Raw genomic sequence first — 60,000 nt, 5'->3', positions numbered from 1 at the left:
CGTCACTCAGCCCTATAGCAGCCCTGGGCAGCGTAGCCAGCGAGTGGAGTGGCCCGAGCTTCAGACAGCCGCTGCCACCGTGCATTAGCATCCACTCACAGATTGGGGCATGAACTCAGTCACCATGAGGAGGGTGTGGGAATGTGAAGAGGTAGCAGAGGGAAACATAGACAGAGAAAGTCAACTCTCAATGTGCTTACTAACGGCAGAGGCAGCATGGATGTGGGAGAGGATCTGGGCTAGAGTAGGATATCTGGGCTAGAGTAGGCTATCTGGGCTAGAGTAGGCTATCTGGGCTAGAGTAGGCTATCTGGGCTAGAGTTGGATATCTGGGCTAGAAGAATAGGCTATCTGGGCTAGAGTAGGCTATCTGGGCTAGAGTAGGATATCTGGGCTAGAGTAGGATATCTGGGCTAAGTAATGGTAGTGTCAGAGTTCAATGTGTTCTAATTACAGTAAAAAGCTCAGGGTAAGAAGTACTTCAAAGCCCTTTGGAGTGTGTGTGTGTGTGTGTGAGAGAGAGAGAGAGAGAGAGAGAGAGAGAGAGAGAGAGAGAGAGAGAGAGAGAGAAGAGAGAAAGACTTTTGTGTGTTAGCCAGAGGTACAGAGGTGTGTGTGTGTGTGTGTGTGTGTTCATCATAAACATGGAAGTGGCTGGAGTGTTGAGTTTACACTTCTTTTGTTGTGGTCATGTCTTGCTCAAATACATGAGTACAACCAACTCCACTGGAAACATAAGAAATGCAATAATGTGCAGGAAGGAACATCCATCCATATTCATAAACATCTCTCCTCTCAGCTGAGAATGCTTTTAATGTTATTAAGACACAGGCAAGATGTTCTCGAGTGGAGACCATCTGTGCAACTCAGATAAATGCAGTGTGTCTCACCTCCAGGGCATCCATGGAAACAGAAACTTTGTCAAGTGGTCTTTGGTGCAAAGCATTCACTGTTTTGGTTTTATGAATACATGTCAAAACACACACACACACACAAACACACAGACAGACAGACACACACACACACATACACACGCACAAGCACACACACACACACACACACACACACACACACACACACACACACACACACACACACACACACACATTAGAGATGGCTTTGGAAGTCTTGTTTGTCTCTCACAGCTGGAAGCGCCATGCTTCCTCTTGCCCCGCAGGCCATTCACTCATCTCTGGCATATCTCCATCCTCTTCTTGCTTAACCAGCAAGTGTGTGTTTGTGTGTGTGTGTGTGTGTGTGTGTGTGTGTGTGTGTGTGTGTGTGTGCGTGTGTGCGCTCGCTCGCGGGTGTGTGTGTGTTTGTGTGTGTTTGTGCCTATAGCAGCTGAGTTCCAGTCAGAAAAGGCCAGAGCACTGCTACATAAAGGAGATGGCTGCCCGTCAGAACAATGAGATGGTAAACACACACAGCCATACTGTGGCTTATTTACACATTTCATAACCATTATATATACACACAGAGATTTGCCTGGGCCATTTTATTCATACCCTAATTACCCTATTATGACATTAGCCTATCCCTTCAGCTGTATGCCCTATTCATCTGTATCTGATCTCATCTGTCTCTCTGACCCCTACCCAGGCCTCCGATATCCCATCCTCCCCTGCTGCCACATGAAGCCACAAGGCAAGATTCCCACTCCCCTCTCCTACCTGTCCAGGTGCACTGTCTGTCAGTGCTTTCAGCAGATAAGATCTGCAGTGTTGGGGGGTGGGAGCAAGAGGGCAGGCCCTTCACCTGATCCCCAGGGACGGTTCCTGTGGGTGGGCCGGCTGGCCGGCTGGATCACCCCGCCACTCCACTGCACCCCCCCCCCCCCCCCCAGCCCATCCAGACAGAGCAGGAGGGGCAGCTGTCGGCAGGAGAGTGGCAGGCAGAGATAGCGGAGTCCCCTGGAACCCCAGAGTGATGAGAGACTGGGACCAGGAGCTGCCATGCGGAGATTCCTGCTAATGACAGGCAGAGGAATTCCAGTCTATCCCTCAAAGCCATTTCCCCCTGACCGATGTTTGTTGAGCTCTCTTACAAATCATTATGAACTGTAATTGTTTTGCTTTTTTTTTTGCATCTTTTCTGTTTTTTTTTACACTCCATGTTTCAGCAGAGCTGACTAGAAACAAAGTCTGAGAAATCATAATTGTAGAACAGATTCACAATATATATCTTTCAGGTTTAAGGTCATATAAGTACCAGAGCTGAAATTCATTCATGAGAAGTTACAGTCATTATATGTTTCTACATGAAGGTTTCTACAATCAATTTTAGCATGAGGTAGGTAGCCTACATATAAGCATCAGAGCCACATATCCATCTAAGGCTATTATAATCATGAGGTAAGACTGCCCCCTACTGGTAGACTGCACCCAGTGACAGAGTCGATGATAAACAAATAAACACAGCTCAGGGCAATGGGAGAGAGATTTATTTTAAAAGTGTGGTGAAAACACAAACAAAACATTTGCTATATAATAATTTACACAAATGTGCAACGATTAATACAAACTTATGCTACACCTGCTAATACACAGAAAATACATTTTATTGAAATACCAAACATGTACCCTGTGTTTCCTTGTGGTACTGTACATATGATGCAATATGACTTTGTAAATGTTAATTTGACATGTAATATGTATGTATAGTCTGTATTCAGGATCAAGAACCCTCCAAAACATACAATCCTTCATGTATTTTTGCAATTCACTTTTGAGATGGTTCAGGGATTCTACACATGCATAGCTCTCAACCCATGTAGTGTCACGGTTTATTTGGCAAAAAATAAAAATAGCAAGGAGGGAAATACATTCATCAAGGTACAATATGTGATTCTAATCCCACACACTTGTCAAATTTGTCACGTGTGTGAATATTTTGGTTGTCTAAGAATTATTTTGCTGTGCTTTTATTTGTGTGCTGTGTCAATTCACCCGTGTGTTCTTGTGTGCTGTGTATTACCCCTCCCTGGTGCTCCCAATGTTGACTGATAATGAGGGATAATGGACCCTTAACTTTCCGCCAATCCTGGCGGGTGGCTGGTTAAATGAGATTTGGCACAGGTGTGTTGGGGGAGGGTGCTTTCCTACTTTATCCCCTGACCAGGGATGCTTCAAAAAAAAAGGCGACCGCATCGAGTTGATGGATGTAGCAGGGTGATTCTCCAGCTGTGGTCCAAAAAGTACCATAGTTGGAGAGTCACCCAGCACCAACAGCGGCAGAGAAACTCAAGGGTGACGGCATCGTTCCCTTCACGTTGATCCGGGATGAGAGGCCGCGATCGGAATATCCGGCTGCTGTACTAGGGAGTCGAGCGTTCGTCACATCTCCGGGCCACAGACTATGTCTGTGCCCGGTCTAGGCGGCTGGGACCTCTACCGACGGAGGACGAACCATACGGAAGGACGGTAGGCTACCCTGCTGTTCCGCTTGCCGCCTGCTCTGCTGGCCTCTTGCTTGCCTACTCCGTTGGGGGACGGAACTCCTGCTTGCCTCTTACTACTGCTCCTGCTGTTGTATCTGTTGCTGCCACACTACGCTCATTGTTGGTGGGTGTTTGAACTTTGGCCGCTAGCTTGTAGCTGCTAGCCGTGATCAACCTGACCGTCAGCTGTTTGGGAAGCGGGATCGTTTGCTCTGCGCTTCACTGTGCTGGTGTGGTGGCTGGAGGGAGTACAGCGCTCTTAGTGGCTAGATGCGGTATTGATAGAAATTATGTATTGTTCGGCCATTTTTTAGGATAAGTTTTGTAGTGAGGATTAACTGATTGTATAAAATCTCACTTGTGCTGTTTTTAATATTTCGCGCCTAGAACATAACTGATTTAATAAATTGAACAAAATATTAAGAGTAAATCCTTTGTCTTGGTATCATTTGCCTGTTCACCACATTCCCTGCTGCCTATTAAATTGTTTGTCTGGTCACAGGTAAACCAAGCTGATAGACCCACGTGACAAATTCATCTAGGTCATGATCACTGAGTGTTTGCATTAAAAAAACAAACCTCCATGGCTCATACACAGTCCCTTTGTAAATAAACAGACCCAGTTGCTGGAACTGAGCCATAGACGAACCCAGCCGATAAGCTGGCACTGCAGGGGCACAAGGAAGAAGGAATGTGATCTGACTGGCTGTTTCACTCAAAGATCAACAACATGTTGTGAAACTAAAAGTGACTTTTAAGCCTTATGCACTCTCTGTCAAGTCATCACCTGATTAATGTAATGTTTGGAAGTCCTAAGCCTCATATTTTGTTTATGTGTCAGAAAGAGGCACAGCACAAAGCCAGGAATCAGTCTTAATTACAAAACCAACTGTGGTCTAAAGTCTAGCATTTTATTTGATTACAACCCTATTGGAAAAATGCAGAAATGTATTTACAGCAAAGGTTGTCCCCCATACTGTACATTGTTTCCTGACTGTTGATGCCATTTATTGTCAGTTTGTAAAGTTTAGGCGAAGTAGGAATTAACGTTAGGAATCTCTAAACAAATGTAATTAGTAAGGCTGGACCAATGATTTCAAAGTTAGTACCCGTTGCGATGCAAGTGTTGGAAACGTTTCCCAATCGAGAGTCACCAGACTCTATTCACTTTGTGAATGAGTTTGGATTTTTCCAGGCTAACTCGTAGTAGACCTAATCCTTAAGTGCAATCGAATAATGTTATCTATCACAGAAACAACTGGGGGCTACAAAGAGAACATTCCAGCAACGGATCCAGGAGAAACATAATGAGCTGCTGAAGCTGAAAGGAGCAATGACAGTTCACATGGTGAGTAGTGAGTAGTTATAGTGCTAACGTCCACATTTGAAAACAATTCGCACAGTTTCACACAGGAGGATCCCACTTCATATGAAGTGTTCTAATCACATACAGGACAGTGCACCCTTATGATGTAACCCCATATCCAATATCCAAGAACTGATGTATTGAATATACATACCTTGACACTAATAACACAGAATGGGGCCACCATGATTGACCACTTGTAACTCTTAGGTTACGATCGTGTGATAGTTTTGAGTCCCATGATGAGGACCAATGGGTTTGTATGGCCCCAGGGTGACCATGATTTCCTCAAGTAAGAGTTGTTCCTGGATTAACATTCTAATGTTGTTCCTGGAACAACTCTTCAAGCTTCTGGATCAACTTCAGTATGATGGCCCTGGACCAACATTCATAAGATGGCCCTAAACTAACATTCGTGAGCTGGTCCTGGACCAACATTCATAAGATGGCCCTGAACCAACTTCTGTATGATGGCCCCAGGCCAACTTCCGTATGATGGCCCTGGATCGATTTTCGTTAATCTGAGTACCCAGAAGTTTGCATCATGCTGAAGGAACTTCTGGGCCAAAACCTGCACAACCGGAAAACAGCTACTTTCAGAGACGCCCACTGATGTCACTTCCGTTGTGTTTATGGGGAAAAGGTCCACTGAAACCAGTGCGAAATGGCTGCCGATACAAACATAATTGAAGCGTGTTTAGAGTCGATTTTTGAAGAAATTGAATAACGTAACAACAGTTGCAAAGGCAAACCAGACGCCATTGTTTTGGTTGTTAGTTCACTGTCAGCGGTATTTTCATGAAACCCCCAGTACATATGCATACTCACAAGGTCTGCCACCTCTCTTTTTTCAGCATTGAAAAAAGCTTTGTTCGAAATCAGAGACATTCCCCTCGCCATATTTTGAATCCAGGCGAATTCCTCTAGACTAGATTTTCGTATGATAGCCCTGGAACAACTTCTGTTTGATGGCCCTGGAACAGCTTCTGTATGATGGCCCTGGAACAATAGCAGACAAAACTCTTCTGCAGCTGATTGTATAAACTTTGAAATTGCATTTCTTTCACAAAAGTTTCTAAAAAATCAAAGAATATAAACATTTAATTACTATCGAACTATGCCATAATTTTTACAATTGATAGCATCTGGTGTGATTTATGTGCTCGTAAACCAACTGTACAGTATAATTAGCCTGCTAGTTTGTAAGCTTTAACAGTAACATTCAGTGGTGGCAATTACGTTTTGAAAATGTGTACATAGACTAGTCACTGGCAGACTTTTATTAGCAGCTAACATTGGCACAAATTAACATAGCACGAAGATTGCTAAATGAGCTTCAAAGCTACATCAACTACTGGGTCCCCTCAAAAGAAATTATTTAGAAAGCATAGCCTATATGCATAGTCTATATTCAATGAATATTAGGAAACTAATTTGTTATCATAAATGTATGGTTCCAAGCCTGGCAGCTAACATTGATCCCTCTCCTCTGTCTACCAAGCGTTCTGCACAGGAAGCGTTAGAGCACAGCGACAGGATCTTCACTGAGCTGCTGCAGTCCATTGAGAGAAGACACTCTGAGGTGAAAGAGCTGATCAGAGCTCAGGAGGAGGCAGCTGTGAGTCGAGCTGAAGAGATTCTGAAGGAGCTGGAGCGGGAGATCGAGGAACTGAGGAGAGGAGACGCTGAAATGGAAGAGCTCTCATATGACCAGGACCACGTCCACTTCATCCAGGTAGCTCCACTGACTTGACACTCATCGTCAGCAGATCTGGGTTTTCCTATGGAATGTCCTCTTCCATATAGTTTTTTATGTTGTTTTCTGCTTGTAGAGTTTCCAGGCTCTCCAGACCTTTTCTGTATCCAACGCCTCACCCACTCTCACTCTCAGTGTGAGTTTGATGATTAATTTGATGTCCTGGCATGGCATCCCTCTCTGCATTAAAACACAAAGTGGAGGAAGTCTGCAGACAGGACATGTTCAAGATATCTGGAGAAGGTATATTACTTTAAAATAACATGCAGACTAGGCATATTTTTTGTATTTTACATTATAATGCAGCTCAAAGCTGTTTTTAAAGTTGAGAAATGTTCAACTTCTAGCAGAAAAAAACGTCACGCTGTTTTTTGACAGCTGACCAATCACAAGCGGATACTTTGCATATCACTAGAAGACACTTGTGGCTGCTTTTTGGAACAATAATGATGGCTGATTTTTCAAAAACTGAACAATTGGTCTGCACAACTCTTGTCAAAAAAAGAAGCCTGAAGTCTGAACGTACCCTAAGGACACATTTAATGATCCATTATAGTTATAGCTTTTCTTATAAATATGTTCATTCTGTTTTGGGTACTCTAGCCATAATAATAACAACAGCTTTCATATCTGTGAGATTTAATTATGACCGCCGCGCAGCGAAGCGTCAATGAGTCCCGGGACACTGAAAGACCGGGGTACACGAAACTTGGTGGGCATGTAACCCCACATGGATAGCATGGAACCATCGTTTTTCGTTTTGATCTGTAACCCCCCCGCTTGACTGGACCCCCCGAAAGGAGGGTAGGGCAGACACAGTTTTCTGTGAATATCTTGAAAACCGTGGGGTTTAGGAGGACCATTTTTTTTTTGTATGTTGATCTCAAGGGGCCATGTCAACCCATTCCATAACCACTCATTTCATGTATAGCGCCACCTAGTTAAACACAAAAAAGTAAAAATGAGGTGTTGTAATTGAAGGTATCTGTGACCTAACATAGTCAAAACTGCACGAAATTGGAAGTGTAGGATCATTATGACACCCTCTGTATGCATGCCAAATTTTGTGGAATTCCGTTCATGGGGGGCCACACAATAAATTAATTTATGTTACTATACACCAACTGGCCTGTAGGTGGCCGGAGACAGTTTTCTGTGAATATCTCGAGAACCGTAGGGCCTAGGAGGTCCATCTTTTTTATGTATGTTGGTCTTAAGGGGGCACGTCAACCCATCCCATTACCACTTATTTCATGTATAGCGCCACCTAGTTAAAAATTAAAAAGCAAAAAATTAGGTGTTTTCATCACAATATCTCTGGCTGACAAGGTTAAAACTGCACGAAATTAAAAGTGTAGGATCATTATGACACCCTCCGAATGCATGCCAAGTTTTGTGTACTTTCGTTCATGGGGGGCCTTACAATAAAATAATTTATGTGTACATTTAGTGACGTACACCAACAAGGATTCCCGGGACACTGAAAGACCGGGGTACACGAAACTTGGTGGGCATGTACCCCCACATGGATAGCATGGAACCGTCATTTTTCGTTTTGATCTGTAGCCCCCCCGCTGGACTGGACCCCCCGAAAGGAGGGTAGGGCAGACACAGTTCTCTGTGAATATCTTGAGAACTGTAGGGCCTAGGATGACCATTTTTTTCCGTATGTTTGCCTCCAGGGGTCATGTTAACCCATTTCATGTGCACACATGTGCACAAACAGATACACACACACACACACATACATTCACAGTAATCATACGTATGACACATACTCACACAGTAGACATATGTACGCTTGCATGCACAGGCACATACGCAGGCACAAACACAAACACGCACGCACACCCACACACACACCCACACACACACACACTCACACACACACACACACACACACACATAACATAAACATAACACAAACAATCAAGAATTTCTCAGAATTATAAACAGGCAAGATGGAAGTGGGGTTGTATAAAATTAATTTTACATGTGAAATCTATGAACTAATCATGTTTTGGTACTTGTTGTCTAGCAGATACCAGTGAGAATTGAGTGTGGATAATGCAATTTAGTGAGACAGTTAGAATCATATAGGCCTTTCAGCGTGATTTCTTTTTGTGGAAAAAATGTGCTGGACTGGGCGGCGGTCATATTTTGTACCGCTCTGCGGTACATCTAGTTTTAACTTAATCAGTAATCAAGAGCATATTCACATGAGTTAGCAAACTAGAGAGGAGTTCTTAAAGTGTGAGTAGAAGATATAGAATAGGTTTGTGTGTGTTTGCAAAATGTGTGTGTATGTGACTATGTGTGTATGTGTGTGTGTGTTTGTGTGCGTGAGTGAGAGATTTATCACTTTGACTATATTTTCTCACCCTCATCAGATTCCTGTCAACTAATACTGGATCCAAACACAGCACACATATCCCTCTCTCTATCTGAGGGGAACAGAAAGGCAATGAACAGAGGAATTGTGCAGCAGCCATATCATGTTCACCCAGAGAGATTCGATGGTCACGTCCAGGTGTTGAGTGAACAGGGCCTGACCAGACGCTTCTACTGGGAGACTGAATGGAACACGCAGACCAGTTTTGGGGTGGACATAGCTGTGGTGTACAAAAGCATCCTCAGGAAAGGACAAGGTTCTGAATGTAGATTTGGAGGTGGGAATCAGCAGTCCTGGTGTCTGCACTGTTATAAGCAGAGATGCTTTTTCTGGCACAAGTAAATATTGTAAATACTGAAATCTTTGTAAAGTCCAGCTCCAGGATAGGTGTGTATGTGGATCACAGGGCAGGAACTCTGTCCTTCTACGATGTCTGACACAATGACCCTTCTGCACAGAGTGCAGGCCACGTTCACTGAGCCCCTTTACCCTGCATTTGGGACGGAGCCTGGTTCCTCCTTTAAAATCTTACATTAAATAATACGTTTAATTTAATTATATTATATAATCGTTTCTCACATTTTCAGTGCACAAACCACAACAGTGTACAGAACACACATACATATACAAGAGGCGAATATTCAGTTTAAAAGATATTTTCTGTACTCTCTAATATCTCTGATGTCTGTAGGCTATCTACAGTAATATCTGATGCAATGACCCTTCTCCTAAACCTTGTAGAACTGTGAGGTAAAAGATGGACTGTTGGCACAGAATATATTCTAGAATGGCCTTTAATGGCCATAAATATAAAGGAAAAAATAAAGTAGAAAAAATAAAGGGTGAAGGGAGTCACATTGATATACAAAATTCAAGACATTTCATTCAATGTTGCATTGTTACCAGCATACCTAAAAGTTATAAATCTAAAGTCTATGGTTGGATTAACAATGAAAGAAGTGGTTTGTTTAGGTAATGCTCGCTCTTATTGCTTTTGAATTGCTAGTACACTGGCAACTTGGTGGCTCTCAATAGGATTGCACCAGGCCTGTTCTCTTCTCAAAATGGAAATGTTCTGTGTCAATAAATAATAGCACTCCATTTGCCTCTTTAAATATCAGGCTGGGAAATGTCATGCAAATCAGGAAATTCATTAAGTCAGTAAACTGAAGTTTGATGTGTGTAAGTATAATAAAAACAAACTGTCATTTTTCTCTTCTAAGGTGTGGTAAAGTTTCCACTACTATATTCAGGAGTAAAAACAACCTAGGGTCTATTTATAATAACGAGTTCAAATAGTTGAGAATTGGAGGAGTTTTAAGCTAGATCATTTATGCATTAAAGGCATCCAATGTAGTTTCAGGTATTTTGGCGACTCTAGAGCACCCCTTAGAGTCGCGAAATATTTCTGTTTTACCTTGCTGTTGTAAATACTTCTAACGGCTTGAGTCCTTTAACCTGACCCTAGCCAGATGAATTTCCCTCCGCCTAGCTCCACTCATCCATCTGGAACCGATCCATTGAAGTGTTGCTTCAGAAGGCTGGGCCTAATCAAAAAATGCTTGCATATGATTGAATAAGCCACTTGTCCGTCATCTATTGACGTGCTACTTCAACCACTCACATCGAAGCCAACCCGTGACGCTAATAACAGTCTCACAGTCGCTTCTACGCTATGTCACATCTATGAAACTCCCGCCCTGCGTCCTGATTGGCTGTACCATAAAATCGGTTGCAGAAATCACTCTCAATGGAAGAGGTCCCAGATGGAACGACATTCATCTGGCTAGGGTCAGGTTATGAGTCCTTACCTCTGTACACTGTTTATGTGCTTTTGTTATGGAGCCAAAGGACTAGCAACTGGCAAAGACTATCTCCAAAGAGCTATATCTACAGGTAATATTTCACGATTCTCGCAAGATGTCTCCGGGTCGACGATAGTCAAATTGCAAGGCTGGTTCTCCGTCTACGGGTAGCTGCCAGCTAATACTCTATGGCTATGCTAGGTGAGCAATTCGCCTATTACAAGTTTGTTCACTATTAAATTGGCTTCAAAGCTGTTATATTAAAGGTGCTCTAAGCGATGCCAAGCCTTTTTTAGGCTATAACATTTTATATCACTTACTGCAAACATCACCTAACCAACCGCTAGCTGTCTGTGTCCTGAATACACTGTAAAAAAACGCGATCTCTGTGGACCCAGGCTCCAAAAACGGCAACAAAAACAACCTGGGAAAACCTAGCCCATAAAAAACATAACAAACTGTTCCAGCAAATCACAGAAGAGATGTGCATTTAGGACAGTTTCAATTGCACAGGAGCAGCACGGGAGGGAGGGGGAGGATGTAGCGAGCTAGCTCTCTGTTTTGTTTGAAAGTCAACAGAAGTGACCTTACCCAGCATCGCTTAGAGCACCTTTAAGGTAAAAAAAACCCCTTTAAAATAGCCACTAAACATCAATGGATGCGTGACTTTATCTTTTTGATTTTGTATCCATTAAATTTTTTACATTACATTACATTTAGCAGACACTTCTTGACCAAAGTGACTTACATATGTCAGCTATATTACAAGGGATCACATTGTCCCCGGAGCAACTTGTGCCTTGCTCAAGGGCACAACGTTGGAAGCCAGGAATTGAACCGACAACTTTCAGGCTACTGCACGCTAGCACAGCTCCTTAACCAATACACTACCACCACCCACACCGTATCCCTAAAGGGGTGTGTGCTTTTCCTACAGGAAACATACACGGAACCCCAAAATGAGGCAGAGTGGCAGAGAGAATGAAAGGGCCAGGATGTTTTAAGCCACAGGTCTATCACCAGTGCAGGAGTTACCATACTGTTCTCAGATCAGTTTCAGACCCAGATCAGTTTCAGACTCAGCCAACCAAGAGGCCTTATGCATTTGTAGAAAAGGGGCCATGCCTGCATGCCTCTTCCATTGCTTGTAGAGGAGGCATGCCGGCAAGTGGTTGGCGGTCATAGACTTTTGCCATCATTGCCATGCTGAAAATAATTATTCGATTGGGTTTAAATATGGGAAAGTATAAAACATTGAAATTGTTGTGGTTGGTGAACCAGGCCTGGAAAATAAAAATGAGTCCAGATGTCAACAAATGGGCCGGGTCTGTCCTGTACAACCACATGATGTAGTTCATCCAGAAATCTGTGGAGCATTGTTTGGGCCTAGGGTGGCATGGTGATGGAGAACCTTGGCAGACTAATGTTGTCCAACAAGGTGATATTTTCCCTGTGTTGACCAGTGACATTGGTCTTTGTCCAATGGCAGGCACCTGGTTTTAGCCAAATTGAATCCTGCTTCATCTATGTAAATGTAGTCATGTGGCTGTGCAGCTCCATTAAAGTTCAAGGTCCAATATCTACATTTTCACACACACACACACACATACACACTGCAGTTCACTGAGGAGTACAGTACCGTAATGCTGTAATGTGATTAGTCATGTGACAAATACAGTACATTGCTACAGTCTGGGATAGAAAGTTGAAGATATTTCTATTGAAGATAGTTGAAGCGGTTCCCCTGATTACGTTGTCTCAGTTGAGCCACTTTGCAACATGGGAAAAAGGACTTATCTGACTCAATATGCTACCCAACTCCTGATACAGGCCATGGCCATCTCGCGACCTTATTACTGTAATGCCATTCTGACGGGCCTCCCAGTCTGCACAGTGAAACCCCTTCAGATGCTCCAGAACACAGCGGCACACCTGGGCACTAATGCTTGCAGCGGCACACCTGGGCCCTAAAGCTTGTCTACAAAGTAGTCTCTGGTTCTGCACCCACTTACTTGAAGGCCCTCATACAGGCATATGTTATCTCCCGACTGTTGCGTTCCTCCAATGGACGGCGTCTGGCTCTGCCACCCGTACACTCAGGGCAATCCAAACTTTTGTTGTTCTGTTGTTCTCCATTGGTGGAAATCGCCATCAGTTCCTGCCAGGGTGTAGGGGCGTCCTCCCTATCTTCAAAAAACTCCTGAATACCCAGAGAATACCTCCTCTCTTACCACTACAAACTACCAACAACTGGACATGCAAAAGATAACATGGACATGGCCAGTTGTTCATTCACCATAAATATACAAACTATAACTTTGGGGATGCAAAGCTGGATCATAGAATTCAAATAGCAGAAACAGATCCAGTAAGTGTCCTATTTAATTGGCCAGAGTGAGGGATTTGAATTGAATCTGGCTGCCACAAGAAGCCAATGGTGTCCTCTTTGGCTGATTAAAGACTAGTTGTGCTGCATCATTCTGAATCAACTGTAATGATCTCACTACAACAATGCATTGTAATAGTTCAGTTTTGTCCATGGGAAAAGGCCAACTGCATTAAAACATCCTTTACGAAAATGAACTATAAAACGAATGTGTTGAAAACAACACAATTCGCACATCTCTGTGTCCAGATAGGGACATCACAAGTTTGTGTTGTTTCCTTTTTTATTTGTTACACAAAATGTGTTGAAAATAACACAACTTGCATTGAAAACAACTCTGTGTTGTTTGTTTAACACATCTCTGTGTCCAGATAGGGTGTAGTATTTCGGGACAAAATATAGGAATACTATACGTATTACATACTATACAATACTATACATACGATAGAAGTACTTTAAGACTGTAGGCTACTATAAGAACACTATAGAGAGGTATTATATTATAGAGATTCCAGAACATCGTAGATGTATTAGACGCTACCATAGAAATTTTATAGTGTTACTGTAGTAATTTTTCTGGTGAGTGTTTTCACATCACTGTCACTGCATCTTGAGTGACAGCACATGACAGGGGTGTGGTATGGAAATGCATGATCCCTATCTGCTGCTCTGAATGACAGGACAGTAGCTGGCATGACACCAGAGGTGGAGGTTTGTCTGTTGAACTTGAAAAACAAGTTAACAATACACACCCTCAAATGGCATGTGTGTAGAACATGTGAACAGTTGGAGGTTTCTAGTAGGCACAATTGTTAACCATATCCACAGCAAATTTGTGGTTTGTTAAAGACATGGTCAAATAAAGACTTATTAAGTGCAAGCGCTTGAGAGTGCGATTTTCAATTTTATTTTTAGTCTTTTTCAAACTCACACCCAAAGAGTGCATTTTTGGAGTTGAACGTGCCTGTTCCTGTGCCTTTACTTTTGATTTTTGTTTACACACTCTTAAAACGAATGTGTTGCATTGCGTTGTTTTTAACTCATCTCTGTGTCCAGATAGGAACAACACAGTTTGTGTTGTTTCCTTTTTTATTTGTTACACAATATGTGTTGAAAATAACACAACTTGCGTTGAAAACAACAACTTGTGTTTTTTTTTCTAACACATCCCTGTGTCCAGACAGAGACAACACATTTGTTTTAAGAGTGCATCATTATTGTTATGGTTGTCATTTATCCCTGATCAATGACATTAGAATAACGCAAAAGGAGAAGAGCAGGGCTATGTAATAATATTATACTATTGTAACACTATTTTAAAAAGAAAACATATCGTTTTTTTTTTCTTCAATGTTTTTATTTAGGTTGCAATCATAAAAGCAATACAAGCATACAATATGTAATTCCCTCCACCTCAATTACACCTGGGGTGCGTTTCCCAAAACCATAGTTGCTAACTAAGTTAGTTGTTAGTTGATTTTTATCTAACTAAGTTAGCAACTTTGTTGGTTGCAATGCAATTTCCCATTGCCAACCAAGTTGATAACAGGTTAGCAACTATGCTTTTGGAAAACGCACCCCTGACCCACACCTCAATTCAGACACAGTGACTGACCACTTTAAGCCCTATAATTATTCAATTGTTAAAAATAAGTCCCTTCAGGGCGAAGCAAGACCCCTCCTCTGGCGTGTTAGGGTCCGGTCTCGCTCACTGTCGGGACTTATTTTCCCGACAATGACCGGCATTCTATACATTATCCCTTACATATTACTTTATTAACTAACCATCTGCTTAATAAGACAAGTCTTAAATGACTTACACAGCTCAACATATGTATCTCACAGTGACTGACTTTACATGTTAGTTTGTGGGATTCAACAGAAACATCCCAAGTCAAGTTAAAGGTATTTTCTGTTTCCTTCTTATCTTCTGACAGAAATCAAATATTGACCTAAACTACAAAAAAATAAAAGCAGTGAAACAATGAAGCACTCAAACACAGAATAACCATATTTGGTTGCAAACAAACACCAGCTATTTCAATGAATATTTCATAGATAAGATACAATTCTTTTTTTTAATCTAAAAATGACATTCAAAAGTATTTTATATGCTATATTTATATGCTATATTGCTATATACAAGTTAGGACAGTCACAACAGCACTTGTCATTTTTTTCAGGATGAAGAAAAAACAAAGAAAAAACAAAGACATCTGTATCGGTCTGTAACTCGGTGTAAGACCCTTAAAGAGCTCGGAATATTGGAATATCGAAATATTCCTATCCGATTGTGTTTGATGCCTCTAAATGCAATATGCATTTGAGACCAGTTCTGGAGTTGATCTGTACTGCATATGACCTCATTCTTTTAGCAGTGTGAACGCAAAGTATCCCAGGCCACGTTGAAGAACTGCCTAGTCAGCTGACTGTCTCTTGCATAAAATGATCTCATTAGCACGCCAACAGCCTCATTAACAAACAAAGAAAGCCACAGCTGTGGCGCAACTGGCTGGGGCACCTGCACCGTATGCCGGAGACCCGGGTTCGATTCCCGCCCCGTGGTCCTTTCTGGATCCCACCCCCACTCACTTCCTGTCGCTCTCCACTCTCCTGTCTGATTAAAGGCATAAAAAGCCCAACATATATATATATATAAAAAGTGCTGTTTTTCTATTCTGAAAAACGTCCACAGATCTGCCTCAGATTACTGTACAAATATCACACTGTCTCACTGACAGTGTTTCTAAGGAATTAAACCCTAATGAAAGGTTGCCCGAACCTGTATACCACACCCTTTCATCAAAAGTACACCAATCATTTTGGTCAATGATTTACTTAACTATTGTCATTTCTACAGGCTATGTCTGTAGGCCACAATGTTAAAATGGTCTGTTAATACAGTCATTTTATCTATATTATTTACATGATCTGAACTGTATTGCTCGAAGAAAGATCAAGATTGAGCAGTGTGCTGTGCTGCAAGAAACCCCTTGTTAACTAGCATGCCATTCAGTAGAGTGCCATACCTCTGCCAACGCCCAACAGCAAAAGCAAATGCCAAATTATAATCCACAAAATGGAACAGGTTCTACCTTGGCCCACACACCTTTACACCATGACTAAAAAAAAAAGTCAGGCCAGTAATGTTTACCTACCTACCAACAAACAAACAAACAAACAAACAAATGAATACAGCTGAAAACATAACCTTCCTCGTACAGGTCATGATAGAATAATTTCCTGATTAGAAAATATACTGACACCTGTTTGGCGATTTGTTTTGTTTGTTTTTCATGTGCTGCACCAATGAAAATACAACACTGTTGATATTTAAAGCATTCCATAATTACCATAATTACAACATATTTTGGAACACAAAGCTCATAAACTATAGCCTGCAATATATTATGCAGTTCAGAACTGAGATAATACAAAAACCTCTGCCAGTATACAATGTAAAAAAGAGATAAGAAATACACACCAGTTGATCACTAACTTTGTCTCAATCTCATTTGCTGTCACTTTTGTTTAGATTTCAATCAAAATGGGCATTTAAAAGAAGACCAGAAACAGTACTCATGTCTCTGTTCGCTACTTAGTAGCAACCAATAATAGGTTTGTTTCATAGAAACAACTTACATCTGCTCCATATTAGCAAATGATTACTGTACAAATATCAGACTGTCTTACTGACAGTGTTTCTAAGGAAAGAAACCCTAATGAAGGGTTGTCCGACCCTGTATACCACGCCCTTTCAGGATACAGCGCACCTGCAAGGAAACATAAACACATTGTAAGTAAATGCAAACCAGGGTCACTGCTAGACTACGTAGCTTTACAGATGTAATATCTTCGACATTGCGCCTCAGGACAACAGTTCAAATTACAAATCTAGGCCGACAATGGCCCAACCGCCGACACAGCTCCATACTATGCATGAACTATTTAAGGAAGCAGTTAGATAGTAATTGTTTATAATGCATGGCCAGTACTGTCACCATATCCTAACCCTATTGAGGTTTTGGAGGAGCAGCTTGACCATGTGGTGCGTAAGAAGTGTCTATCAAGAGCCAATCCAACTTCTGGGAGGTGTCCAGGTGACAAATCTTCACCTTTACAAACTGACAAATTGTGCCTATGGTCTAGGATCTTTATTTCTTGAGGTCACCGAGTAACATTACTAGTACAAAAAAAAACCCAAAACAATCGGTTTTACCTAGCTCAAGTTTCTGCAGCAGCTAACAGTTAGAGCTTCCAGGCAGCTACGGTGCTGCACTCTAGGGGCATGTTTATGAGCCCCCATGATCATGCCCCAAAAGTGTAGCACTGTAGCTGCCTGGCTGCTTTAGCTGTTGACGGCAGCAACTCAAGCTAGGTAAAACCGACTGTTGTCGTTTTTTCGTACTGACAGCACTCGGTGACCTCAAAAAATGGAGATGTACTGTATGTACAGAATTACCGGATTTCTCCTGTAAATAAGACACTACACAATTAACCGATTATCAAAGTAGCTAGTGATTCATTTAATAGCTGACAACTAATTGATTTATCAATGAATTGCTTCATCTCTACTATGGTCACCTTGCATTGCTCCTTTGCACAAAAGGTGCTATACAAATAAAGACTGGTTGATTGACTGAACTAGAAAGCCAAAGGTTTGCTAGGCGAATGGAGGAATCTTGCTTTGACAAAAGTGACTACATTTTCTATTCATTTTATATCTCCTGTTCATACTCATGTGTGTTTTCATGGGAAAAAGGGACAGGGACATTTCTAAGTGTCCCCAAACAGTAGTGCATATATATTGAGTGCACATAGACAGGCAGACAGATAGACAGACAAGCAGTGTGTTATGTGTACATCATTGCCCACCTGATCTCCTCTCTCTCCCTCTGGTACCAGTTGAGCGGGTTGCTCATTCTCCAGATTCTTGGCACTAGGGTCCGCTCCTCTACGCATCAGCAGCCTCACAGCGTTCACCTGCGCTATGCGACCTTGTAGTGAACTCGCTAGGTGCAGCGCTGTGTTTCCATTATATGCCTTTATGAAGAACAGAAGGAGAGTGGAACTTAGCAAAACACATGGGGTCCTAATCTGAATGATGGGAAAAGGGCAAAGTCTTAAGCCTAACTAAAGCTAATTTAATAACTAGACAAAATGTATTTGCTAGTTTAACACTGTGGGCAAGACATTGAAAGGCAAACATCGATGAGCTCAATGCTTCCATATGTCACATGACAGCTATATGTCATGCGCGAGAACTTTGCTTGCTGACAGACTTTGCACTTTGTCCACCAATGAAATGGTTGTTCATACTTGTACACTTCTCTGACAACCATTATGATGACACAATAGCTAATCTCATGTCTTTTTTTGTCCACCGCTGTGTCTCACCTTCAGGTTAATGACTGACAGTGACTGTGGCTGGTCAAGAAACAGGCTTAGCAACTCCATATTGGCTTCTTCAGCAGCCATGTGCAGCACTGTGCGTCCACTTTTAAGATCCTAATGGAGGCAAATCACAAGTTTTATGTGTAAGTCAGAAGGAATTGGAGTTTGTTTTCTTAAACGGACCCCTGAACACTTATATCACACGACATTGTCATGACAACTTATGACCACTACATATTTATAACCAAAGTAACATGTGGGGGAAACAACAGTTTTCACCTTTGCCCCACAAGAGGCACCCATAGCCATCAGCGTTTGAATGCATTCCTTCAACTGCTTTCTTTTTTGCGCTAATCCCATAGATTGCAGGGACATCGGATCGCCACTCCGTTCCAGCTCCTGAACCACAGCATTGTGAGCCAGGACAGCCACGTGTAAAGGAGTCAGGCCTGTGGGAACAGAGTGGATCAGTCACTCGGGTGCTATCAATGCTAATCACACTAACAAACTGCATATATTTACTGTGTAGAATGGGAACCATCACCAACACCCTCCACATCACCACTCACCATTATAATTCATGACTTCTACATGAACCTGCTGGCCATTGGTTTGCGTGGATTTCTGTATGGCCTAGAAAAAAAAAGCCTGGTTTCAAACATATACTGCAACCATGCGGCAGTTCACTCACAATACATACATATGCATAATGTTAAAAGTATCCAATGCAGTTTCAGGTTTTTTTTTGCTATTAGGCTCCCCCTGAAGTTGTGGAGTCATGGCTAGCTCCCTTCCCCTTGACCTGAAAACGCATGTGGATTTGTTTATAAATTTAATCTCCAAAGAGCCATATCAACTGATAATTCGTTATTCTCCGGGTCAGGGGAGAGGAAGCTGCCAGGCTGGTTCTCCGTAGACACGTAGGCTGAGGCTGCGTTAGGTGCGCCATAACAAGTTAGTTCACTATCAAAAATACTTCGAAGCTTTTAATTCACCAACACAGCTTTCTGCTTCATTGGTTTGCTTGCCTTTATAATGCTAACCTAAACTGTTCTACACCACTACTTTGAATGCTAGTACTCTCAATTTTATTCACTCTAAAATACTAATTCATGTAACTAACATATGCTGCTATGTCATTCTTTGCCTGTTTTTCTATCCAGTAGTTATGACCTGAAAAGCAGTTAATAATTAAGTGCTGAGTTTGTCAACAAGTTGATAATAAGCAGGCAGGTCTGGAACTCAAATGCTGTGTGTAATGTAATTAGACCTGTTGTGCCTGAAAAGGGAAATGCCCTTCAGCTTGATTCCAGTGCTTTGAGGAAGTGAATATCGAATCAGCAACTGAATCAGTTATGAGGAAGTAATCCAAAGAACCAAAGGACAAGTTGTGATATGCAAACAATTCACACGCTTGTGTGAATATGTAATGGTCTGAAATGAAAAATCTTCTCTGGAACACCATGACAAAACAAGCTATGAAACTAGATAGAAGTAAATAATGCACACAAAACACAAATATTCACATACAGTACATGAGAGGAAGAATGAACTGTACAAATCCAATAGAGTTGACTATTTCCAGGAGCTCTTCTACATGTTAGAGGCTATACTTATTTCTCAATACTTTATTTGTAAATCCTCCATTTTCCATTTAGTATTACCTTCTTTTGTGCAAACCATAGAGGAAAGGTGCAGGAGAGGATAAAGGTGGAGGAATGATATACATGACATCTCATCTCACTCAGCGTGCATCACTAGTAAAAGGTTTGATGGCACAGTGGCATTGCCTCTTGCTGCATTTAATGGGCCTGTCCTTACATACTCAAAATAATTGAAGATCAGTCAATTTAAGACTAGTCAAAATTCTATGGATGTTTGGAGAAAGCTAAACATGATTCTGTGTTCCCATTACATTTAATGCCACAAACTGTAGCATAGCAGAACAGTTCCAAGTATAAAAACTGGCCCACTGATAGAGCTCAACCGTAAAGTCACACCTGATAAGAACGGGCTAAGACAGAGTCTGGTACGATTAGGAGATATGAGCACAAACATAACGATCAACAAACTGTTGGCTGTTTAATGTCATAACCATGACGACCATTGAACAGATCGGTCAAGATAATGTCAAACATATTTGATTGAATCTTTATTGCGTCAGCAATGGAAAGAATCCCAAATCTGTTACCCAAACGTACAATTCCAGCCGTGACTGAACACTAGCTATAGCTATTGTTGAGTCCCTCAGACTTCCCATGATTGTCATGGGCGTCCCATCCTTTCAAAAGTGGGCTAAAAAATCAGGAGGTCTGTTCCCAGCTTAAAGAAGAATGACAGAAGACATTCTAGAATCTTTCAATTCTAACTGAAGTGTTCACAACTAGCCAGTACTGCTCTTGCTGGTAGACATACATACTAAAGTGCAAACAAAGTGTGTGAAAAGAGGGTGGAACTTACCTGTATAGTATGCACATGACCCTTTTCTGCACATACATGCAGCGGGGAGCGTCCCCAAAAGTCCCTCGTGTTCACCTGGGCACCCAGACTCAACAGATCCTGAGTAATGAGGTGCTGATTTGCTGCCACACTCACTTGAAGTGCACTCTGAAAAACACATTTCAGGTTTAGGGCTGGGAAAGAAAAAGACAGAAGTTGGAGACTTGCACATGCAATGAACTTTTAATTCTTATCCTTGCATTGCATGACTCAGCGGGATATGTAAAACAGGTCAGGAGGAATGATCATTGATGAATGTCAGCTTATAGCAATTTCAGAGGCTGAAGAATTGGCTCGTCAAATGATGTGGTAACACTGAACAAACATGGGCATGTTTTATGCAACAACTGCTGGTACCATCTTAAAGCTATTTTTTTTATAATATTTAGCCATGTGAAGGACAGGTAGGCTGTAAACTGTTGTTCCAACTGACAATCTACACTATGTGCGATGAAAGAATTCATTATGGTGAAAATAATACATTGTAAATCTATCTTAATTCTAATTCCAATAGAAGTATGTTTTTCTGTCAAAATACAAAAAAAAAATGCCAAGTGCAGCGGTGTGACAATCTCTGTAGTTGTGCCACATATCACCTGGTTGTTGTGTTCTTTCAAGTCTAGCATGCCGAAATTAGCCATCTTCTTTGCCAACACATAGGCCACAGCCCTCCTACCCTGTGCCACGGCAATGTGGAGGTATCTGTCAAAGACAAAAGAAACCATTGGTCTGACAATTATTCATATAACCAGGCTTTGCTAAAAAAATGCCCGGACCTATGAGCCCTCAGCAAACCTATGAGTTGTCCATAGTTAAAAAAGGAGGCCTATACGACAGGTTCTAAAGAAAGGGTTTCAAGAAAACATCAATTTAATGTTTGTAATACCCTACAAATCACTACAGGGTCAAAGTTTAGCTTCCATGACGCTGAAGTCAGGTGCAATCACCTGCTGAAATGGCATGATAATGCACAAATGTAACAACATGCAAGGGAGGAGTCGAGGAGAATAACTATTTGCATTCATGCACTCATAGGTCAACTTGTGTTGTGCAAAGTCACTGTGGAACAGGTAAAGGTCATTTTCATTTTTGGATGTTTTGTTGAACTTATGTCTTCTGAGCCAATCATACCATAAGGAATTCCGAGTAAAACAGAGGTGCATTAAAGGTGGTGGCGAACATGTTCCATGTTATCTGAACGGTTAAATCTGAACGATTTGGTGTCAACATTCCATTGTAACAGTAATTGCATTGTTCTCTTCGTCAAGTTCACGTCCAGCTCCACTGTAGTATGTTCGCCAAGAACTACCTCCTCAGCCTGAAGTGAAAAACTCAAGGCAAACAGAAACCTGTTTGCAAACATTCCCAAACGTTCGTCTATGTTTTGGAATTTGAACGCACCTGTGATGATACACAAGGCAACTTTTTAAGCAGGGTTGCTGGGCAGTGTTAGTGAGTATTGCTCTTCTGGCACATTCCCATTGATACTGGACAATATTTCAATATTTCTTTTGAGAAAGATAATCATCAGTAGGCAAATTTTCATGATAATCCTATAGAGTCCTATAAGGCTCTAAATGAATCGGTTACATGGTTGCCTAGCAACATTGCCCAAAATGTTGCCTCATCTATCATCAACTTAAGGGGAAACACAAACATAAATAGCGGCGTTTTGTAGTATGTTAATAAATCTCCAATAGATTGTTTGTGTATTTTCTGTGTCCGTCTCAGTCTCCTCAGCTATACTCACGTGTCACCATCCTCATCCTGTGCGCTTAAATGGTCAATGGTCAGTCCGGCCAGTTTCTCCTCCTCCAGCTGGATCTGCCAGTGGAAGAAAGACATTTGGGTAGACCTCTCCTGGAGTAGTGGCGGGGACCGGGGGATCTCAAACTGGAATGGAGAAGACCAAGTCCTCTCAACACTTTGAGCCTGAGAGCTTGGGGCAAAGAGGGAGTTGTAGGAACTGGCAAAGAGTGGGCTTAGGGTTTTGTTGTCCAGGACGGGAAGGGTGATTGGGGAGGATCCATCCTGGGGCACCCCAGTGTCTGTGAAAAGAGGGGGGCTCTGCAGCATACTGAACATGTGTTCAGACAGGGCTGGGCTCATATCGGCATGTCTCTGCTGGGTCTGGGAAGACAGAAAGAGAATTGAATATTTATTTTATTTATTTTTGTACTCTACACAATGACAAAGTTTAATCTAATCTAATCTTAACAAAATCACGCATGCCACAATTATTGCTACTAATTAGGCTTAGTTGTACCCAGTTATGAATGTAACTTTCCCTGTGCATAGCTGAAATAATTTAGCAAATGAAGTTATTATAGACGTGTGGAAAACTCCCTGCTGGACATAGTGGACCTACAGTACATCACTCCTCAGACTGATAGACTTGTGCACATGTGCCAACTTCCCCATTCCTACAAATGGACGAACATGAAATTCTGCTTACTGTTCACCAAAGATTCTAGAGCAGAGCTCTAGAGCGGCTCTGTTCTAGAATTTTTGCTGTTCACTGTGTGTGCCGCCATATTGCTGTGACGTCGACTAGACCAACTCAATCTACATGGATCTTGCCCAAGTGTCAGACTTAAATGGCCGTTCACTATTCTGAGTCGGAGGTTGTTCCCCCCAACCCCCCCACACACAATTACAAAGGCAAATATGTTTAACCTGGTCAAGACCTATGAAAGGAGTTATTTACCAATATGTTAGTGTGGTTTGTAGATGGTGTTTTACACTGAGCGGGAGCAAGCACGTCAGTGGACGGCCTTCTATTCACCTGCAGGATGGATGTCAAAACTACAAAAGAAAGAGGACATTAGAATGTGTGTAGCCTATGAGAAGCTGTGGCCTACTGTAGAATTATAATACAATGGGAGCTTGATACCAAAATCTTCTCATACCTGGGCACTCATTTTCAAGTTGTTGTCCCGGTTGTGTCTGTAAGTGAAAATAAACTATTCAATACAACTTTAATCGAAATGTTAGCCCACCTACAAAATGAAAGACTATTGGCTTAGTGGGAAAATGTTCACCTTTTCTGTGAAATGCAGCACATTTGACTTCTCAAAATCATACAGTTTACAGTGAATACAAATGAAATGCCTATCTCTTAACAATGTAACCACAATGGTTGACTAGAAGACTACACGTGGGATGGGGACATTTTACCTGGATGTCTTCACGAAGCCGTTTCTGCATTATTAACTCCTTTACTGTCTTCTTGACACGTACTCCATGGTAATTGACTTGCCCTGTGCCAGACAACGCTGATTTATCTGTTTGTACAAAGTGGAAACCATAGCCTAATCAAGCCTAGAATAATAGCATTATCATGCATTAACTGATAAAAATAATAATAATAATAATTAAAACACACACACACACACACACACACAAGTCGCTTGTCATCGTATCTTTTCTTACACCAAGAATACAGTCTATGCTCAAAAATCATCACATCATTATTGTTGTCTACTTCAAAAATAGATAGATAGATAGATAGATAGATAGATATTCTATTGATCCCCAAGGGGAAATTCAAGTCCAAAGGGAAACTCAAGCCTAGACTGACAGTATCACTGACACTTCTAGGTAACTCTGGTAAATCCCCAATTTCACTCTTCGTTGCTTATTTTCACAAAAGCTATAACTGAGAAGAATACTATTCCGGGGTGAATCTACACATTAAAATATAATAATTCGTCTTAGTATAATGTATCCTACCTGTGCTTAACGTTTTCTCCGAGTCGAAGACGTTCTTCCAAAGATCAGGAAGAACAACACGACGGTAAAAGTTTTCACTTTCTTCGGGAGAGAAATGCTCATAGGCCGAAAAGGTTTTCACACCTGATGGTATAATATTGGTCTCCTTATCAAAGGGACCGGAATATCCGTCAGGGATCATTGTTTCCACTTGTCTTGCGTCCACACTAGGCAAACTATCTTCAAATTGAGCAAAGCTTACTTCCTCAAAGTTCAAAACGCCAGGGAATTTCACACCAATAGCATAGGAGACTGAGTCAGACACAGTTGGTGTCAGCCTGCCCTACTAACTGAACGGACTGTGCCTGTACAGTTTAAGGAAATGTTCAACTCTGTGATGCGTTCGAGACAACTCGGGACTTGGAATATTAAGCAGAAATATGAGACTAATACATTTTCTCACTGACACTTTGGTACCTCAGTGCCTAAATGTGACACGCCTTAATGGCCACAAAATGAAACACTGTAGACACTATGTGTGCACGTCAAGTGATAGCAGGAAAATATGAAGATTAATATCTATCTAGTTTTCCATTTTAAGTATGTTCTCACACTGCTGTCACTATAAAAACAAAAAACCTCAATTTCACTTTGACCTTAAAACCCTTCTATAATTAACTGAATTATTTTTGTTTTCTAAGCTGTATCCATATAGGCTATTTGATATGCATTTAATATTGTATAGCCTACTACTGTGATTCTCTTACTTTATTCGTTTTCTATTTGTAGGCTACCTGATAATTATTCATTATTTAATTATTTTAGCTGTAAATCACTTTTCTAATAGCAAATAATTTAACATATGTTGTTTAAAATCTGCTATAAATTACCTTGACCTAGGAATTTATTAAGACCTGCAGAAACCCTGGTCTATCAGAGCGGCTATGTGCGTCATAATAGGGTCCACTCTGTTTCCAAGGCATGTGTTAGCTTCTTTTGTCATAGTTACAGAAGGAAACTCCACCACGGGCAAGGTTCAACCACTCTCAAAAAGTTCATTGAGTGGAATCGAAAGGGAACACACTAAAACATGCCGTGAAAAGTTTCACGTTTCCTGTCATTCTTTCTGCAGCAGTAGAATTCCCCCCTAGAATGACGGACATTCTCCTCTCCGTGGTGTCAGAGGCGAAGCATGCCTTCCCAACTCTCTCCCAACTGTCAGAGACTGGTAATTTCACTCGTGTAGGCCTACTCTCATGGCCATTTTCTGAAGTTCGATGATAAATCAGATTTTTAATGCCCGAAATGTATTTTACTTTTAGATGTGGATGACATTTGGTCAAATGTGTCCTCTTTCGTCGAGCGTCAGATGTCTTTACAGAAGGTGAGTTATTTTAGTTATTTTTTAACACAGGCTAGGCTCAGGTAGCAAACAATCACTGGAACTATAAAATCACATTCAGCCGCCAACTTTAATTGTATTGAATCAACGCCCAACTTCTGTTGATTCATGTTCTGTTGATTCTGTTGATTCATGACTCATATGATGGGGTATACCCATCCCCCCCCCCCCTTATTGCATATTACACCTCTTTATTTCACTCAGGGAGTCCATATAAATGGGCTGGGCAGATTCACATTCTGTCAACAAAAGATGGATGTGGGAAGTAAGTATGTTCTAATCCAGAGACCAGTCTTTCTTCTATCAGAGAAACTCTCCCAAGCTCATGGCCTTAAGCAAGTGAAACCACAAATCGCAGGTGAGTCATCCTCCAAGAAGTGCAATAGGCCCTGCTATAGTAAATCATTGCTTCATGTGAAACATTCGCTGTTTAGTAATTAAAAACTGTACATCATTTTATTAAGAGGATTGTATTGTCTCAACAATAATGAAATCCTGTTTAAAATACCTTTCATAACATTGGGGATGATGTTTTAATTGCATGCTAATACATTACACTAGCCTATGTAATGCTACAGAATTGTATAGTTTCTAAACGTGTCAATGTATGTTTTTCATAAGGATTTATTTACAGTTAGTGCTATTTGTCATTTATTAAGAGGAAAACCCCTTGAGATGTGACTTCTCGTTTTCGTAGGGATGCTATTATTTTAACTTGATATCTGCACTGCCTTGACAGATGAAAGGCAGGTTGGCCTCTGGCAGGTTGTCATGACTACTGCAACACACATATGAAATTGCTCACTCATGTTTTATTCCCTTGGTTTTCTCAAGCTGGTGATGTACCAGAGGTGCCACTGAACTTCTCAGCTCTGGCAGCCGAAAGCCCCTTTGAGCGGGACGTGATAGAAGGTTGTATACGTGAGACACTCATGTTGCTACTGCGTGCTGTTGCCTCTCAGCGATCAGTCCTCTTCACCTTCAGGGGGATCGGTGTGCTGGTCTTTCGTAACTCAAAGGTGAAGATGCACTTCTACAAAGACTTTGTCACCAGTATGGATGGCAGTGGAAAAGCGCTGTGGGCCCTAAGCAATGTGAGTCTGCATATTCACATCACTGCACGCTCACTCAGGAGCATAGATGAGTTCTATATAGTGTATGCTCAGGAGTGTCTATCAGATTTAGATCTTGTCATGGGCGGATTATGAACTTTCGGGCCCCTGGGCCCAGATGTATTAAGAGCCCCCCACTTATTGTCGTATATGTGGGAGGGGGGGGGGGGGTTGGGGGTCCTCCCCCAGAAAACTTTTAATTTGTTTGATGTGATTTCCTGTATTCTGGTGCATTGTGGGGAGGGCCTACATCCTGATTTGTTGATATTGTGGCAATGATTCCATGCAAAGGCTTGGGCTTCAGGGCCCCCTGACCCCTTGGGCCCCTGGGCCTGGGCCCGGTAGGCCCGTGCAGTAATCCATCCCTGGATCTTGTCCGAATTATACTTTTGAAAATAATAAAGATCAGGAGATTTCAGCGAGGAATCGGATGCTCTGAAATAATGGGTTTCACATTGTTATTAAATTGATGTGAAGGTGTCTCATTTTCATTGTGCACGTCCAAATATCGCTTACTGATCTGCCCTACAGAAATATTGTTCTAGTTCATAAGTGGAACAGAATTAACAGAGAGGGGACTGGGGATGTAAAGGTAAGAATGGCTACTCGACCACATGTCAATGTGGTATTAAGCTGTCTGTGCTCATGAGGACAGTGCCTGCCATGTGAGAGCTGTTGTGAGCAAGGGGATGGACACAAACCGGCTGTTCCTCTTTGGTCAGTTATGAAAATGCTAGCCTTTTAGAGCATCCATGACCACTTTCAAAATGTCAGTGGAATGTGTTCAAACATGAGGTGTTGTTATTTCTGTTTGCATTATTTCCCCAGAGACCAGGCACCAGCAACTCACTGTTATCAGAGAAGTTCTATAGCCAGGATAGGCCTGGAACCAGCAATACCATCCACCTCCCACACATCACATCACGGGCAGAAAGTGTGCATGGAAAGACATATAAGCCCTCTAGTGCACTTGACAGTGTTGAGGAACAGGAGAAAGGTGAGAACATCTGGGTTTACTGTGCTTTCACCTTTGGTTCGGGAGGGAATTATCATGGTAACGAGGCAACTGTATTCTGCGTCTACAAATGACTGAATGGTGGTGAAATAATCTACCTAGTGCTGTCCATTCTAGCTATGGCCTTGGTATTAGGGCTGCAACTAATGATAATTTTCATATTTGATTAATCTGTTGGTTATTTTCTTGATTAATGTTTTAGTTCTTAGATTGATAAAATCCCAAGATTATGTCCTCAAATATTTAGATATTTAGTTTACTGTCATAGACAGGTAAATAAAGCTGAAGGTTAAGAAGGCTATTTATTACACTTTTATCCAAAGCAATTTATAGATGTTAATTAATTGCAGGGCCAGAGTGTCTTGATCAAGGGCACAGTGGTGTTAGCTGAGTAATAGTTGATGACAAACCTATTAATTGTTGCACTCCTACTATGCAATGGTTTATGCAAGAAACTGAATCGGTCTAATTAGTCCACTTAGCTGAGTGATACTTTGTAAAAGGGGTTATAAGGTTATTGTTGCTTCAGATTGTGTACCATTGTGAGAGAATGCTAAACTCTCAATGACTATTTTGTGGGTCCCTTTCCTGTGTCCTCTGTTCTTTGCCAAATGTAAAATCTTAATACTCTTCATTCATTAGGTGCCTCAGAAATTCAGTGTCAGTCCAAGTCTCGGAAGGGTTCCGCCACAACCAAAGATAATGGTGTGAGCCTGATAGACAAGCTGTATACCAAACCCACCAAATCTCCCCAGACTATTGACAGGTGAGACCCAAGTTATGGCCCCGAAACAAATCACATCTGGATAGGGAGATGAGATCAGTTGTTTACTCAATTCCAAAGAAAATACACAATCCTGGGTTTTTGGTGATTTGGAAATGGACGTCAATGGGCTCCTTTCCAGACAGATTTGCAGAGCGAGTATCATAAGATCGTAGTCAATCAAAATAACATCTATGATCATGCAAACATAAAACAGCATATAACAGATGTTGTATTTTAGGCAGTTTTTTCTAGATTCATCAATTTTCACACCCTTAACACATATTTACAACTCTTAACATGCATCTGTACATATAATACACAACAATCAATCTTTCTTAGGACGACTGAACAGCCAGTACAAACTTCACTGCGAGCAACGAATGTTAGGAATGAAAGAAGTGCTCAATTCAGCCTAACCTGCCAGGACCACAAACGTGCTGGACAGGTCAGCATTATTGTAAAAGTGTATGAAATGCCACAGACAAGGAGTGCAGTTGAACTGTTATATTACTATATCACCTTTTGAACTGTTATATTACTATATCACCTTTTGACTTTTTAATGTAAATCTTGTAAAAAGTAAAAAATGAAAAGTTCCTCTTAAGTCCAGGTCTAGGCCCAATCCATACACAGGGAACTGGCCCATAATGCTTATGTATTTGCAGGAACTGTGCTACCTGTGCATGCAACGAGCTAAGATTAACAATCCTCTGTACCTGTCTGAAGAGAGGCAAAGAGAGGAGGATGAGGAGGCAAGACTGTTACTCTTACTAGAGAATCACAAAGACCACCAGTACCTTCAGGATGTGCAGGTATCAAATATAGAATTTCCTTCACTTAAAATTGCTAATCACTCATTTATGGAACGCTTTTATCATTGAATTGTGATGAAATTGTCTAATCCTGTCTGCAATCTTTTTTTAGGCTGAGAAGAATCAAATACGTGAGAACCACAAGAAAGTGGCAGCATTTAATTTGGAGGTTGCTGAAGCCCTGAAAAAGAAGAGGTCAACACGCTCCTCCCACTTCCATGTGAGATATCTCTCTATTGCAAACACCAGAAAAGTTCTCAGTATGTGTATGTAGCTCATATGGAAATTGACAGTGAGTGGCTCCTTGAGTGATACACCCAAACATTTCGCTTAACGATGTAGCCTAGTTTTCGAGGGTGTTCATGCATAACCAAAGAGATGGATGAAGAGATCTGGGGCTACATTTTTAATATTACATTACATTACATCACATTTAGCAGACACTTTTGTCCAAAGTGACTTACATATGTCAACTATATTACAAGGGATTACATTGTCCCCAGAGCAGCTAGGGGTTAAGTGCCTTACCGAATTGAACCGACGACATTCAGGCTACTGCATGCTAGCCCGGCTCCTTAACCATTACACTACCACCGCCATTTTTGCAACATTTTGTCATTCCCAGACATGGACAGTGACTTGCTGTGACACAAGATTATCCATTATCCATTAGCCATCTGGCGTGGCAATCTAGATATTATTGCATGATGGGCCACCTGTTTCTGACCCCTGACCTATAGTATTTCTATGTGTAATACTATCGAAGGGTAATAATGGAAAATTGCAAAACAAAAATGTGCTAAAATGATTCAATGTTATACTACTAAGGAAACCCTGTTATCCTGGTATTTTAAGGGATCATGCAAACTGTTTTCGCTCAAATAAAGTTTTATGTTCAATTAAAGTAAATGGAGAGAAAGTAAGTGTTGGCTGACTACCAGTTGAAAGTTTAGAAATAGTGTGAACATAAGTTTATAAATTTAATAGCATGGTTCAAACCGAAGACTTTCATTGTAAACACAGCCAAATTCCTCCAGGGGGACTGTCCCTGCAATTGGTCTACATCACTTTGGATACTTGTGGTGGCACTTGGCAATGCTAGGTGTCCAGGTCCCTTAAAATGTTGAAAAAGTATGACTTTGGATGAATTTTGTGGAAACTATTTGACAAATTGAGACTAACATGTGAGGCTAATATGCAACAGAGGTTCCTATGACTGGCATTTCTTAGGCATTATATTGAAGAATTTCCCCTTGGGGATCAATAAAGTATCTATCTATCTATCTATCTATCTATCTATCTATCTATCTATCTATCTAAGAGAGTAAACAGAAACATGGCTAAACAGAGAGTCAATTGGTTAAATAGTTAGTGTTAGTTTGTTAATAAATTGTAAGTGGGCCATTATAAGTATCTGCCTTTTGTTAAAGCATTTTATCGAAAACCTATCCTAGCATCCTGTAAACTGACCAATTGAAACTGGATGAGAGGGGTAAATGGCTTTCCAGTGAACTTTGGAACTTTATCTAACCTTCAGGCTTGAGTCTTTATTATGACCGCCGCGCAGCGAAGCCAGATTATTTTTTTTCTTTTTTTTTTCTTTTTTTTTTTTTTTTTCTTTTTCGCATGCCCAAATTTCTGTCAATGAGTCCCGGGACACTGAAAGACCGGGGTAGACGAAACTTGGTGGGCATGTAACCCCATATGGATAGCATGGAACCATCGTTTTTCGTTTTGATCTGTAGCCCCCCCGCTGGACTGCACCCCCCGAAAGGAGGGTAGGGCAGACACAGTTTTCTGTGAATATCTCGAGAACCGTAAGGTTTAGGAGGACCATTTTTTTTTGGTAAGTTGATCTCAAGTGGCCATGTCAACCCATTCCATAACCACTCATTTCATGTATAGCGCCACCTAGTTAAACCCAAAAAAGTAAAAATGAGGTGTTGTAATCGCAGGTATCTGTGACCTAACATAGTCAAAACTGCACGAAATTGGAAGTGTAGGATCATTATGACACCCTCTGAATGCACGCCAAGTTTCGTGGAATTCCGTTCATGGGGGGCCACACAATAAATTAATTTATGTTACTATACACCAACTGGCCTGTAGGTGGCCGGAGACAGTTTTCTGTGAATATCTCGAGAACCGTAGGGCCTAGGAGGTCCACCTTTTTTTTGTATGTTGATCTCAAGGGGCCATGTCAACCCATCCCATTACCACTTATTTCATGTATAGCGCCACCTAGTTAAAAATTAAAAAGCAAAAATGTAGGTGTTTTCATCACAATATCTCTGGCTGACATGGTCAAAACTGCACGAAATTGAAAGTGTAGGATCATTATGACACCCTCCGAATGCATGCCAAGTTTTGTGTACTTTCGTTCATGGGGGGCCTTACAATAAAATAATTTATGTGTACATTTAGTGACGTACACCAACAAGGATTCCCGGGACACTGAAAGACCGGGGTACACAAAACTTGGTGGGCATGTACCCCCACATGGATAGCATGGAACCGTCATTTTTCGTTTTGATCTGTAGCCCCCCCGCTGGACTGGACCCCCCGAAAGGAGGGTAGGCCAGACACAGTTCTCTGTGAATATCTTGAGAACTGAAGGGCCTAGGATGACCATTTTTTTTCCGTATATTTGCCTCCAGGGGTCATGTTAACCCATTTCATGTGCACACATGTGCACAAACAGATACACACGCACACACACACATTCACAGTAATCATACGTATGACATATACTCACACAGTAGACATATGTACGCTTCCATGCACAGGCACATACGCAGGCACACACACAAGCACGCACACACACACACACACACACTCACACACACACACACCCACACACATAACATAAACATAACACAAACAATCAAGAATTTCTTAGAATTATGAACAGGCAAGATGGAGGTGGGGTTGTATAAAATGAATTTTACATGTGAAATCTATGAACTAATCATGTTTTGGGACTTGTTGTCTAGCAGATACCAGTGATAATTGAGTGTGGATAATGCAATTTAGTGAGACAGTTAGAATCATATAGGCCTTTCAGCGTGATTTCTTTTTGTGGAAAAAATGTGCTGGACTGGGCAGCGGTCATATTTTGTACCGCTCTGCGGTACATCTAGTTTTTGTTGTTTTTTGTCTTTGGTTTTATGATGGTTTGGCACAGTGACTTTGTCAATGGAGAATAGCCCTTCAAATTATAATGATTCAGTCGATTGTTTTCCTGTAGATGTTTGTACCAGTGTTCATACCATTTCCTTGACTGTTGTCTTTGGATGTTAAGCTTTTGCATAAAAAAGTTAATCTCTATACACTATACCTGTTCTGAATGATGCGATGACTGTGGTCTGGTGGTTGTAATATTTGTATTTGTATAATTTGAACAGATGAAAAAGTTTTGAAATTGTTCCCAAGTAATTCCGAACCCAGGAGGTGTCATTGCAAAATATTTTTGTATATTGAGAGAATGTGAACTCATTTTACTAAATTGTGGTCTCATTTTACAAGATTGTGTGTTCAATTTAGTAAATCGTGCTCACAATTTAGTAAAACATGTGCAGGATTTAAAATTGTACGCTCACTATACAAAAATTAAAATGAGAGCACATTTTAGTGAAATGAGTGCTCTATTTTGTAAAACAGAGGTCTGTTTTTTTGTTCTAAGGTATTGGCTGATTGTTTTTTAGATTTTCCCATGATGACAAGCAAAAGGACTGTTTGAAGTCTGAAGGGAGGTCCTAAAATACAGTCACGGATACTGTCACTGTCAATAATGACAGTTCACCAATCTTAAGCCTCTTTCTTTTCTTTTCTTCCTTTCTTTACTTTTTCTCTGATTGCCTACATTCTGTAAAGCGCCATGATACATGTGTAATGTTTTGGCGCTCTATAAGCACAATAAATTGAATTGAAATTTAGTCATGACATCAGTTTCTGGAAGCTTTCTGGAGTTTTTGACCCTTGGGAATTGTGATATTTTGAATTAAAAGTTTCTCTAAACTCTCTCTCTCTCTCTCTCTCTCTCTCTCTCTCTCTCTGAAACAGCCTTCATATATCTTTGGAGGGCGCCTAGACACTCCCCCTAATTTGTTGAACCGGCAGAACTATCAGGAGGATCTAAGACGCCAAGCATCCTGCCTCGTACAGAATCAGAAACTCAACCAGCAGAGCCAGGACTTAATAGACCATCTACAGCAAGTCCAGCTTTCCCATGAGTGAGTCTGTTGTCTGTTTCATGCAGTCTACCCTGAATGCTAAGACTAAAACTGGTACTTGTGGCACACTTATTTAAAACAAACAAAGTCAATCGTGGAGATAAAATTCGTTAGACAGGCAAAGTTATCAGCAGTTAACAACATGCATGTAAGAGCCTATAGGTGGTACGGTGTAACTCGCAGACACTACTCGCGGTCATTGTTAACATTAGTCTATCAATTCATCAACTGTGACATAAAATATTTGCACACCCCCCCCCCCCCCCCCCACAACATACTTTTAACATATGACTAAATACGGGTATCTACAATCACATCATTCAAAACTAAAAGCGTTTGCATGTTGTTTACTAAACACTGCCATTCAAATGCACAACCGAAATAAACAATTACTTGCACCCAGAAGGTGCATGTCAAAACACATGACCTTGAAATCAAAACACTCAGGGTTCAGTTTTGCATTTAGCTATGCACAACAGTGGCCAGTTATCTGCAATGTAATCGAATAAGAGGAGGATTAGGACTAGGATGATAAGGAGGATGAAGTGTAGGAGGTGGAGGAGCAAGGAGAGAGGGATCAAAAGACTGAAGATGAGGAGTGATGAGAGGAAGGCTCAGAAGAAGTAGAAGTGCCACCAATGAGATCTGGGCCAGTTTGGTGTACCATGCAATCAAGGATAGCCAGTGTTGGGCAAGTTACTGAAATTAGTTACAGTTACTAGTTACTTCTTTCAAAAGTAATTCAATTACGTTACCAATTACTGTATATCAAAAGTAATTAGTTACTAGAGAAAGTAACTTTTGAGTTACTTTTAAGTCTGCTTTTAAAATGTCAATATGAACAGTACTGAACAGTCACACACACAATAAACCTAATTTTTGGACCTATTTATTGTAGTTTCAACGGCCCTTCAAATCAATAGCCTTGTGCATGAGTTCTCAAACTTTTTCCGACCACAAAACATTCTACAATGCATGGCCTCCCTGACCTTGTTTTGCGCCACCCTCACCATCTAGGTGGTTTGATAGATATGTACAGTACACTGCCTACTGCTTGCCTTCTACTAGTATGCATGGTGGTGCACTGACACTGAATTCTGCAATATAGTAATTATTATTATCATTATTATTGCAATCCTTCTGTAGGCTACATGGAATTCGTTCAATGGGATGTAATGTGAAACAATGTTAAATGGCCTATTTTCAAAGAAGTTATTGTCTGCTCACACACACATAACCTTAGGTTATCCTCATCCTGCTTTGAACACAGTTGTATTATATAGCATTTTAAGCACCACCAGTTTGGGAAAAGCCTGCACTGCACAAGTGCTGACCTACCGAAATAAGTTCTAATGCATCCGAGAGTTTGGGATTGTCGCGCACTATGCAGAAGGTTACTCTTCATCTGATAAGGTGTTCCAGAGAGAAGTTGCATGTTCCGTCGCAGACAAATGAATCCATAGCCTACTGTGCAAATAACTCAAGTCGCTGTTAGGTACGGTAGGCTATTTGGAGGTTTCTTTATCTGGTAAGTGAAATCTGCATTTTCCTCTCGAGTTAAACGTGTGCTTGCTTGTGCCAAGGCTATACTGTATATAGGCTACCGTAGCCTATTGGTGTTGTGGCGTGGCTATGTTGTAAGAATGAGAAATTGATATAACGAGGCTTTTGCGCAATAGGCAAAAAAGAGCGGAGATAAACAACAATGCGCTTTTACTGTAGTGGAGCTTACGAGCAGGGGCGTAGCCAGGATTATTTTATGGGGGGGGCCAGCTGGGTCCAGACTTTTTAATGGGGTGACACTTGGGAATCAAAACTACAATATGAAAACTACTCAAAAAGTTTTGAAGATTAGGATACCCTGTTTTAATATTGGCAATAAATTGTGTAAAGCCAACACTGCTACACAGGTCCATTCACAGACAACCTGAACAGTTTGTTGTCCTCTCCAACACATTTTCCATAAATAGGCCAATGCTATAAAAAGTACATTATGATAATGCACCTTACTTAATCAGTCGTATTCAAATGATGTTAACTCAAAGAACAATAATAAATACTACAAATATTGTATGCAGATATTTAATCTTATACTGATGGCAAAACTATATTTCTTTCTGATATCCACTCCAAGTACTTGGCTGTAAGTAACATGGCTCTGAATTAAGACATTAACCCTTAGAACCCTAGACTGTTTTAAGGGCTTTTTCACTACCTTTAGTTAGAAGCATTTATCCTGATCATTGTAAGTGCCATACACAAACAAGAACAATGAGCCATGAACAAAGTGAAGGGAAAAAGGTGTTTCTTTGTCGAATAAATTGGGATGCAATGTGAGTCTTGAATTGGATGCCATGTAGGAATTTGCTAGGATCTCAAAACCGGATTATGAACTTGCTATGCCATAGAGAAACACATTATAGCGTTGGATTATGAACATGCTTTGCCACCACAACAACACACAAAAACGTGGGGTAAGTAAGTCGAGCTATATGAAGTTATTATTTTGATGTCACTTCGTCTGTTTTATAACCCAGAAGGATGTACTTGGTATCAAATGATAGCTCTGTGTCTCCTCTTTCATCTGACATGCGTGGCATATCTATCTATCCGATCACGGGTAGGCCTAATTCAAACGAGAGTAATGAGTGTGCAGCGTTGGTTTTTGTACATGATGTTATTTTGCAGTCACGTTGTCTGTTTTTATAGCCCAGAAGGATTTATATACTTGGTACCAATGGATAGCCCTGTGCCTCCTCTTTCTTCTGATGTATATCTATGCGATCACGGGTTCGCGAGTAGCCTAATTCAAACGAGAGTAATGGGTGCGCAGGTGAACTAAATATGATGCAATTTGATTTAATTTCATGATTTTTTGTATTTTCATACTTGATCGCACAGACAAGTGTTTAGTCTCGTTGGAAAGGCCCACTTCTGCTCTGTCACGCAGTTAAGGTTTCATCTCGTTGCAATTATCAGTTCCGGAGCAATGTAACAAAGAACTCAGGCAACGCAGCAGCCTGCCTCTGCCTGACCAGCTATGGCAAGAACCACACGCAGTCAGCAAATTATGTTTTTATAAAGTAGCCTAGGCTAGACACTATAAGCCTACTTTTATTGGAGCCATCCGGAGATATGTGCCTAATATGCTTGCATTTCACCCGAATATTATAAAAATATTTTTGTAACAGCGTTACCGCGGGCATCCGCTTATTTCTGATCAGCCTCACACGTCAATGTCAGAGCCTACCTAACAAGGACAGCCCAACGCAGCTCACTTTGCTATGATTCGTGACACATTCTAACATCTTATTAACATTAATGTTCCAAGTCATCATCAACTCACCTGTTGTCACTGAGGTGAAGTAGTGGTCTACTGTCAAGTGTTTTTAACAGATGACTTGAAATGTCCCGCTGCTGCTGCTGCACTAGGCCTACTAACGATTTGATTAGAACCGTAGGCTACACTTCCTGACTGGGCCAATGGTCGTAGATAGAGTGCAGTAATTAATTCAGTCCCTGCTTTGCAAAGTGTTGGCAAAGTATTGTTGAAAACGGCAGCAATATTTTTATTTTTTTTACTTTTCACTGAACGGAGCTGGGGGGGCCAGCAGGGTGGCCAAGCTTTGACCAGTGGTGGCCGTGGCCCCCCCTGGCCACCACGTAGCTCCGCCCCTGCTTACGAGATGGAAACGAAAGGGAAAAGGCTTTTAAGATGCCCATATTAATTGTAGCGTAATGCACTCTTGTGTGTTTTGGCATAAATCCGAAATAAGGAGGAATGTGAGGAGGCTCATATTAACTGTAAAGAATGCATCTGCAATCTAAACATGAAACACAATCGCTGGAAACACAGCTAAGGTCGGGAGACAAAGCAGCAAATGTGCATCTTGTCTGCAGTCGTTCATTCAAGATCAACAGAGTAACGCAAGTAACGAACTCTTTGAAATTTCAGTAATTGTAATTGCGTTACTGGATTTACAAAAATACTTCGTTACATGCTCGTTACCACTAAAAGTAGTGGAATTACAGTAACGCGTTACTTTGTAACGCATTACTCCCAACACTGATGATAGCACAACGAGTCTAATTTGGATAACTACACTGTAGCAGACGGTTGTGGGACTTCTACTGAACAACCCCACCAACATGCAGCTTTCCTCTGGGTGATGGAATACGCCTGCAGCCTGTATTTATGCATTGCATTTTTGTTCTTTAGAATACTCAAACTCATTAGTGTTGGACATAACAACTAAATGTAACTGTAGATTACATAGTCTATATTTACAATACACTACAAATGAAAACTTTAGAAATTGTGGTGTAACAATTACAAAACACAAAAAAAAGTTTTGTGCTGATTGATTTAGATGAACACACATATGTTTCTGTGCTCTGCTAGTTAAGCAATGTGGTACGAGTGAGAGTGGGATTGGTAAGGATTTAATCATGGCTGATGTTAGTTTCACTTTTTCACTGGATTTAGCTTGTACCACTATCATTGGTGTGTGGCAAAATAAAGTATCTTATCTTATTTTATCTTTCTTAGGATTGGTCGGCAAAAGGCACAATTTCTCAAGGAGAAACATAAAAACTCAGAAAGCTATAAAAAAGCGTTGGACACTCAGGTAAGTGACAGATTATCAGCCATATCTTATACTCAGCACCAGATGGGACGCAAGTATCCAGTGGCTTGCCCATTGTAACTAGGTGGGCAGATGCCACCTAGATCTTTTGTCATCTTTTCATTTTTGAAATAAGACTTATTTGTCTTTGAATAATTATGATATATGAGTTATCATTATAATTTCTCATCCAGTGTACACAGTGTTTTAAATAGCAAATATACTTGTACTCATATGGACACCTATGGGTGTGTCCAGGCTCATTACTATCTTGAGGCAGCTGAAAGTCCTTGCTCAACTTACCAAGAAAAAGTCTCTAGCCACAGGCCCGTAGCAATGCAATGTGTGTTTACTGGCTGTGCTAATGAACACTGTGTGAGTGTTTATTAGTTTTTGGCAAGTGTTGCTGTTCATTCTTGTTGCTAGATTGTGAAAGTGAATGACTAAATCTGAAACATTTTTGTTGCTTAAGAGCTCAAGTCATACGTGGAGACACTCTGCTTGTTACTGTACATACACACCTGTTTCAGCAATACAGGTTTGGTGGGATCCTGCTGTTGCGTGTTGTTAATGCATGCCAGTATAATCTGTTCCTTCCGCAGAGATGCAGTCACTCTACAAATCCATAATTATTTGAGCAATGCACCATGGTGCAAGTTCCCTTGGCTTTTGGGAGATAGCATTGCCATTGGGTCCATGCCAAAAACTTGAGGTAACTTGCGCAACCCTGGTTCTTTAGAACATTAGTGAGGTATCTCACACGTAGGGAAATGTGCCCCCTCACAGAATCTCCAATGACAACATGTCTGTCTCTGAAAGACCCATGACGTGCGACGTGCTGGGGTCCCATTCCCTCATACATGCACATACAAGTCCATTCATCCTGTGGCCATGTCTCTTTTCATGAGAAGTGGGTTACGTGGGAACACGGGTTACAAAGGCAATCTTAAGTTCCCGTCCTGCAGATATGCTCACTGGAGTAGATCAGCCAGAGGACAGAACGATACGATGTGCACACAGCCATGCTCTGTTCTGAGTATCCCATCTGCACCTGGTGGTCTATGTGGGCCCAGCAACTGCTCACCATCAAAACTGAATGAGGGAGAGATGGCCTAGTCACATCTAGTCTATAAAATCTCACAGATGTATTCAGGGATCCCCAGAAGGCTCCGCTCTGGGTGTGGATAACAGATCTTTCCATTCATTTGACACAACAGGTCTGTGAGCAATGGGAGGGCCCAGGGCTGGGCATATACAGTAGAAGAGGCATGATCTCCACCATCTACGCTGCTTAAAATGACCATACTCAGACTAGATGTAATCAGACTGAGTGGTGGGAGTGCATGGAGAAGGTTGCTTGGCCATGGATGGGTATTCAACCCCTGTGGGGCTCCCTGAAAGTGCCTTCCCCACGGTTTCAATGCTGCTGTGCTTATCTTGTTGGTTAGCCTGTGGAGACCACAGAAGTCTGTAGAATTCGGGCTTGTCGCCAGAGGGAAACAACTCATCTGACGGGGCTGCTGTTCGGGCTTGCACAGAAGGCAGAGGTTGAAAGCCTCTCCCTCTTTCTTGTTATCTTTTGATCACCTCTGCATCTGACCCACAGCCTTGCCAAAGAAGATTTTGGGATCCGGGGTATCATCCATGAGTTTGGCCTTGTCTTTGGGATATTATCGCTCTTTAGCAAGTTTTATTATTCGTGCTGAACCCTTTCCAGCTAACCTCTTCTCAGACGCCTGTGCACTGACATCATTGATCTGCCAGCTAAGCTATAAAACACAACGCCCAGAACAAATCTGTCTCTTCCCAGCATAAGCAAAGTAGATGCGTGACGAGGCAGAAGGAAGGTGACACCTCCTTCATAGAACCGAGGTTCTCTATCAGTTGAAGCAATTCAACTCCACCCTTAGGATAACATATACAACCATGTCTTATAATCACAGTAGCACCATGTTTCCACACAAAGAGATTAGCTGGAATGGATTTAGCAGAAACACACACCAAGGTGTGATATCTTAGAGGTGATGTCAACAACTAAGGATACAACCATAGATGTTTTCAGGCGCTAGAGCCGTAATGTTAAAGGAACACACCAACATTTTGGGGAATTAGCTTATTCGCTCGCTGTCTCCCCCAGAGTTGTTGTTGTGTTCCTTTAAGCTTCATAAGAATCTAAGTGGTATTAGTTAGAGTTGTCTGTTTACCTAGATACCAGTGTAGAGTCCCACATGTAGCTTGAGGCAAGCGATTCAGTGTAGTCTGTCTTTTTCTGTTTTAGCTCATTGAACATCACATGAACACTTAGGGCTCTATCGTGCACACCAGCGCAATTGAATACATGTGCGCCCACGGGGGCGTTTCAGCGAAAAGAGGGGGCGTGTTCCGGCGCAAACGGTCCCTGTTGATATTTTGCAGTTTCAGAAAACAATTCCGCCACAGACCAAGAACCCCATGGTCTAAAGTCAGTGGCGCAAATTCAGATGCTATTTTAAGGGCGCATGCATGGCCACAGGCCTGCAGAAATTAATGCTATGCACACCGATCTACAGACACCCTGTGCACAGATGGAAACATTCAAAGCCTTGATAATATTTGTCCATTTTCCGGTTTTGTTCGTGCATTGGTCAACTAAAAATGTAGTAGCCTATATAGTACATCTACATGCAATATCTTTACAACAACAACGCCTAATTACGACCTATTCATTTGGACAACTTTATACAGCCCTATAAAGGCTAAAGTTACCTTTAGTTTTGTTCCAATTTACCGTTGTGTATGGCTTTAAACATCGTGTGTGCTTTAACATCAGCCTATAAGCATTATTCCAGCTGCGCTAAGGTTTTGACAAGCGCCACAATTTTGCATACCTTGTTGTAGCCCATCTGAAATAACTCCAAACTTTGCTTTGTTCCCTCCATCCTTTCGTTGTTTTCAAAAAGCGTGTTATATCCATGATGGCCTTGAAGTCTTGAGTTTGTGAATACGCTTAAATAAGCTTATTATGTGCTGTTAACCAGCAACCATAGACAGTAAAAGAAAGCAGCAAGTAGCCTTGGCTACAATTTCTGTAGTTGCTGCGTCCATTCATTGTTATTCTCTCTCCTGCTCAAACAAAAGTTGTGCGTGCATTAAGTTGATGATAACGTGTTTACAAACTCTACTTTACATAAAATATTGTAAATAGCCTATTGTCATGCAGTTAATGGGATACTGTGCAGAGTTGGAAAGGTCAACTTACTGTAGAAACTGTTTCTGTTGCCTGATGGTAAGGTACAGCCGTAGCTTACACCTGCAGGAGCGCTTGCTTGGGTGCCTGTGTTGCGCAATGCACTTTGTTCCTCTCATCTATACGACGCAGTTCCCATTTCTCCAAACCATACATAATTACAAGGACAAATATTGCTACACGAGGGAAATCAGTGTGGTATCCGATGTGAAAAAATAAGTATAAATCTAGAGTACACATTTCCATGAATCACAGATGTTATATTTATATATGTGATATTAGAGGACTTAATGAGACGTGGGGCTGTATTTTGGGTCACCAGCGCATGGCGTAAAGTTCGTTATTCACCCGCGCAAAGTTGAATTCGGTATTTTGCACGGTTTTTTTTAAGCATTGCGCCCAGGGGTGTGGCAGTTAACAACCTAGGGAGGGGACTAGCGCATTGTCTAAAAATCGCTATCATACACCACCTAAACCTGGTCAGAAGTCAATGGCGAGTTGTTCATATGCTATTTTAAGAGCGCATGTAAACAGTCATATTGGTAGGTGCATGCACCATCCTTCTATCATTCATGAACGCACACCAGCGCACGTCCATGCAAAGCATTACAAATTGCACGATTACAATGGTAAACATAATTAGAACAAAGATATTACGAAATACTGTACATCTCATGATGAGTAGTTATTCACCATCATTTGCAAATTGGTAATGACGGTTAAAAGTGATAGGGGAGAGGCGAGAGACACGTATGGAGCACAGCTGAAGACGCACTGTCACGAGATATAAGCTATAAACTCCTCTGCAGGATAAATGTTGTTTTATTCAGTCATTTGAGCAATATTAGGGTAATTGTTGCTTTTTCCAGCCTATGTTTTCGGTGGTAACCCATTGTCAGTCAATAGTGAAAGTAACTGCATATAACTGTCTTGTCGTTGACTGACTCCTTGGTGAAGTTAGTTTCACTTTGCCAATGAGTTCAAATAGACGAGTGCAAATGCGTGAAAGCTATGCTAGGTTTTAGTAAAGCATGGTTTAAGAATGACTATTCTATACGGTCTCGCAAGCAGCCTCCTTCAAATGCGCCTTTGAATGCCAAAATACCGATGCATTTATTTGACATATCGCGCATTGCGCCGTTGAAGGGAATACCAGATGTCATTCTCATTGGTTTAAAATGATGTTACGCCCCAAACACACCCATATGACTGATTAAAAGACCTAGGAACACCTTGCTAAGCCATGCACTCCACTTTTGATAGCGAAACCCCTCCCAATGTGAACTGGACATCCTACTAAATTTGAATAGACTTTTGACGAGTGACGATGCACTTTAGAATGTCATGATAGGGCCCGTGATGTTGAACTGCATGCCGATGCCATTTAACCCAAATGCCCCAGCAGCAGCATGGGAGAGGAGAGCTTATCTGACAGATCTGCATTGTCTATACTCTATAGTGAGGTAGATTACATTGCAAAAATATCACCATGCATTCATAACCACGTGATTCAGTGAGAGTGATCCCAAAACATCGGAAAGTGACATTTCTGTATTACATTTTGTCAAGAGGAAAAATCAATAGCAAACTGTTCCCAACTGACTATAGCGCTGTGAGCCGTTCCTGGCTGCGCCTGGCAATTCCGCCATCATAATAGCAATCCGCTATGGAACAAGCGTGCCTGTTGTTAAAGGGAATGTGAGATGACGCTCTGATTGGTTTATTGCACGTTACGCCCAAACCACACCCATGATTAATGTAGCTACTTCAGACCACCCCATTTTAGATTTGCGTTGGGCGCAACAGTCATGATCCCGCCGGTAAAATAGAAACAGCGCCCAAGATCCGCCCACAAAGCGATTTGCGCGAAGTCAATTGCGCTAAAGTGCAAGATATAGCCCTTAATGAACCCAGTTTCTATAAAGCATTATAAAAACATTCATAAATTGTATAACCTCATAATGCTTAACATCCATACAAGTCTATTCAACAATTTATATGGTTTATTTATATTGTCATGAATGGTCATGAATGGTGAATATGGTCATGAATCACATGACCATGCACCCGACGCAAGGTGGGGCAAAGCGCGACGTAAGGTTTAATCTTATCTTACGCTCAATAAAGTAAGGCATTTTTCGCCAGGATGTTATGTCCAAAACACACCCATGAAACAAAACAACAACCCTTTTGCATCCAGCGCCCAGCATTTGATCACAAAATCATGCCATTAAATTAGTGATTGTAGACTGGCCACGCCTTTAATGGCTATAAAATTCCATCCGTTTCTGATTAAAATACCAAAATAGGGCCCTGTGTCATTGGACACACCCTTACAGTTTGAAGTAGAAAAGTACATTATAAAGCACATCTCTGTAGTATTAAGTAGAGGTGTTTAAAATGACCTCTATTATGCATGGTAAATACACAGTTGTGCATTTAGACAAACAGCAATTCAGAACAGTGTTTGTCTTCTTATCTAAGAGATAAAATGAGGTTTGATATAGACATAGACAAATATGAATAAACCAACTAATGCCATGTTTTCAGGTGCAGGTAGAACAGGTAAAACCAAAGGTACATTTCAAGAAGAGACTTCTGTTCCCACCAATCAAGAAAGACTCTGATCGCACTGAGAGAACAGAACAGGTTCAATTCACACACAAATGAACAATTTATAAAACCTACTGAAAGGGGAAACAAATGTATTTTAGATGAATAAATATATCCAATATTGGTTTGAACAATTGTGGTAATAAGTGTAACTGATTCTGTTTTTTAATCTATTTTTCATGTGTATGTTTGTCTGTCTTTAAATGCCTAGGCAGGTGAGTATCAAGGAACAGGTATCCCAGCACGTATGTCAGACTCAGTTGGTCCGTTTTTTGGGGTGTTGGACAGCAACCCAGAGGATTTGGCTGTGCAGCGTCACATGGCACAGGCAGTCCAACAGGAGCAACTCTGGACCACCACACATAGGAAACAAGAGGCCATGTTCAACAAACTTATGCAGCTAAAGAGGGAGAGAGAGATGCTTAAGAGAAACCACAAAGAGTAAGTGAGATGGTCTGGGGGTGGGCGGGGCAATGTTTCAGTTTGTCCTTTATGGGATGCTGTTGAAAGATGGTGTTGCAGGCTCAATAGATGGGCGTCCACTTCCTCTATAGATATACATTAAATGGCTTATTGTAAGATAATGAAAACTATTTAGATTTACAGGGAATAATGCATTATGAAACATAGTTTTGAATACCTAGTATTGTTCTTACTAATAGATCACCTTAAATCCTTTACATTTGAACTTACGTTTTCTTTCTTTATTATTCCACCCATATTTGCTGTTTCTTTGCATTTAAAAGGCAATAATTGCCTTTAACAACATTGCTTACTACTACTTATTGCTTTATCTGAACCAAGAAAAATATCCTGCTACTGTTTAGCTATCACACTTTGCATTTTCTTTGCAGAAATACATCTCATAATTTCTTGTTGTAAATGTAAATCAGGTTTATAGGTCAAGTATACTTGTGTATACAAGGAATTTGGTCTCTGCATTTCTCCCATCTGTAAATTAGTGAGACACACAGAGAATACGCAGTAAGGTGAAGCACACACTAACCCGGAGTAGTGGGCTGCCTTGCTACAGTGGCGCTTGGGGAGTAGTGAGGGGGTTAGGTGCCTTGCTCAAGGGCACTTCAGCCGTGGTGTGGGTATGGGAAAGCAGTGCTCAACCACTTCCCCCGCCCACATTTTTCCCACTGGTCGGGGATTAAACCAGCAACCCTTCGGTTCCAAGCCCAAAGCTCTAACCAGTAGGCCATGGCTGCCCCTTGTTGTCTTCTTCCTTACCCTTATGTACCCGCATGTTGGCCTCTCCCTCCCGTATGTCTGTCCCACACTCCACAGGCTAATGGAGGAACACATCTCCCACTACGAGAAACTATGTAACCTGAGAAAGTCTCTAGAGATGACATGGAGTCGCAGTGCTAATCTCAAGCGCCAGAGGGACAAAGAGGAGAGGGAATTCATCAGGTGAATTTCTTTGTGCTGACAATATGAGCAGCACTTATTTGTTATTTTCTGTGAAAGAGTATATCGGCACTTATTTGTTCTTTTCTGTGAAAGAGTATATCGCTACTGGAAGAAACTTAAATCCATGCATTTCCACTGAATTATTTTTGGAATCTGATCCCTTATCATACCTGTTCATTCTTACTCGTCGCTCGACTTATCGTGACTAAATTCAAGATGGTTGCAAACGCTAAACTTCGTGAAGATACTGTCTGTATAAATCGCCTTGTAAGTAAACTACCAGTGCTTTTTCAAAGTTCTCAATGTCTCGTTTTAAATGTCAGGGCCCTCGGAAGTCTACCAATGAAGTGTGGAGATACATTGAGCCTCGTAAATGGTGTAAAACAGTGATTTATTTGCATGGCTAGCCCGATGCCGAAGCACCACCATTGAAAAAGCTGTTGGTAGCATCGGCTAACTAGTGCCAGATTTTGGAGTGCAGGGGACAAGCCGAGATGGGCTATGAGACATACGTTCACGCTCGGTATCATGTTTCAACACACTTTAGGTCAATATCACACCGGAATTTTCCTTTAACAAAGAAGAAAAGTTGCTTGCTGCAAGTATTATATTCCTTGTCGAAAGCCAGGTCTACCATCATGTCAAGCTGTCAATGTCCTGACTATATTTTCTATTCAATGTACATGTTATTTAATGAAAAGTTTTCCTGGGTCATGTAGAATTAAGTGACATGCCGTTTACTTCTTTTTTTGCTTCAGTGCAATTACATTAACCTTAACTTAAACTTCAACTCAATTCAGCTATGTGTGTGTACTCAATAAAGTGACATCTGATCTGGTATGGTTCCTCACAGGTCAGGTAGTAGGCTTCTGATAAGCCAGTGTGAACAATACCGCCGCTGCACCCAGTGTAAGAGGACGCCAGCAAACTCTGGAGAGAGCAACCTCTGGAAAGAGACACATTTCATTCCTGAGTCTCGCCTGATGGTGTAGCATGAAATCCAGCACACAAACATGCAGAAAAAACTTGAAAACCTTAAAAGTGCAGTTGCATTAAATATGCTTTGCATTTCCATAATGTGTTTGCATATTTTTTTTTGTTGTATAACTGTGTGTTGTACATTTCCCTCCAAATGTTGCAAAACAGAGAATATCCAGCAGGTGTCAGTGTTGTACTTAAAGAGTTCAACACTGGTGGGGTGAACCTGGTTTGTCTGCTGACAGTTACAGGGTGGATGACGGCAGCATTTCTTTGCATAAGGTTTCCATTGGGTCTTTCTTGGCATTTAAGGCTAGAAGCCCGGAGACAATGGCTCTGTACAATATGAAGTTGCAACATTAATAGACCTGCAAGTTGCAGGTCTATTAATGTTGCATAAGTATGTGCACAAAGAATGCTATGTTGATCTGGGCACTTTCAAAGTTGGGAGTTTTGACCTGCATTTGACATGATTGCAGGTACAGTCCTGCTGAGAAGGTGCAATGCATAGAAGCAAATCCACATGACAAGGCTGATAGCACCCACATGACATCTCCATGATAGTGTACAGTATGGTGCCCAGTATGACGAAGTTCACTATGGGTGGGCTCCTCAGCTACTGTCCCTCAGTAAGTCCTGAGGAAGCCTCATGCACAGTGTGCTGCATATTAGCAGAAAGAATCTCATGTAGACAGCAACAGGAGGCTATAAACAGCTCTCTTGTTGGAGTTGTGCTGAATCCCACTGTCATTCCACTGGTGTCTGAGAGCTGTTGGCTACTGCTCCATGAGAGAGCTCCTTTCAGGAGGTCTCATTAACGGCACGGGCTCTAGGCGTCTTTCTGATCTGCATATGGATGGCATAGGGTTTGCCCGGCGGATAAACAGAAGGAATGCAACGCATGCAACTGACAACCTGGACAATTCACTGGCCCTGTTTCCCAGGATATTGGAACACGTGACCCACAAGCTCCAAAAGAAATTAACAGATTTTTGTACCATCTCAAACATCACATCAATACAGTATATTCACCTTAATAGAGTACTTGTTGAAAACATATACACTGATCACAGATCTGCCAGGTCAAGGCTAGATCTGAGCCCAAAACAAGCTATTTGCTTTTATACAACAGTTTGGTCCGGTCAAACTACGTATTGATTTCTGATTGGACAAGAGGAATCCCAGGACATCCCCACTTGGACTCTTCTATGCTAGTAATTAATTTTTAAAAAAGAGCAGCAATTCACAAGGTCACATTTTTTTGAGTGAGAAAATGGAGTAGGGTGAAGATTACTGTATGTTTAGTCAAGGCCGTAGTCATGATGTCAACATTGGGGGGGACCTAATCTGTGCCCCAAACAGAATTTCAATACATTTCCTACCATGCAAAAATATTATTAAAAATCACAAACAAGTCGTTAGTTAGGTCAGTCAATTAGGTTATTCCAAACTTTTGACGGACACAGATGCCCCCCCCCCGTGAGTTTGGTGAAAAGAGAAGGGTGAAGAAGAAGCAACTCCACTGGTCCATCCCTGGTAATAATATGCAAGATGCAACAATAATTTCTAAGAGGCCTATACACGGTAATTTCTGGCATTACTACTAGCATATGAATGCATTATTTATGTTGAAAGACGTGAAAGAAATGACACAGGCTTGCACAAATTCATCATTTAAAATAAAACGTTTCACTTTCGCTATCATTGCGAGAATAGGCTACAATATGGAAAATGTTCCCTTTCAGTCTGATCGGCTCCAAACATGTATGGGATTTCTTTAGCCTGTGCTACACCTTTCCAAGAAGTTTTGTGAAAATTGTACCGGTAGCTTTTGCGATATTGTTGACAGCCCTACCTCACCGCAGTAGGGTGCAGTAAATGGAAGATTTTGATAGCGCACGCCACTAACGAAAAACGTAAAATCACCAGGACAAACCACTCAGGGGTGTCGGCTACTCTGGAACCATAGGTCACTAATTTGTTGCGTTATTTACGTTTGATTACATTTCAGATACGTGTTGGTTTCCTGTAGGCCTAGTATAGCGCTTTATTCTTTCTTTATTTTTCTATGTCCGAATATTGGGGGGGACATTTTGGACATATTTGAATATTGGGGGGGACACGTCCCCCTCAATGTCTATGGTGACTACGGCCCTGTGTTTAGTATTATGACATATATACAAGCAAGTAGACTATACAAAACATACTGACTGTCTCCAAAGGCTGTTGGTGGATTCACATGTCAATCATCGCTGTCAATCCGCATCATCCCCACACACTGCATATACACTCAGGCTGGTTTCTGCATCTCTGAGAGGAACATTGTGTAAATATTGCCTCGCTGGAACGCTGGAAACTCAGGTTGGCAAACCCCACCACTGACAGATGGTCGGCCCCCTTCCTCCATATTTAGGCCTTTCGCAACATCTCCCGTCCCCCGAGAAGGTTACCATTATGCATATTTTATCGTGAGAACTCCCCAACACTGGTTGTCTTCATTAGGCATCAGAAGAGCTCCCACTCTCAGAGATTATTTTTAGAGATGGGTTTCTGCTTTTGGACCGCATGAAGGCTTTTCCCAGTTAAAGTCATTCTGTATGCTTTTAACAGTACAGTAGCAATGATAGTTATTCTTATAATGTTAGAAGTTGAATATAATAGTTATTATACATATTGTTCAACTTAAATATGTGGAATACAGAATAATAAACTAGTGTGTATGCACTGTGTGCAGTCCAATGGTTATGGAACAACAAACACAGCAGAATAAAGAAGATACATAGTGGTAGAAAGTGCACAGGCAGTTTTGATGTCTAAATGAATTATTTGCTACGGACACAATCACATAAACTGACCTCTGCCCCATACATGCGTTTCTATAGTGTGACACAGTTAGCGGTTGTGTCAACCAGGTGAAGGAGAGTAAAGCATAATCCCTTTCATGGCACATAATAAGTACCTAGTCCCTTGAGTATTAGGAAGAGCGACTGAGTTTGCCATGTAAGCCACACAGGCTCCTATGTGCTACGCCGTACACACGGTGACAGGATTTATATGTGCAGTGAACAGTGTTTTTGCTCATAGAAACAACACAAAAAAGCTCCCCTTTGTTCACCCCTACTCTAAAATTCAAGTTGCAGCTGTGCCTCCTTACAAAGGCTTTGATTTAGGTTTTTTTTGTAACAATTGCCATGGCGATAAAGTACCAATGGCATTCTAGGTCCACTGTAAATCTGCAGTGACAGAGGCATCTACTGTGGAATTTTGGCCAGTGTGAATTACAGTATGCTGTCACTGTGAGAGAGTGGATTCTCTGCTAAACTTAGTCAACTCCCCACCCAGATGCCATCCCAAAGCAATTGTAGCTGTCAAGGTAACTAGGGATTTTCTATGATTTGAGAGGGGCAAGTAAGCACATACTCTCACACAAGAGAATTAAGAGAGATGGGGAATGTAAACCTTCTCAGTGGGTATCTTTGTGTCTGTGTATTTCTATAGATACATCTCTTTGCAACAATAAGTTACTTTATAATTTGTGGTCTTTAAGTTGAAGTGTTACCATATATAATGATTGAATTAATATTGCTAACAAACTGTTCACCAGTGGAGCCAATACTTAGAGCTCTTAGTGTAATGAGACTACTATAGGTAAGAAGCCCACCTCACATCATCAATACCTGTCAGCATACACATACACACTGTCGTGGAGATGTTAATTGAGTGCTATCGGCCTCCTCATGTGCTTGTGTTTCTACAGTAGTCACTGGACAGGGCTGGACTGCAACTGCACACTAACCACCTCACTATAGCTAGAAGACACCGCTATCTGTCTGAGATTCTTTGTGCCATCCCTGTGTGCCATTTCTGTCTTGTGTGAGCTGAGTCTGCTTAAAGAGGTCAACTTCACACTCTTGGAGAAGACGAGGCAACTCTGTCAGCTGACACTACGTTCACACAGCGCATACACTTTAAAAACTGATCAGGGGTCAGTGCTGTGTACAGCAGAGTTCTCATCTGGGCCCTCCAGACTGCTCAACAGATGTCAGCCTAGCCTTCGGTTGGCCTTATTAAGCTTCCTTACAGAGGTGGAGAACAATGCACTTTTTCATCACGTATGTTCTCTTTCTCTCTCTCTCTCTCACCCTCCCATCCTCTCTTTATCTCTCTACTTTCTCAGTCTCTTTGATTGGGAGATATTTTTATAAATCTAGGTCCTGGGGCCACCTGGGGAAATGGTTCCATATTCAGGGCAGGAAAAAAAAATCTCAGGCCGGTCTGAAGGACGCAGCAAATGCCTGGTGCTTCTTCCTAGATCCACCAGCCACAGGGAAAAGCTCCAGCATTGGGAACATCTCAGGGATAACCCCCAGGGACCCGTCATACCTGGGAAATCCCTGGTCGCCCAGGAAAGGTGAGGTTTGAGTTTGGAGACTTTTTTACATCATTGGAACCCAGCTCTCTTCACCACCACACATCAATGCAGGTGCAGGTCCAGCAGAGGAGACGAGAGCCAGGTGAGTTAAACTCCAATTCAGATTATTTTTCTAACTTCAAATTTAAATGAACATGATGCCTGTGTACAGTATGTGGTAGGGGTCTTGTTGCATGTTTAGAAAACCAGAGCATACCTTTGAACCAGACGTGTTCAGTAGTGGGAAAGTATGAGCTTGGAGGAACATTGTGAATGTGTGATTGGCCTTTTTTGTTGTGCGTCAACAACCCAGATGGCAAGAGGCCAGTGGACCACTGTCGGTTCACTGGGAGCAGATCTGGGGGACCGCTGGGATTTTGTTCACAAATTTAAGGGAGGTCCACAGGCGAGTTACAGACTAACAGACCATTGCATTCAAAACAGTAATTTAGTCCAAATATTATTCACTTATTTAGTCAACTATACATATTTTGTGTGATTTAATCCTTTGAGAGTGGAGCAGAAGTGACATAAAACCGATGGTGCTGGCCAATATGATTTTGCAATCTGAGCAGTATTATGTTCAGCTCCGCTGATGGCGCCTTTAGTAACGACGCGTAGGCAGGGTTTGCCATTTCTTTGCCCTGCCTAGGGTCTCTGTTTATATGCGGGGGTTCGCATTTTAAAGTGACAATGCTCGCCTCGCATTGCTGATTGAGGCACTGTTCAGGGGATTATAAATTGTAATCCACTTCAATATGTGCCGCCTGTAAAATACCATCTGCCGACTCTGCGCTATATCTGGCAAACTGTTCACCATCCACTGAAAGCGATAAGGCAAGGTCTTTGAAACTTTACTGTTGTGGCACTTCAAAATAAGGCACTTTCCACCTCAAGCCAATAATCTTCAAGCCAGAACACAACCGGAGGGGGGCGCGCATGGCTTTTATGATTAAATAAAGGGGCAGTAGATGTATAAAAGAACCCTCGTATAAGTGTGATAGTTAATGGATGCAAAGCAAACAATGTTTACATCTGAAGAGTATAAACAGTTTAAAATATGTCAGTGGGTAGTAATAAGGCGGAAGACGCTCCGCTGTGTATCTGATTATGAACAGCGGATGACTAACCCCGATCACCCTGCCCCATGGATTGTTTAATTAAAGGAGATTAGATGATATAGCCAACGCGTGGACAGTTCTTAGGTAACAGTATCCCGTAACTCGTTGTGCATGCTGTTCTGTTTATTTGACCATGCCTGTAGGCCTAGCTAACTCGATAGAATCGTCCTAATGTATTATTGTAAAAGACATTTGCAATTTTGAACCTAACAAATCGTGCTAAATTGGCAGGTTATTTTACAGCTTCTCTCTTCCAAGTGCTGAGGCCCTGAGCTGGTGACCTACTTGTTTGAGTTGAAGATGAAAGGGAAGGATATGACACATTAGGTCCCCACAACATAAGGCAGGGAAGAGAGAGAGAGAAGGGGAGCAAACGCAACGCCTGATTTGTTGTCTATGCCTTCGAGAACCAAGACCAGTGTGGTACCAGGAACATAACCTACGATTTGAGGGACTATTTGATAAGGGTCACGATCATAACCATTTACAGAGCAATTAATCATGCCCTGAGCGCAGCCATTTGTCCAACATGGACCGACATGGATTCTGCTTGCCAACTCGTCTCAACTAGCCAACTTTCCAAAGTCATCTCGCATGTAACACAGGGCCTCTAGTAGCTGACTATAGTCACAACTTTTTCGAATCTGGGCAAGTCATTGAGGCACGATTGACTGTTTACCCAGGCGCTAGCCTAACAGCTGAGGAGATAATTTGCTAGCCGGTGACCAGTCATAGCTGGACTGATTGACTCCCCATGAGGATCTCTGGCACCGGGTGGCATTGAGTGAACGAGCGGAGGAAAAGCTTCACATTATTTTCCCACGAGTTTACAAGAGCTTCCCTGTTCCATGCCAGAACAACCATTGCCTTTTGCGCGCTCCCTTGTCAGCGAGACGTGCCTGGTACAGAGACTGGGGCGCGCGGTAGACGCAAAGAACTGGGGCTGAATGGAAAGGGAGTAGGTAGGGAAACTGATGTCGAGTGGATAGCAGCGGAGTGACAACTTTCTCGGTTTGCGATATGGATCGAGGTAGACTGTTTACACGGGCTCAAGCGTTTTATATCATACAGTAAAAGGTAAGAAAACAATGTTACTTTGCTCATCATAGCTGTGAGTCACATACATAGTTCACACACAGTTAAACTAGTAACGTTAACAACTGAGCACGCCGCGTCGCGTCGCTCAGTATCCTACATTAAAGATATTCGTAATTCTTATGTCTTGGCCGAATCGCTGATTATACAGTTCCATCTTGCAACTGCAAAATACTGAATATTATTTATATCCCAGTATAGATTATTTTCAGTTTGTTGCAATCTGACGTTCTGTTTTATCTGTAGGTTATCACAATGAACAATCATTACAGTCCCAAGTTTGAGTAAGGACGACGCATGGAAAGCAGTCGAACTTCCCTACTCAACTCCGCGTCTTTTTGAGATACAACTTTAATCACTTTTGCACGTTTTCATCAACGCGACATTATTTTATTCTATTACCATCCCTGTGAAAATGATCAAGGGTGACAGCAAAGGCGAACGATCGCTGAGGAGCGCCTCTCCTCATAGAAACGCGTACAAGACGGATTTTCACACCATCAAGTGCTCTTTTGATGGAGCCAAGTCCCAAGCCAACAGGGCTGGTGACCCCATGCCAGAGGCGAGGGGCAGGCCGACGGGCACCCGAGGAAGCAAAATTAAAAACAACATTTTTCTTCAGATGGACGGCCAGCACCACGACGCCGGGGCAGCCCTAACTAAACCCGATTTGTCAAAGCACCTGTGCCACGCAAGAAGACCGCTCAGTAGCAGCTCTCACAAGGGCAGCGTGAGCAGCATTACAAGTCAAGAGTCTGCCGCCTCTGATAAAGCCTCTGTGAACGAGGAGGCGGACATTGACAAAGCAACACTGGCAGTAAAGTTCTCTGTCACCCGCAAGCTTTTTGAGACTGGTCTGAAAGAGCCGGGGTCCACAGAGAGACCTGCCATCCCGGCTAAAGTCACTGCCCGCTTGTCTGTGGACAGTAATGCTTCTGAGGAGGGGAAGACAGTGGGGAGACCGACAAGCCCCAGTCAGAAGCCATCAACCACTAGAGCCTGGGAGGATGAAGGAAGGCAAAGAGAGGAGAGGGAGAGAGAGAAGGGGAAGAGTGAAAGTGACACACCCACCCACAAGTCCAGCGGGGCCACAAACGCTGGACCCATGTCAAGGCGACTGGAGAGCTTCATGTTGGACAGTGACAGTGACGACTCCAACCACCAGGCTGACATCTCTGCTAATGGCCACCACCAGCTGGCCTCTGTCAGCAGCTGCTATTCAGTGAAAATCAGATCTGTGAGCGCCGACTCGCCTAGCGCTCACGACCCCTCTCAGCAGCATCCCCCCGCCGTCAATGGGAACTGCAAAACAGACAACTGTGCACGTTTTCAGTCCACCCCTCCCACCAAACCAACCAGTTTGGAGGTGACCCACACATCAGAGTCATCAGGCAGAGATCCGTCAAGGTCACCTGCTGCAGATCTCGCGGATGTGGGTAGTAGGCATTTGTTGGGGAGGGAGTCCTCCCAAGCTGGGGCACTGAGGGACACAGAGGCCCCTGCACACCTGCCGGCAGGGAGTGTTGTGCGGGCAGAGCTGGTGGTGCTCCAGAACGAGTCATCGGAGAGCGAGGGGAATGAGGAAGAGCACCTGGAAGATGATGTGTTTGAGGAGGCAGGCCCACGCAAGGTCCCCTTGAATCATCTCCCAGAAGAGGGTATGACTGACAGTAAAAACGTCCAATCGGGAAAGCAGGTGATGCATTCAGGAAGAGGCCCCAGGCTCAGAGAAACGCAGCAGAGGGAGGAGACTGAGGATCTCCGGGAGAGCAGTGTGGAGGATTATAGTAAAACCCAGGAGCAAAACATGCAAAAAGAGGAGGAGGAGAATGAACAGAAGGAGAAAAAGAAAGTAGGGGTTGTTGACAAGAAGGGTGGAGTAGATGGAGAAGTACGGGACGGCGAGGCCATGAAGAAGGATGTGTTGAGACGAGAAGAGATGGACGAGAGGAAGGGGGCCCTCGGAGAGAGAGTTTCGGATGGACTCGGCGAGGGACAGGAGGACGGGACGGGCGAGGATGAGGAAGATGACGCCGCGGCCGAGGAAGAGCGACGCGGGGAGGAACGCAAGGTGAACGGGTGCGCCGAGATCTGCGGGATCGAGAACGCCGCCTTTGTGGATGACCGGGAGAGAGATCTGGAGAGCCACAGAGAGGAAGATGAGGAGGAGGAGGAGGATGGTGATAAAGGTGGTCAGGTGCCAGAGTCATACGAGGAGCTGCCTGGACTCTCAGATGAGGAGGACCCAACTCCACAGAGGAAGATCAAGTTCTCCACAGCACCAATCAAGGTAATGTTTGGTTAATTTAACTTTTATGAGGCAGTAGTAGGCCATACTGCATTTCATAGGCAGGCTTAATGGAATAGCCATCTTAATTTGATCCATGCCCTTTACAAGAGTGTAGAAGCTTCTGTGTCCATTTCTGGTTAGTAACACTTGTTTATGAGAAGCAGTAGGCTATGTACCTGACAAGACCTCACATGCTTCTAAAGGTATTTGCCCCTTGAACACCTGTGATGCAACAGCAAGCAATGAGCACATTCTGATTACTCCTTCATGTGTGTGTGTGTGTGTGTGTGTGTGTGTGTGTGTGCGCGCACGCTTGCCTGAGCTTGCATTCTACAGAAGTATAATTTTCTCTTGTGTAACTCTTGTCAGTCATTCTTTACGGTAAAAAACTAGCCCTTAAGATAAATAATTTTGTCCAATTCAAGTTACCCTCACATATAGAGTAGTAGCCAGCTGTTCTGTCCAGTATTTACCTGCATTAAGCCCCCAATTCTTACTGGATGATACTTAAGTAATGTTGTTCTTTTAATATCTTTTTTGTACATTATAGCATGAACCTCTTTTGAAATACTTTACTGGTGACTAGTACTGGGTCATGTCCATGCCCATACTAAGGTGTGTCTAGAGTCTAGACTATTCTATTTGTAGGAACTTATTACTTAACTGACTTATCTAGTCCCAAGTATCTTCTCGTATGTAGTGTCTGAAAGATCAGTGGCCCATCTGAACCTGGTTCAAGTGATCACTTACAGCAGCAGTTCCCAAACATTTCCCCCGTGTACCACCACCTACATCCTGACTCAGCTCACGTACCCATCTGACACATAAAAACGTAACACATTCTATTGACGCATTCCAGGCATCATGTTTAATTGCCGCCCTACATGATAACATAACAAAATCAAAATGTGCAACTGGTCTATGAGCTCTCACACTAAAAACAGTGTGGAGAACATTATGAAACACAACACAAAGAACAAAGAGAGCATAGGCCTAAGATTTAAAAAAAAAATTTTTTAACACCTTTCCGACATTGCCCTTTTCATCTCACGTACCCCCTAGTGCAGTGTTTCTCAAACTTTTTTTCTGGGGACCCACTTTTTAAAAATGACAGACTATCGCGACCCAACTCGTGACTGTGGTAGTTAACAAACTAGATCATTGATTCTCAAACTTTTTCGTTCATTCCCCAGTTTGATCAAGGGGGCATTCTCGAGCCCCACCTGTCCCTCATCGCTCTAAGAAAGTGGTAGGTCATGCTTAAAATTGTCAAATTTATTGAAATAATGACAATGAAATAAGTTCTAAATAAATCCTCTTCAACAGAGTTTAAATCAGCTGGTGCTGCAGATATAATAATAAATAAATACATAACACACATATTTCTGTTTTCCAGCAACATATTAGGAAGCATAGGCCATTTTACAGCATTGTACAATATATTCAATGAAATACCAACATGCTGCATTAAATGGATCCATAATCCAGTCATACTGAGCACTGCTGGTTGGGAAATATTTTTGAAATAAACTTTGCAGGGATGTGATGTAGGCCTACTGTTTAATACATGGGATCACAAGAGTGGCTCCCAATCAGACGTTTCAGCGATTTCGCTCAGAAATCTCAAAGGCATAATACTGTCGCGATCGAGGCGCCTGTCCCATACTCAAGTTTTTTTGGTGAATGCCATGGGCGGATTATGAACTTTTGGGCTCCTGGGCCCAGATGTATTAAGGGCCCCCCACTAATTGTCGTATATGTGGGAGGGGGGGTTTGGGGGTCCTTCCCCCAGAAATTTTTTAATTTGTTTGATGTGATTTCCTGTATTCTGGTGCATTTTGGGGATTGCCAATACTAAATTCAATCAGATTCATAGCCTACATCCTGATTTGTTGATATTGAGGCAATGATTCCATGCAAAGGCTTGGGCTTCAGGGCCCCCTGATCCCTTGGGCCCCTGGGCCTGGGCCCGGTAGGCCCGTGCAGTAATCCATCCCTGGTGAATGCAGTAATCTTATTTGCTAGGTGAGGTAGGTGCTTTTCTTTGCCTTGTAACTGGACATTTAACTCAAATGTATCGCTAAGATATATCAAATATATCGCTAAGATAGGCCAGCTTCGTCAAGAAATGTTCATTACTGAACGTGCTTGCAGATTCAAACATGCGCTCTTCCTCCAAGAAGAGGCGACTCGGAGCTCAAATACGCGAGACAGCACTTTACCTCGGGAAAGCCACCTTGCCTCGCTGTGAAACAGTACAGCCTTTTGGTCAGCTACCATCTCTTCGCAAAGTGCGGAGAATAGACGCGCTTTTAAGGGCCGGGTTTTGATGAAATTCACCACTCTCACAACAACGTTCAAAATCTCATGTAGGTCGGGACTAACTAGGCTGCCTTGACACGAGCGCTTCCCTGTGAATAACACAGTGCGTCTATTGCGCATCGGGTTCTACCTGGGCCCAGGCTACAGATAAAAAAATAAATTAAAAACTCCTGTTTTTCACGTCAGTTCGCGCCCCACCTTGCATGTCTCCGCGACCCAGTAGTGGGTCGTGACCCACAGTTTGAGAAACGCTGCCCTAGTGGAAGCTCACAGTTTGGGAATCCCTGACTTACAGTCATGAGTTCCCTGATGCAGCCCTGGTCACACTGATGTGTGCTGTATGTGATGTGGAGTCTGTGTGATGGCACATTGGGGCACATTGGTAGACATGCCAGACACAGCAGATGCCCAAGAAGCTCACATGAGGCCTACCGAGCCGTCCAGCTCATTTGATTGCATACAGACAGTTACTCCTTTTTCCCCCTCTTTTCTCTTACTCTCTTACACACACACACACACACACACACACACACACACACACACACTTCCTGGGCTTAGGATTGGTTGGCATCAAACAGGAAGTGCATTGTCCTGCCGATCACATGACCTGCTCCAAGACCCCCAGAAAGAGGGGCGTGTGAAAGGGAGAAATCCTGGGGAAAGAAAAGCCCCACTGTGTGTGTGTGTGTGTATGTGTGTGTGTGTGTGCACGCGCACGAAAAGGGAGTGTCTGAGAACTGACTTTGTCCTTATCATCCTCCAAAGGGAACTAAGAAAGATGTGCAAAGAAAACAAAGCCTTCAAGTTAGTGTCCTGCAACAAGTGCACCTGTTTCCCCTAGTACGATCTCATGTTATACTTTCACAATACTCACAATTATTGGAAATATCTAGTGTGTGTATGTGCCTGAGTAGTGTGTGAGTAAATATCTAGTGTGTGCGTGTGCCTGAGTTAAGTGTAGCTGTTCTCTGCTACACGGTACTGCTCTTTGTCTTCATGTTTGCACAACAAGGTCATGTAATTTCATGATGGACTCAAGGGATATGAAGGGATGAACTGTTGTCCCCAGGATAGCCCTTAGTAATCTCTTGCAGAATTCAGACCACACAAACACACACTCACACTCACACACACACTCACACACACACCCATGGGGGTGTCTTGTCTGCTCTTATATATCACTATACCTAAACATAAACACAGAGAGACACACACATATAGACCTTCCTATGCACTATGCTGTATCTGAATCGGTGTGTGTGTGTGTGTGTGTGTGTGGTTTAGACACAAGCAGAATTTTGCTTTGCTCCATGCACTTGTGAACCTTGAAAGGGCATGTTTTCACAGGGTTAATCTACACATGTGTTTTTGTAAGCGCATGCCCCCCCCCCACTGTAGTGATTTGAGATATAAAAGCACAATGCTGTCTTATCATTCCTCCTCAGCAGCATCTGCTTGTCTGTCTGGAGGCCTGATGGCCGCATCCCTCCTTCAGGAATCTGTCCGTTTCCTCGTTTATATTCCGACGGCAGCGTTGTTTTTCTTTCAGCCAGCCATGCTGAGTGTGGCCACATCCTGGTTGTATTTTTAAACAGAGCGCCGGGGTCTTAACACATGGGGTTGGGGGGGGTCGGGGGGGCTGTGACAGGATCCTGATGCCGCTCACTTCCTGCCTTCATTAGTCCTCTGAAATGATGTCAGTTGCACCTAATGGGGCCACTGTCTGTGAGCCATGTGGACCCACTCCCCTTCCTCTCTGGGGAGTTTTCAACAACATTTTTTCTGAAAGCTTATCCTGTTAGGATGGAGATCC

The 60,000-nt window shown here is 42.2% G+C and overlaps 3 protein-coding genes across 7 annotated transcripts in view; 2 read left to right on the top strand and 1 right to left on the bottom strand.

Moving 5' to 3' along the window:
- Nucleotides 1-14,487: 14,487 nt before the first annotated feature.
- On the bottom strand, nt 14,488-25,103 carry nfkbiz (nuclear factor of kappa light polypeptide gene enhancer in B-cells inhibitor, zeta). 2 transcript variants are annotated; one of them, XM_076303654.1, is made up of 12 exons: nt 24,770-25,103; nt 24,215-24,297; nt 23,947-23,983; nt 23,745-23,842; nt 22,788-23,167; nt 21,634-21,739; nt 20,999-21,145; nt 19,108-19,171; nt 18,818-18,987; nt 18,542-18,652; nt 18,020-18,187; nt 14,488-16,917 (listed from the first exon to the last, which is right to left on the bottom strand). In XM_076303654.1, the coding sequence occupies exons 1-12, from the start codon at nt 24,948-24,950 to the stop codon at nt 16,864-16,866; spliced, it is 1,599 nt and encodes a 532-aa protein (XP_076159769.1). In that variant the 5' UTR covers nt 24,951-25,103; the 3' UTR covers nt 14,488-16,863. The 2 variants fall into 2 exon arrangements, with proteins under 2 accessions (XP_076159769.1, XP_076159768.1); XM_076303653.1 differs by having other exon boundaries at nt 24,215-24,321; nt 24,770-25,102.
- Nucleotides 25,104-25,342: 239 nt separating this feature from the next.
- On the top strand, nt 25,343-47,058 carry LOC143142628 (coiled-coil domain-containing protein 81-like). 2 transcript variants are annotated; one of them, XM_076303650.1, is made up of 15 exons: nt 25,343-25,976; nt 26,071-26,132; nt 26,355-26,508; nt 26,985-27,244; nt 28,091-28,259; nt 28,920-29,043; nt 29,383-29,488; nt 29,709-29,855; nt 29,968-30,075; nt 33,918-34,087; nt 38,637-38,715; nt 44,489-44,587; nt 44,763-44,992; nt 45,845-45,970; nt 46,824-47,058. In XM_076303650.1, exons 1-15 carry the CDS (start codon nt 25,901-25,903, stop codon nt 46,960-46,962), a joined length of 2,049 nt encoding a protein of 682 aa, XP_076159765.1. In that variant the 5' UTR covers nt 25,343-25,900; the 3' UTR covers nt 46,963-47,058. The 2 variants fall into 2 exon arrangements, with proteins under 2 accessions (XP_076159765.1, XP_076159766.1); XM_076303651.1 differs by lacking the exon at nt 44,489-44,587 and having other exon boundaries at nt 46,824-47,055.
- Nucleotides 47,059-53,252: 6,194 nt separating this feature from the next.
- Nucleotides 53,253-60,000, top strand: part of ppp1r9alb (protein phosphatase 1 regulatory subunit 9A-like B) — a 26,607-nt gene continuing 19,859 nt past the window's right edge. For all 3 annotated transcript variants that reach the window (XM_076303648.1, XM_076303649.1, XM_076303647.1), the window contains exons 1-2: nt 53,253-53,557; nt 53,822-55,865. In XM_076303648.1, the coding sequence (XP_076159763.1) occupies nt 53,991-55,865 (1,875 nt within the window). In that variant the 5' untranslated portion in view covers nt 53,253-53,557; nt 53,822-53,990. The remainder of the gene's footprint in view (nt 53,558-53,821; nt 55,866-60,000) is intronic.

This window comes from Alosa pseudoharengus, unplaced genomic scaffold (genome assembly GCF_046254945.1).
Source record: "Alosa pseudoharengus isolate Yale_2024_CS ecotype anadromous, Long Island Sound unplaced genomic scaffold, YU_APseudo_1.1 YU_APseudo_1.1_scf_24, whole genome shotgun sequence".
NCBI classification, from domain to species: domain Eukaryota; kingdom Metazoa; phylum Chordata; class Actinopteri; order Clupeiformes; family Clupeidae; genus Alosa; species Alosa pseudoharengus.
Note: the sequence above shows the minus strand (reverse complement) of the source record. Positions and strands in the feature narration are given on the sequence as shown.

Bases quoted from the DNA above. Each gene is read 5' to 3' on its own strand.
- nfkbiz (XM_076303653.1), bottom strand. From the start codon at position 24,950: ATGATCCCTGACGGATATTCCGGTCCCTTTGATAAGGAGACCAATATT. The intron at 23,168-23,744 runs GTAAATAACTCC...CTGTCTTCCCAG, and splicing joins CAAACCACACTAACATATTG to ACCCAGCAGAGACATGCCGA. The intron at 19,172-20,998 runs GTAAGTTCCACC...TTTTTTTTCTAG, and splicing joins GTCATGTGCATACTATACAG to GCCATACAGAAATCCACGCA.
- LOC143142628 (XM_076303650.1), top strand. From the start codon at position 25,901: ATGACGGACATTCTCCTCTCCGTGGTGTCAGAGGCGAAGCATGCCTTC. The intron at 25,977-26,070 runs GTAATTTCACTC...TTTTACTTTTAG, and splicing joins CTCCCAACTGTCAGAGACTG to ATGTGGATGACATTTGGTCA. The intron at 34,088-38,636 runs GTGAGTCTGTTG...TATCTTTCTTAG, and splicing joins CAAGTCCAGCTTTCCCATGA to GATTGGTCGGCAAAAGGCAC.